Genomic DNA, 72,089 nt, shown 5'->3' with positions numbered 1-72,089 from the left:
CCAAAGGAACAACACTTCTGCATTTTTTCTTTTCCTTTCTGAAGAAACGACACTTCCACATTTTTGTTGTTCCTTTCTGAAGGAACAACACTTCTTCATTTTTTGTTGTTCCTTTCCGAAGGAACAACACTTTCATTTTTTATTGTTCCTTTCCGAAGGAACATCACTTTCATTTTCTGCTATTCCTTTCCAAAGGAACATCACTTTCTTTTTTTTCTGTTCCTTTCCAAAGGAACAACACTTTCATTTTCTGCTGTTCCTTTCCAAAGGAATAACACTTGCATTTTTTGCTGTTCCTTTCCGAAGGAACAACACTTTCATTTTCTGTTGTTCCTTTCTGAAGGAACAACACTTGCGTTTTCTGTTGTTCCTTTTTGAAGGAACAACACTTTCATTTTCTGTTGTTCCTTTCCGAAGGAACAACACTTGTGTTTTCTACTGTCCCTTTCCAACACTTTCATTTTCTGTTGTTCCTTTTCGAAGGAACAACACTTGCATTTTCTGTTGTTCCTTTCCGAAGGAACAACACTTTCACTTTCTGTTGTTCCTTTCCGAAGGAACAACACTTTCATTTTTCTGTTGTTCCTTTCCAAAGGAACAACACTTTCATTTTTTCGTTGTTCCTTTCCAAAGGAACATCATTTTTTCATTTTTTTTATTTGCGCTTGTTTTCTTTTCTGTTCCAATTAAGGGACAACTGTTGTTCCTTTCAATAAACAACAATTTCGAGCATATTTTTTTCCTTTTGTTTGCGTTTTTTGTATAGTAGTTGTTCTATCTTAAGAAAAACATTTTTAGAGTGCATTTTGTTCTTTGTGTGTTTTATCATTTCAATCATTTTTTGAGCTATGGCACAACTATACATCCATGCAACAAATACAAAAACTAGAGGATACTGAAATCAACAAATTACATAAAAATCGTTATCTTTACAAGAAATTTCTTTGAATTGATAAGAGAAAAGAGGAAAGGACACAACTATTGATCACCTTGTTGTCATTATTCTACTAATACCGATATGATTGGTTATCTTTATCATGATGATTCTTCTTAAATTCCCATAATTCTTTTTGATCATTATTAATGAATAAGAATAAAGGGCATATTTTTCTATTGAGATGTTAAGACTTCTTCCACCATCCCTACTCTTAAGGAGTGTTTAACCACCCTCTGTACATAAATAGGAAAAGTGCTATATAAAAGAAAAAAAATGTTTATATGATTGCTAACATGGTTTGTCAAATGAAGGATAGGGAGTCTCATCAAGAGCCAACCTACCATGATCATAAGGAAGAAAGTGAAGTGGTATTCATATTATGGCCACCACACTAGGGATATGGTCCAAGAGGCACATCAGAAAAAATAAAAAGTCCTTGGAACAGGAGGTCTCATCACAAGCCGGCCTGCCCACCTTTCACTCCTTTCTGGTGAATGGCATTATGATTTATCTAGTTACCAAGCCAACATAATGGCCTCCATTCTGACATTGCACAATAATTTCCTAAGCATACACAAAAGATTATGGTTCCAAGGGTGAAATAAACAACTCTGTCAAGGTTATGGACACTTGTGGGCAACAGAGCTCTGTTGATGGTATTGAAGTCATATTCCTTATACACCCATAGAAATTGTAAAACCCTTCTTCTTATATCTTTGTAATGAGCCAAATTAGATTATGTACATAACCCCTCCAAACCTTTAATACATGAAAATCTATTACAATCAATTATGACGGCAAAAGTCGATAATGATCGCATTGACCTTTTATGAACGTCAGCTGTCCTATCCTCCAATTCTCACATCATATCACAACATTCTCTTATTTATTAAGCAATTCCATTATACACCTCAATTTCAGCAATCCACTCATTCTTGTAAACATGGAATTCCTGTATACGCTGTTCCTTTATGACTCTGTATTATGGCAGTTCAGCACACTACTCCTTCATTTGAAGGCCATCTCTGTATTATGGCAGTTCAGCACACTGCTCCTTCATTTGAAGGCCGAGGATGGCCTACCACATTGCAGGGGGAGCAGGCGACCTCATAATTTTCTGGCATACGTGTCAGCTTATCATTTTAAGAATTCTGACTCGGGAATAGAAAATATTAATGGTATATTGTTTTCCAATTTGCATGGCTTGCTTTTCCAAAGCTATTTCCATGTTATGCTCTGCAACAATTAGCAGTAATTCGAAATTCAAATAAGCTTTCTATTTTGTCATCTTCTCTGTGTTTTCTAACATTTTGAACAACCTACTGTTCCATTGTCGTCTCTGTGTTTTTTTTTTTTTACAGTGTGCTAAGCATGGGAGGAACATAAATTCACAGAGAACCACAGGTGTTGATGGTCTTTGATGCTGCACGAGAGATCCTAACAAGGGAAGGATGGATAGTTTATCTCAATCGTCTACAACAATCCAACGAGACGTTGGAAATTTAATTCTTGCAGAACTTGCAGGAACGTCACTCCACGGTGAGAGGGAAACAGATAGTATTCATTGACGACATAATTGCAAAGGTCTCGGGACTTCCAGCCACTGGACCTGTGTGGACTCTCAAAAAGGTGAGATTGTGAGACGCCATTAAAATCTTCTAGGATGAAGGGAAGAACCTAACTGTAAGAGGAAAGGGAGTTTTACTAGCAGCCTTGGGAGAGCCATGAGCAGAGTTGGCGAGAATAATCCAGAGCTACATCACTTGTGAAGGCAGGAAAGACGTGGTAAGACCATGCCACCTTAAACTTTTAGTTGTGTTAAAGAAAAAATGCGCTGTGAATTTGCCTGCTTTTTTAAATTCTTTATTACATGATGTTGTCCAAAGCATGAGGAAATATTGCCATGTAGAGCTAGTAGTAAGCCACCACAGGTTAATATGACTGATACTTACCTACAGTCTTGCTCAACAACAGATAAATTGGGAAGAACTGATTTTCACAATACATGGGGGACTAGCTTTTCCAGCCCCAAAACAAAAACATGTTGCTAGTACATCGAACAAACCACTAAAACGAAGGAAATTCGTTATATTGGCATGGACCAGAGGAAGGCTGGGAAATTCCCAAGGGAACACCAGTCAACCGATGGAAATAGACGATTCAGGGGGCAAGCAACCCCCATAATTGGAAGGAGAGGAGAACGAAAAAGAATTGGAAAACGATGAAGGAGAACCAGAGGAAGAGACTAAGCAATCTGGTGAGGAGGAAGAGGAAATAGAGCAACGTGGTGGAATTCCACTACAAAACCTGCTGCAAGAAGATGAATTGGCCCAAATTCTGGCCAATATGGGTGAATACACTCAACCTCTCAGCCCACTAAACCTCCACACCGAAGAAGGACCGAAGGAGCACTCTACTCATGACAAAAATGCATCCTAGGAAGAAGGACCGCATGAGCACTCTGTTCATGACAAGAGTACATTTGAAGAATTTTGTGATGAAGAAGAGGAAGAAGAGAATCACTCTGTCCATGATGAAAGTGTATCTAGAGAGAAGAGTGATGAAGATGAAGAAGAGGAACAATATGTTCCTAATCAGAATACACCAGAAGAATTCCACGAAAAAGTAGGGGTATTCCACGAAAAAGTAGGGGTAGAAGAAGAAGTTACCCAAGAGACAATAGAGCAAGCTAGGGTTTCTATCCCTAAAAAACCTAATCAGCAGAATAATGAGGGAACACCCCAAGAAGAAAATCAGCAAATTGGTCAAGGCGAAGATACAACACTGGAGGTACAAAGCCCAGGCCCGAGTAAACAAATAGCTGTTCCTTCCAAGAAAACAGAGGAAATTAAAAGATTACGAAAGGAACAACAAAGATTGCTTAACATGATTGCACAACTTCGACAACAAATAAGGGTTTTGAAAATGGGGAAGAAAGAAAAAAGGACCTCTGTGGTAAAACATGCAACCGCTCCAGCGAAACCCCTTAAGAAAAATATTAAGAGGACTCAAGTCCAACTAGCCATTCCAAACCAAAAGGAACAGCATCTGGCTGTTTCCCATGTCAAAATAAAAACAGAGAACATAGCGGCCTGTAATAAGGCAATCCAGACAAAGGCATCGTCCTCTAGGGAAACTCGGACCATAAAACGTTGTGATAAGAAGACCCAAGTAGATCTTCTACCTACAACTATTATGTTGGAAAAGGATCCAAGGATAGCAACTCTGTGAAAAGATTTGGCACAGGCCCAGAAAACAATAGAGAAACTCATAGAGCAGACTGTCCCTCGAGAAAAATACGAGAAATTACAACAGTAGCTGAAAGAAATTAATGCATCAAAAACTCAGGGCTTTGAAGGATGGCGAAAAGCAGAAGAAAGAGTCACAAAGGTAACGCATAGGCTAGACGTAGGCATCAAACAAATGGATACGTTATGCTCTCTGTATACTGATGTGCTAGCATGTAGATCACCTACTAGGAACTATGATTTGTTTTTAATGGAATGATATTTACAATTGAAAATTAAAGCTGTTAAGAGTGCCTATAGAAATAAAAACCATTGATGACCTCATAAACCGTTGTAAGAATTACAGGGTGAAGGCTCAGAGATTATTATGTGAATTTTATTTGCACAACTTTGTATTAGATGGAGAAATAGAGTAGAATCCCAACGCTTTCATGGGTGATGTCCAACTGTAGGCATTCATTTCTTTTGGTGTTAATCAAATAAAGTGGCTTAAACAATGCCTTTCAAAGACAAGAGAATAGATTAGACTTATGGGTTAGAGCTGAACCTAGAGACCCACTGCAGTTATGGAATAAACATAGGAACCTAATGAGAACTCCAGGCATGATTGAGGCATTGGGACCTATTCACACAGCAATCAATCGGCAAGGGATAGAATACTTCTTTACCATTAAAGACCTTGCCATTGCAGCTGCCAAATTACGATATTAAACTTCTAATCCAAACATCCAAAAAAGGGAACCGTTTAATTATGAGAACTTTCAGCTAGCTTCTGACCACTTAGGTATCTATGGTGACCTTATTTTGAGAGAAGGCCCATCTTGGTTATGTTGTAGGTTCCGAAGTCCGGTTATTTAGCACCCTGCACCAAGATACTAAACCTTATATCAAATTCCTAAAGGTCAAACAAGGCATATTTTTGAGCACCTAGCTAGGCATCATGGCTATAGACCACCTCATGAGATCCCTTCTCCAGCCTATTCTCTCACTACCTTGAATGTCAATTACAATGTTTTCATGAGGGTATGAACAGGGTTAAGCAGGGGGGTGTGTTAAGCACTAGAGAAGGTATGTTATTATCATTTATTTTGTCATCTTTTCTTTAAAATTCATAACCTCTTTACATTATGAACTATGTATATGAATAGAGATTATGATAAAACCTAGAAGATTTATTTGTAACGTAAGATGACTAATAATTACCCTTTTCTATGCAGAAAAAGGGGAAAACGGAAAATTACCAATCTGAAGGAAACAACAAGATGCCATCAACTGTTTTCCCTTTGACAGGGAACCGCATCCAAACAAGAAGATCTAGACTGGAGCATAAAAACTAGGAAAAAGAAGAGGAGATACCAAATCAACGCAAGAGAATGAGAAGATGACTGAGAACTAACAGTATGGAGAATTCCTCAGGATCCTCTGATCTTGAGGGATCGCTACCTTAACGATTCTCTGTATCATTGATATCTCCACTCGACTGTTATAAGAAGGGGCAGCACTGTTAGCCCGGGGGGGAGGACTGTTGTTGTTTTTATGAAATTCTCTATTGTACTTAAAACTTTGATCATCAACTCTCGCTAAAAGAGTGATTCACTATAACTCTATTTTGATGCTTAATATATAAATCTTGTTGCCATTTCATCTTTAATTCTAGAGTAATTATAAGCAGTGTGTGCCTGGAGGCTAAGGGCCCGACCCTGGTGAATCACTTGCTTCCTATACTATTAGTTCTTGATTTCGAGTCTTGTGTGGTTTGCTTTCTCTTATCTATTTCGTTCAGTAATTTTCTATTCCTTATTTCATGTATTAGCTCTGTTAATTTTGATTCCCATTCGAATAGTAAGGTTATTCTTTGCATAAGAATGTTATGTTACTTGTTTTGAGGTTATATCGTGTTGCTGTTACATAATATTGTTGTTCCTTAATAGATTGTCGTTGCTATTCGATTACAGAGTAACAGTGTTGTGTATGCATAAATTGGTATCATTGTCTATTTATCTACGGTTTACTTTCAAATGTGATTGTTGTTCATTTGAAATTTTGTTCCACCGTGATCGCAGTTGTTGTTTCTTTATAACCGGGATTATTTATTATTATGCCGAAACTCAAATTACTGTTCCTTTAACAAACAAGTGTTTCATATAGCATTTGGTTTAGTTTGCTTTGTATTTACATTTGGTTTAAGTTGTTGTTCAATATTTCATAACTTCCTTTAATTTGCTGTCCCATTTATGTTTGCTTTTTAAATCATTTCTGAGTGAAGATTACAATTACTGTCCATTCCGTAGGTTAAAGCTTTGTTGTTCAATTGAGTTAAATGGATTAGTCATTGTTCTATTTCCTGCCATTTGAATTATCATTTCTTTAGTGTGCACAAACGATCTGAAACTGTAGTGAATAGTGACAGTTGCTATCTAGTTCCCAGGTTGATGATCTTTTCCTTAATTTGCTTCTTAATTACATCAGTTTACAAAGGGATGAGTTATCACTATTGCATCCTTGACTAATAAGTTGTTGTAGTGAATGATTTAGATCTCAGAGTGCTAAAAGTTTCTTTTTTTTGAAAATAGATTTCATTTGAAGCATCCGTTTACTCTTGTATTCAAAAGCACTATACTACTAGCATTACTCTAACAAATGACCACCTCAGACTGAGTACACTCTTTGAGATAACAAATCGTGCCTAGATTGAAAATTAATGTAGTGTAAATAGAGGTGAAAAAGACCCTTTTTACTGCTCGACACTTGTACTTGGCATTTTCCACAATGGAGTGGCAATAGATCATCTCGTTGGGTAGAGGTGCTCCGAGAGTCAGATTAGACAAATGCTTGACCTAACAGTGCAATGGTACCCCTATGGGTGAGGAGAAGATGTCCTTATATTATTTCATCACCGTATCCATCTACTTCTGCTTCATGGAGGAACCTTTCTTGGGGGCCATGGATGTGGCTACAATCTTCCCCTTACTCTCAGAGAGAACCAAAAAGAAAATAAATTTCCTAGTCTGGGAGATGATCTTACTACCTTTCTTAGTAGAGATCAAAGAAGTGGTGGTAGGTAAGGCTACCTCTATTATCCTGTATAATATATTACCCAAAGAAATAATAACAGCACGAGGCCTTGATTCATACACAAGATGTTGCTTCCACAAGTATGGTTGGCCTAATAATACATCACAAACATCAAGAGGTGCAACATCACACAATACCTCATCTGTGAAGGGCTTGATGTTGTAGGGAAGGCAACATGGTTGGCAGACTTAGAGATCTCGTCCTTGGTGAAGCCACCTGATGCTATACGGTTGAAGGTGTGGTATAGTTAGTAGGCCTAACCGCTTCATGACTTATGTTGAAATGAGGTTCTTTTGGCCATCACTGTCAACAATGAATTGTAGTGGCGAAACCTTCACCCACATTTGTGAGTGGAAAAGATGCTTCCCATCCTCTAGATATTCAGGCTCATTATTCTGGATCTTGGCAGTGGCAACAGTGGTGCTCGACTCTGCATCAATTATTTGCTTCCGTTTTTCATTCCCCTTTTTGGGTTCTGAATCAAGGTCATAACATGTATCTGATTCCGAAGCCTTCAACTCGGCCACCAACAACTGCTTGGTTTGACACTCACTTGTGTTATGAGTGGGGTTCTTATGGAACTCGCACCACTTTCCTGTGTCCTTCTTTGACTTCGTGGTGTTGTTCTTTTCTTGTGGCTTCGATGGGTTGTCTTGGGTCACACTTTCTTGGCTTTGTCCTTGGTTCTGCAGTTTGGGGAAGCCTTTCCCTTTCTTTAGATTTGCAGATCCAAAGTCTCGCTTCTTCTGTTTAAACTTCTACTTGATCTTGACAATGTATCGGTATGTTGTACTGAGTGAGGAGATGTCCAATACATCCATCTTGTCATGGATGTACTTGTGCAGGTAGCCGTGGTATTTGAGTACCAAATGCCGCACAGAATCCTTGATACCCAATTTTGTGCGAAGGGTGTGAAAAATGTTGGTAAACTCTAGCACGTCTTGGTCCCTTCCCTGTCGCAGCGTGGTCTAATTTATGTATTTATCCTCATAGCTTCCAACAGGGTAGTACTACTCCTTGATGGCATCCTGGAATGAATTGCAAGTGGATGCAGTTGAAAACATTGAGGTTGTTCTTTCATCCTTCTACTCGCAGTAGGTTTCCCAACAATTCTTGATGTGGGGGGCATTTTTGAGAAGAGCGAAAGTAATCTTTTCCCAACTGGAAAAAACATGAACAGAAAAATACCCTTCTAGTAGATTTAACCATTTATCTATTGCGTCTACATCTATCTGAATCTTGAATATGGGGATTTCAAAGTTAACTTGTACCTTAAAGGGTGTGGCGTTTCCAAAGTAGCTGCTAGATGCGTCACCCCTGGGTAGCCTCTGAAGGATTTGAGAAAAATTTTCCATCATCGTGTTCCTTTGTCGCTCTAGGGCTTCTTCGAGAAAGATTTTGATAGGATCTCCTACCCCCTCGTCTTTATTTTCATCCACCAAGGAAGGCCATCAAGATTTGCAAGGCTGGTCTTGCAAAGATTCGACCAATTCAAGCCCTAACTCCTTATATCCCGATTGTTTTACGAAGTTTTAGTGTCTACGGATAAACGCTTAAACCCCTAGACTAGTAGCTAAGTCTAGAACAACAATGCAAAACATTCTCTACTTTTTCTATAACCAATATATTAAATAAGATAGCAAAAAAGACTACTTAAAGCTTTCGCTTACTCCTTATCTGCCTTGACCAATTCTGTCACTCCTTTCTGTACTTAATCCACTTGAAAAGTACTTTCAGTTAGATAGAAGACAAAAACCGATCAAAGCATATGATAATGATCTATTGATTAAACATAATATGGAATCAAGTGCATAGTACACATATGAAAGCATCAATGAACAATACAAACATATGGAAAAATCTTTGAACACTTTATTAGTAAAAGGAAGAGTTACAACCCAATTTTCTTGATTCAGTGTCACTCCTCTAGTTCAATCCCATCCTCTCCTCATAACAAGCAAGACATTTTGACATCATTACAATACTTGAAACCAACTCAAGTCTCATACTAACAACATCCCCTATAATTCAATGATTTCTAGCCCCTGATCACTTAGATGAGTGGTCCTTTTATAGGTGAATGAAGGACATTATGCCATAAATGGTGATAATGAATGCCCTCCCAAACTTAGAATTTAGTTCCATGGAGGAAGAGATAAAGGGATTGATGTTCCTTAACTCCCTCCCTCACCAATTTCAATCCCAAGGGAATGGATAGCCTTAGGAAACTTCTAGAGGCATCCTATGGATAAGAATATTCCAAACCCCAATGCAGATTTCGCTCAAATTTGCCCAGTGCAAGCCAAAGAGGGCTCAAGTGCACTACAAAGCACCCTGGCAGTGTACTTGGTTGCACTGCAATGCACCCTGGCAGTGTACTTGGCTACACTGCAATGCACCCTGGTAGTGTACTTGGCTGCACTGCAATGCACCCTGATAAAGGCCTACCTACGTTGATCTTCTTAGAGGCAGTTTTTGGATGATTTAAGTCATGGAATCTCTTGGGAAGGAGGCATTCTGATGGTTGACTTCATTTAGGGCATGTAAAAACCAAATTAGGGTTTGATGGGCCCTAATAGTACTAATCTGTATGTCTGGGTTGACGTACCCAAATGGATCTGTAACAGTTTCCCCCTAAAGCATGAAGTCGTAAATATGTATGTTGAGTGAAATGCTTTACTATGTGGAGAGGAGGTTTTGAAGTAGAAGGTGACTTGCATCAATTACAATACATATATCATGATAATTTGATGTTTTTCTCATGAACTTGCTGAGGGAAGGCATACCCATGCTCAGCTTATAAACTTTCATTACATGTAAAAATATAGTTGTCTACAGATATAGACCCATGAATGGATGACCATGAATGTAAGGCCATTGTACATTTGATTTAGTACACCTGAAAATATCACATCTTGGATGGATGAAACTAGATCCAGGGTCTTCATTCTCGTTCAATCTTTTGCTCAAGTACAAGTCTAACCATGTGAATAGATGATCTGAAGTGGAACATGGGAAGACATCGTCTAATTACCAGCCAATGATGTAAGTCGTTAAAAGACGCAAGAGGAATCACCGATAATGATGATGAACCTCAAGGTACTACAGTACATTTCACATGGTGTGAATAAATGATTTGATTTCAAACACCATACCAAGTCTTTCAGTCGTAGGCCAATGATGTCAACCTATCACCAGAAGTGAGAAAACTGCCATTGATGTATGCAAGCCTTAAGGTACTGAAGGGGTGTTTCTAAGTAAACTTCTTGGATAATGTGTTGATGTCGATAAGAAGTGACTCGTCACAGGAGGGCCTTGATGTATCCCACATCAATGACACGAAACGAGGTAAATGATTTTGGAGATGAAAATTGACTGACGATAGAAGGTTCAGGAATGGCAGTCATGAAAATGAAGGTTTATGGTATTGCAAAGGATGAAGTTTGAACTGAATAACTTCTCTTGAACATGTCGAAAACACTAAATTAAAGTGGTATCATTGACCCAAAACAAAGTAATGGATGGTATGATAGACCAATGGTGTGATAACCATAAAGTTGAATGACCCAACCCACATAGTCACGGTGATGAGGTGAGAGTGTCATGTTCAAGAGCGACTTGCTACCATAAAGTGTTTTCCCCTTTTTCCAATTTTACCCAGTCATTGTTCACCAGTACCTCTTTATTTTTATCAAGTTTGAGGAGGATAACATATGCTTGTTGTATAATTTCACCCTTCGGGTGAATCCATCGCTATTTGATGCTTTAACGAGTCTAGCGAAGGTGTAACTAGGTCTTGTCTAGATAGAAAAATTTGTCACTATTTGATGTTTTTAACGAGTTTAACGATGTCACTATTTGATGTTTTTAACGAGTTTAATGACAAATATAACTCATTCCTTTTCATGTTTAGAGAGTTTGAAAAGGGACAAAAAGGAAACTACAAAAGTTATTTTTCGTAGATTTGTCTCTCAAGTCCAAAAAAGCATAAAACAATACGAGAGAGAACCTATTGATCATGTTCGATCAATGCATTCCTTTTTCGTATTTAATATATCTCAACTTGAAAAAGTGTTAAACTTATACTAAGTAGATATTAATTCCAATCCATTAACGAGCTGGAAATGACAAGTGCTCAACAATATTTTCATGTTTAGAGAGTCTAAAAAGAGCTTAAAGAGGACTCCAAGGGGGTTCTTTTTTCATTTTTAACAAAGCTTGAAAAAGAGATAAAAGTTTTCTTTGTGGTAAAATATGTTCAATTTACATTTGAGCATGTTAAATTCTGCATGTCAGTTGTCAAACCTGCTCAAAACACCATCAAAATAGATTAAAAATACCTGTTTCATGGATAAAATGAATAAAAACTAATGTTTACTCGATTAATGTGCAAGACATAAACATAAAAACAAGTTTTACTATTCATTTTTACAATTTCACATTCACCCTTTGATTTTGGTGTTTTGGAGTAGTTTTTACCTCGAAGTTCACTAGCTGATTGCAGAATATTTAGCGGACCATTCCTCGTGCCATCCGGACCAGGTATGAGCTATCTCTGTTCTCTTTCATTTCATATCATTCATTTTTAGTTTCAGGCAAAATTTTTGAGTTTTTGGGGCCTCTAGGTTTTCAATTTTCCAGCCTGGGATCAGTGCACCCTTTCATCATCGAAAGCTGAGCTGCAGTGCACTTACCTAGAAGGTTTCCTATATTGCAGTGCGCTTTCCCTAAGGCTGGGTTGCGCTGAGCACAAAACCCAATTTCATTAAGCTATTTTCACCCAAAAATTCTTCTGTTTTTTGCAAGAAAGGGATCCTAATTTTCCTTATGGTTGTATTTTTAGGTATTCAACGGATCAGAATGAAAATTACGTGGAGAGAATAAGAGCACGAAGAACAGGATATGATTGCCCTAAATAACTAGGGCACAGTTGAGGTCCTAAGGAATTGTGGGTTACTCAAATATTTTTGATTATCTGGTATGAGGCAACAAATTGAGCTTTTTCAATTCCTTGTTTGTTCATGGGATCCTACTGATCAGGCATTTCACATTAGAGACAAAGTGGTCTCAATTACCATCGATGACATATAATTTCTTACTAGACTATCAAGGTAGGGTGCCCCCATCTCACTTTCTAGATTTGCCAGAGGGGGTGAATCAATGAGAGATTACATTCGACAGTTTTGTCAGCCAGGTGCACAACCTAGCAGGGACAGAAAGATTAACATCAGGGATGTTAGTGATTTACCATTGAGGATGATCCTCTTTACCATTACCAAATTTCCTGGCAGTGCGACACTACATTTTGTAAATAGATCATACATGTAGTATGCATTGGACTGTTTAGAGCCAAAAGTGTTCAACTGGTACGAGGCAGCACTTTCATCCTTGAAAGAACAACTGACCAAGGTGAAAAGCGGAAATACAAAGAAATTCTGCTATGGTTTGATCTTGATTTCTTTCTCCTTGGAGAGAATCCCACTTATGTAGCCACAACTTGTTTCACTGTGTATATTTGGACCTAGGGATCCAGAGATGCAAAGATGGGTAGATCTTATGGCTAGGCATGCTAGTCAGTCATTGATTACATTTACCCCTGCATTCTTTGAGTGGCTTGATCGACAGGATATGGCGATCATAGAGTATCCATATTCAAGGATGGATTTCTGTGGAGATCCAGACTTGATGTTACCAGTTGGAGCACAGCGGGGTGCTATAGGTAAATTGTTTGACCAAAGTGTTTTTTGATTTTAAAGTTTCTACATTTTTTGTGTTTTTTTATTATCTCCAAGACTAAACAAAATCATTTTTTATGTATGCAGACGTTGGACCTATTCGACCCATGGGGCACCAATGAGTGGTAGGTGGGCCAGCATAGAGACCTGTTGGGAGAGCAGTTCTCCGAGACTTAGATTTAGTTGAGACATTGGCTAAACTATAGGACCACATAGAGGGTTTGACCCTAGGCATTCCAGATGACCGGTTCGAGGAGTTGCCTATGCGATTGCAGCGTCACACTATTGGCATTCCAAGTCATTAGATGAGACTTTTACACATGATAGCACACGCTGTGACCTATTATCATGAGCATCACTAGTCTACTTAGATGTTTTTTGCATACATTTTGAATTTTTGGGTTAGATGACCAATTTTTGTCTTGGACACAAACTGTTTTGTAAAGGCTTTTAAAATGGCTATCTATTTTAATTTCAGAGTTTTATTATGGTTATGTGATGTGATCCTATTCAGCTGATGATGTGAATTGAAAATATTTATTTTACATATGTCGCAAATGTCTATTTAACACATAATTCGCTAGAGAATCAGTTAATGTGTTTAGATTTCTAAAAATATGCTGATATTGAATAAACTCCAAAATACCTTTCCAAAATACGAACTCTAAGGAACATGCGATGAATTTCTGGGTTTCAGATGGTATAAATGCTAGTAAGTTGTAGTAAAACGAGTTGTGAGTCTAGCCTAATGATGATTTGGCGTATGCCAAGTGAAATGGAATTAGAGAGAAGTTCAATCAATGCACTATACTCAATGATATTGTTCGTCGATCAACCAATACAAATCCCTCTAAAACTCACTAACTCACCGCTTGGAGCAAAAATGGCCCATACTGCAGAGGATAGGTTCTGCATACTACGACTAACCCCATCGGCGTAACCAACAAATGGTTCTGAAAAGTTCGACATCTGCAACAAATGCAAAGTGAATTACTTAACCAAATAAGAACTCTAAAAGAAGCACACACACACATGCAATCAAAGCATATATATACAGTGAGTTTTACTACACTTAACTCAGCATAGTAACATTTAAGGTATAGCCCATTTCGGGGCTGAGACAATGGAATCCTATCATAGTCCACTAACTCGTAGGAACCTTTCGTCAAAACATGCTTAAAAATATAAGGGCCCATCCATATCGATTCAAATTTTCCTACTCCAAGTTTATCAGACTCCTGATCGTAAAGCAAGACCAAGTCACCTTTTGAGAAGACACGAGGCTTGACATTTTTATCATATTGCACCTTAATACGTTTCTTATGCGCTTTGTTAGCCAATGCGACATTACAACGGGTTTCATCCAGATGGATTAACTCTAAGAAATGTGCTTCTTCTTCAGAAGTGTCGGGTCACAGGTTAATCATGAGTTTGAGAGACCAGATTTCACATTGAATTGGTAAGACTACTTCCAAACCATACACCAACTGAAAGGGTGTGAATCCAGTCGCATTTCTCATCGAGGTTTGATATGCCCACAGAGTCGAGTACACGATTAAATCCTAATTTCTTTTATGAACTCCAATCATTCTTTGCAACATATGCTTAAGGACTTTGTTGATGACCTCAACATGTCCATTATCTTACGGGTAGTATGGAATAGAACTATCATGTGACAGTCCTAACTTGGTGGTCAACTCAACCATCATGTGATTGCGAAAATGTGATCCATGATCTGTAACTATGGCTTTTGGCACACCAAACCTGGAAACCACATGGTTGAAGAAAAATAAAGCAGTCGTTTCGCCACTGTTGTTCAATGTTGGCATCGCCTCGGCCCATTTGGTAAAATAGTCAATGATGACTATAATATACCCATGCCCCCCGGCCGAGGTGGGGTTACATGTCATAAAGTCAATGCCCCATTTGGCGAATGGGCCAACAACAACGACTGGATGCAATGGTGCAGGTGGTAATCTGGTTTTTCGGTCATATATCTCACATGCATGACAGCGTCTGACAACAATAATGCAATCTTTGAATATATTTGGCTAGAAGTAACCAGCACAGAGAATTCTCTGCGCGGTAGCATACCTAGATAAGTGTCCACCACAAGCACCTGAATGGCATTCATTCAAATCTTTCTCGGCTTCCTCATGAGTGAGGCACCTACGTAAAATCGTATTAACACCACGATGATAAAGTGTATCACCAATGATCAGATAATATTTGGCTTGGTATCGGGTACGTCACTGTTCAGAGTGAGAGGTATTAGGCAAGAAAGATTGGGTCTGGAGATAGACCAGTATATCTCCATACCATGGATCATTTGACGAGATAAGAAACAAAGACTCATCCAAGATTGATGCTTCTCATGTTGAATCATTGGAGGATGAGGGTAGGTTGCAAAGTAACTCGACGAAAACAAGATATTTTTTTGATTTATATTTGATGAATTCCAAATCAAACTCCTGCAAAATAACTATCCATTTTGAATATTTGCCCCCCAGCAATTGAGATAACAAAATGTATGTCATAGGGTTGCAATATGAAACAATAATAGTTTTATGAAGGAGGATGTAATGACGAAGTCTTTTCACAGCTTGAACAACTGCCAAAGCTAACATTTCGACATAGGAATACTTACTTCTTGGACTAAAACCATGCCAATGGTTGTATCTGTAGCAACGAGATATAGGTAGTAGTCTTTTTGATAGTTTGGGGCATACATTAATGATGCTTTAATGAGGGAATATTTAAGAGCATCAAACGAAGCTTATGCAACCTGATTCCAATGGAAGGGCACCCCTTACTTCAATAGATGAGTAAAACCTTTAGCCAATTCAGCATAGTTTGGAATGAACCTCCTCAGAAAGTTTGCCTTCCCTTGAAGTCTCTATAACTATATTAAGTTTAAAGGTGGAGGCAAGTCAAGGATTGCCTGAACCTTAATTGGATCGAGTCGAATTCCATCTTTTGAGACCATGAATCTAAGAAATCGACCAGGGACAACACAAAACACACACTTGTGTGGATTGAGTCATATCTTGTAGTGTCAACATCATAAAAATATTGCTCTCAAATGTTGCGGGTGATCAGTCTGCTTTCATGAATGAGCAGGCAAATCATCAAGATAAGTTTGAAGAATGTGCTTGATGTCATGGAAGGCATAACTCATTGCCCTCTGAAATGTAGCCCCTGCATTCTTCAAACCAAAAGGTAACTTTCGATACGCGAATGTGCCCCATGGACAAATAAAAGTTGTTTTATATTGGTCCTATGGGCGGATATTGATTTGATTGTAGCCAGAAAATTCATCCATGAATGAGAAGATTTCACATCTGGCACATTCGTCAATAATCTGGTTGATAAAGGGTGTAGGATAATTGTCTTTTGGACATGCTTGATTTACATCCCTATAATCGACACACACTCGAATTGTCCCTTTTTTTTTCGTAACTAGAATAATGTTAGATACCCAATTAGTAAGAGCTACAAGGCAAATGAATTCAGCTTGCAAAAGTTTTTCAACCTCTGCTTTAATGGCAACAACTTTCTTTGTATGAACAGGTCGAAGCCATTGTTGTACTGGTTTGACATCAGGTTACATTGTGATTTCATGTTCAACAATTCTTGAGTCAATTCCTGGCATCTCCTCATAAGACCATGCAAAAATATCTCTAAATTCACGAAAGAGAGTCCGGTAATTATCAAGTTCTAATGGAGAACAAGATTTTCCAACATGCATGTTTGCTACAATGTTAGGCTTGGTCAAAATGTTTATAGAAATCATTTCTTCTATGTTTGACAAATTATGCTCAGAATCTATAGTATCTACTCAAACAAAATTCAACAGGAAATCAACGATTGATGGGTGTGATGGGCCTTGAAATGCCCATGTCTTCATCATGCAATATCACCATTCATACCTTAAAACTCTAGGTCTTTAACCCATTCCGTACCCTAATTCCATCAACTTGCCGCCAAATCACATTTTATGTCTTGTGATTGAACATCATTTGTTTTCTTAGATTTTCTATGATTAAAGATTATTATGCTATGATTTACTAATGACGGCATTTTTAAGCTCATTTTCACACGGTTTTATCGCCAAGTTTCTGCACAAGACAGTAGAGTATGGAAATGGCCAATTTGGGGATTTTGACACTTTCGGCATGCTTCTGGAGAAACTGAGAGAGGTTATTGTTAAAAATGATGTTGTAATACCTTTTCATAACTTGGATTACAGTCGAGTCACTCATGTGAGTCTCTAGAAGGAAATTCATAAATTTGCCCAAATCTACAATAATTTTCGAACTGCCAATGTCCACCTCGATTTTCGTGCAAATGAATGCGAATTAAGACAATCTGGCACATGAGTTTTTGTCCCCGTATACCCAATTTACTAACCCTAATTTTTTTTTCTAAAATTCCTTACGGTTTGGGAGATATATGGAGTTATTTGAGGCCAATTTATAAAAAATGTCCAGATTTGTACTTAACAATGAAATTCGGATTTGCCTATTTTTATGCCATAGTTACGGTTTGATAAGTTCTTTTCCTCCATCCCTGCATTGATAAACATCAACAACAACCATTAGCTATTTGAAATCCACCTAGAGAATTCAAACAAGGCATGAATTTGTTTGTAATTAATCTTCAACATGTATAAAAGCAGAGCAACAAGGCTCATAAGAAATGGGGGCAACTCTCAAACATGGAAGTAATTGTTGTGTATTTCATGACTCGTTTTAAATTGAAGATATTGATTATGCGCTTGCTCTGAATTCAGATTAAGTTTTTTGATGGATTGCTGGTGATGACAAGTTGATCGTGATCAAAATCTCTTATATGCTGTAAGTTAATTAGCTCCCAGGTGTGGCCGGGCCCTCCCACCTGGGTTTAGCTTTGTACATTGCATAATAACTCTGTGTGTTAGTTATAGTTTATTTGTCCATTCTATGCGATTTAATATCAGTTTGGTTTGCTGCATGAGAATTATTTTAGTTCGGTTGATTATAATATGCAAATGCATTGATGCCTTTAAAACCCCTTTGCTTTAATAATCCACAACTAAATCTTTGGTGTGATTCTCGTTTTGCTCTCGAAACAAATTCATACTCTACTCATAAACTTTGGCATCGTATTGATCTGCAATTGACGTAGATGGGCATGGAATTTATCGAACCACATGGTGATTTAATGATTGAGAAAAGTTTGTTATCCATTGATAGTGCTGAAATCACTTTCAAATACTTAAATTGAATAGCATATTCTGAGATCAGGGATGAATGGGATTCGAGTTAATTAGAGTGAGATTAGTCTATTCCTAAATCGTTTCTTGATTTCCTCTAAAAACTGGATCGGTTGACTCTTTGTTGAATTGTTTTGCAGGTAATGTGACATAAGGAAATACTTGTTGATTGTTTGAACATTGTGATTGGCATGAATTCAATTTGATTTTAAGTTGATTGGATTAATGAATAAGTTATTTTCATAAGCGTACATACAAGCAGAACATTACTTTCAGAAGTGTTAAATGATTTATTTTCACTTTATTCCAGTTTCATTTAGCAAATAGATTCTTAGATTGATCAATAGACTGTGTGGATTGAATGCAGAATACAAAAAGAGTGCTTTGTGTGATTAGTTGCTTTCATTAGTTTAGTTGGATAATTGATTTCCCTTGTTTCGTTGAGTGCTTGATTACATGTCCCATAGTTAAATGTCAATTGGGTTTTAACAAGCAGTGCATAGATTTCATATAAAGTTACTTGCAAGTGAGGAGCGATGTGATTACAGGGTGATTTAAAGTGCAGTTTCTCAGAATTGTTTGATTGGATTGCCATTATCAGTAGTGAGACTTTATTTCCTTTGAGTGTGGATTGTAGGAATTAGAACTAGAACTTGAGTGATTGGATTGATTAAGTCTTGTGTGATTAGATACCCATTCTCATAATTTGAAATTAGTGGTAAAGAGTCCAATAGCTAGTTAAGTTCAGATTTCAGTCCTAGGTTAAGTGTGTAAAGGCTTTTGGAAGTCTTTTAGATTAAATTTGATTGTTGAGTCTATTTGTGTTAGCTAGATGTTTGATTTCTTTTAAGTTTGCAAGAACTAGTATATTTTACCCAGCTGATCATCATAAGGAAACGTTAAAACTTTGATCTAGAACTGAATGAAGGAAGCGCAAGACAACTCATGTTTACGAGCCCGGATTGACAATTAAATATTAGGAGGATTAATTATCAATTAAAACTCTCAACGGGGTGGTTTAGTTCATTTGAATAATCTTTGATGTCATCTGGAAGATGGGAACAATGATGATAATCTTCCCACAGTTCCTCTCCTATCATCATTGATTGGATGATTCCTTCATCCAAAGAATGTATACGTGAAAAAGGATCCTAAGAGGTACCATATTATAATGACCTATATACCCATACAATTGTTGAGTGCGGAATTAGGTTTGCCACACAAGCCCGAAAGATTGATTACTATGATGATTCAATGGGGCTTAATGGCATCACCTCAATATTACTATCAACTTCAACTTGGTTGGTAATCCTCCTTAAATCATATGAGGTGGAGGAAATCATGTTGCAAGTGTCTACTCTTGCCACTTCCACCAAATCATATGGTGACGAGAGGGTAAAAGTTCCCATTAGGGAAGGATCTTTAAACAGACCTACTACAACACTTTGAAGTGACAATGGGGGTCCGTGTACCAATTGAATGCTTCCCGTAGCCTGTGAACTATTGGCAAAGAAGGCTAGTTGATCAATGACCATGATTCCACCCTTAAAAGGGAATGCAATAGTATGAAAGTACGTGGAAGCCATAGCAACCATAGCATATACCCAAGGCCTTCCTAGTAAAATGTTGTAATCGAGGGGTCTGTCAACTACCTCAACTTCAATAGTAACCATTTTGCCCCCAAGTTCGATTTGCAGGTTATTCAAAATACCACATGGAGTATATGTCCTTCCATCAAAAGCTTTCAATGTGGTTGGTGATCGTGACAACGACGGTGAACCAAGTGTTTTCCAATAGCTCATGGACATAATGCAAGTAGATTCCCCCTCATCAGTAATATTTCAGTGAACATTCTTATTGAGAGCTTTTACTTGGATTAGGAAAGCTAATTGTGCCAGTAACTATGGTGAATATCCCGCATGGTTAAAAACCACAAGATTTGAATCTATAGGATCTATTCCACCTATTTCTGATAGTAAAAACTACTTTTGGGAGGGACAGTTTTGCAAAACCTTGAATGTCTACATCGCAGAAGGTGATTGAGCAAGATCTTCCACTATGTTATAATTTTACGCTGCTCAAGCCCGAGGGTTGAATGTCGATTTGTGCACAACTCCCTTTGGTGGTTTTATTGTCAATTCAGGTACAATGGGTGGAACAACTTCAGATGAAGTCGAAGTCGAAGGATTAGGTTGATCAGTGGCCTAATTATTTGATGATGACAGATTTCCATAATCTTTGTTTCTTGTTGACACCAAAACTTCGTTTTGTGGCTTTGTGATGGATAACATGAGTACTTGGGATGTGGAAGCATGGTCTGTTGCAACCAAATGTGTCTCCGGGGTTGGAAATGGATCAGTCAACACTACTGATGTGTTTGAAGTCTTTAAAAGTTTAGAGACCTCAAAGCAATGTGGACAATCTCTTGTAAAATGCTCGTCATTACATATCAGACATGGATAACGAGGTTTCCTTGCCGAAGTAGAGGAATCAGATGATTTCTCTGGAGGGGAATTTTCTTGTTTCTTTTTGTTTTTCCCCTTTTTCTTACTCCATGGTTGCTTTGGATCTTTGCTTTTGTCAGATGACAAGGTATTAATCTCAGAGGAAAGAGTATTTTCTGATGCACTGGTAGTTTGATTGGAAACAACAAGAGTTTGACCAAATGGTATCCCTGTTGTTTGTGTGCTTGAAGAACCGATCACACCGTCGCCGTCATGAGAGTCCTTACTCGATTGTGGAGGAGGGGGGACAGTGAAAACTAGTTGATGTGCATTGGGAATTTTATCATAAAGTGTGCCGGATTGTGTGTAAATCAAATCCAAGTATTAGGCATGAGCAATAAATTGCTCTTCTGTGGCAACTCCACCTTTTACCACATCCTCGGTGATTGATGGCAGCAAGGATTTTATGAACCACTCAGCTAAAAGCTGATCAGGAACATATGTATTAACCATTCGAAGATGACGCCACCACTCATGGATATTATCTAATATATGGGTAGCAGTGGTTTGTTTAAAGTTGGTTAGGATTTTTTTTCCAGTCTTGTATCTGATAGGTAACTCGAATTGGGTCAAAAAAGTAGTGGCTAAAGTGGTGAAACTATCGAAAGAAGCTCTAGGTAATTCAATGTACCGTTTAGTAGCTGGAACAGTAAGTGTTCTTTGGAAAAGACGAAGTCTGACCGAATCGTCATTTAAGGAGTTTGATGAACACCACAAATGAAAGGTCATAACATGATTTGATGGGTCTTCTCCAGGATTTCCATTAAACTTTGGAATGTTAGATGGTAACTTATACGGAATTACTGACCACCAAGGTACATATAAGAATGGATCATAAGTGAATCGATTTAAATATGGAAGTTCTAAAGCTGCTACAAACGACAACTATTGATTCAAGTCAAGTTGAGCATACCCGGGATATGATGGAATTTCCTGAGCAATAGGTCTTTGCATACCGACATAGGGCATCTCCATTTGGTAACCTTGGTATGGTTGTTGAACAAAACCAATATAAGGTGGTTTTTGATAACCAGGTTGAATGTGTGGTTGTCCATAACCTGCAAAGCCTTGTTGACCAGGACCTTGGTAAGCTTGAGATTGACCAAAACCAGGTTGAGCCTGTGGAACAAGTCCAAACTGGGGTTGGAATTGCTGGAATTGGGGTTGTTGAAATTGAGGCTGCCATGGTTGTTGAATCAACTGTTGTTGTTGTTGGTACAATTGTTGTTGATTTAATGGTTGTTGTTGTCCAACAATGAAAGGTTGGCCAGGTTGTGAATAAACTATACCAGTGTAAGCCTGGGTTAGTCTAGATAAGGGTATACTAACCTGAGGTTGTTGCTGAACTCCAAAAACAAGTGGTTTTTGTACAACAACTTGAGGAACTTGAACTTCTTAACTTGAAACTTGTGATTGCAAGGTAGAAGGATCAGTTTGTACCAGTTGAGATACAACAATTTGAACTTATGATTGTGGTACAGTAGTACCAACAGGTGTAGTGGGAATAGCTAACACAATTTGCATTGCTTGTGTTGGATACACAAGCCTTGGCTGAACTGGCATTGTTGGTTTCCATTGAAAAACTCTAATCCTAGATTTACCTGAATACTGTGGGATATTACCATATGGTAGTTCCCCGGAATAAGGAGGATACGGTGAATAATCATATTGCTCTCCATATGGTGACAATCCAGAATTTAATGGATACATAGGTCTTTGTTGACCAGATTGCCCAGCTTGATACTGATATGCAGGATCAAATTGTTGAGTTCCCATTAGAGAAGAACCAGGTAAAATTCTAGTTGAGCACATGGGTGATGACCATGGTGTTGAAGCAACTCCTGAGTGGGTTCCAGACAATGATTGGTAACCAACCGGGATGGGTGATTCACCATACAGGTGCAACTGTAGCTGCATCAAATGATATAGTCTGAGATGTTGACGATTGTTCAGCCATAGTTAACTGACCCAAACGTTGTCCTAAAGAATTAACGGGTACTTGAAAAGAAGCAGGATCAAATGAAGTGAAAAAATCAGGAGTATTAGGGTAAAGATAAAGCCCAGTTCCAAAGTGAAACAGGGTTCTAGGTGTGTAATCTTCTTCCAATTCCTCCTCTATAGCAAGTAAACCTGGTGGAAGAATTTCATCGTCAAGTTCGTAAAAGATTTCTAGTGTTGATGAAGTTGAAGTTTCAATAGTTACTGATGTCTGAGGGGTAATCGTTTGATCACCTTCTGGTAAAGTAACAACTTCTGAATGTTCAAACTCGAAATCCATATGTTCAGGTAAATGCAAAACAGTTTCATAAGGAAGTTCCTGAACAACTTTAGGTTCAAATGTAACTTCTGTTTGAACTAGGATAGATTCTAGATTAACTTTTGGTTGAACTAATTCAAGTTCAAAAGTACTTTCTTGTTGAGCAATTTCAAGTTGAGGATCAACTTGTTGTCGAACAAATTTGATTACTGTTTCACTAAGATCAGTGCTAATGTCCTCAGGTAATTTTGAAACTTCTTCTTTAGAAATGGATGTACCAGAAATAGTTGGAGTAACTGGAGTCTCTATACTTACCAAAATAGAAGATTCAGGTAACTTAGATGAAGAACTAGGAGTTCTTGATGTACTAGACTTAGTTAAGCGAGACCAGTTTTCCCGACTTAGTGTCGCTTCGGGAGGAAAAGGTGGTTTGCTCATTGTTCTCTGCAATTGATGGGGTATGGGTTGATTTTCCTCCATGATTGCTGATTAATTTTATTATCAAAAATGAAATAAACAAAAAGGGGTATACTAGGCAAAAGGTTTACCAAGTAACTGTGAATTGTAGAATACCTCCTAGCAAACCAAGAAGTACGGGCAATAAATCTCCCTGAATGTTGTGTTCGGTGTATCATAGTTTACAAGGTGGCCAACTTGGTTACTTAAGGATGGATAGCGACCTAGAGTTGTCCTACCATATATACCCGAAGGTACGTGGAGGCCTAGTTCGTATAAGTACTGTTTAATGCAAAACCGCACAGTGAGAGCATTCCTATATACTTTACATACTGTAACACTACCCTATATATCGAAAGGTACATGGACAAGCTACGATATACTCATGTACGTGGAATAAGGTATAACACTCAGGATGTATTGCAAACAAGTTAGCAACAACTGCTTTGTTTTACGACGTCGGAACACATCTCTAGCCTAGAACCACTAAATGTTCTCGTTAATGACAATGCTCCATTTCGTAAATTGATGTTTATTTTAAGTTTATCTTGCTCAGGAATTTGCCTTTCAAGTTCACCACGTGACGTATTCTAAAATTCCTTGGAATGCAAATATCATGATAAGCATTCTTTCCATTCAATTTAACGATGAAAAACCTAGCTACTTAGGGATAGAGAAATTAGATTTCTTTTGATCAAAGAGCAAAGAGCACAATCTAAATGCAAATTCCCTACACTATTCCTATGAGCACACACAAACGTTTTCAATGCAACATGTATGTATTTCTTTTCTATTTCCCTTAATGTGAATGAACAAAAAGAAAAAATAATGCACAATCAATCAATAAACTCTATTAATAAAAATGATGACTTTGCGACAATTTCTTTTCAAGGAAAGGAAGACTTTACGAAACTTTCATTTTCAAAGAAATGAGGAATTACGACACTTTCTTTCGACAAACATCAATCAATCAAAAACTAACTTTCGGCTATATATTGAAAATGACAAAGTAAATACATAAGAAAAATTTATCAATCCTAGTCTAAGCAAGGCCAACTAAGGAGATGAAAAACTATTTTCAGAGACAAGACATCATTGAAATTCAAAAAATCATTCAAACAGGAGAAAATTGGCAAAAAATTCAGTTCATAGATGGGAAGATGACCCTCAAGGGATCAGGGTAGGCTGCAGTGAGATACAGTGCACTTCAATGCACTGGCTCTATGCGGGAAGTGCATTGCAGTGCACTGTGTCCTTCATTGGGCTGCGCTGGAGACAATAAGCCATTTTTGAAGGCAATTTGACACAATTTTGACTCAATTTTCAATGAAATAAGACTATAATTCAATCAACGACCATAAGTACAGTATGTAGAAATGTCTTAAGAGGCTTATAAGCTACTAAAATGGATAATCGCTCCCCAACAGAGTCGCCAATTTGTTTTGGGAAGTTTGAGTGTCTATAGATAAACGATTAAACCCCTAGACTAGTAGCTATGACTAGAACAATAGTGAAAATCATTCTCTACTTTTTCTATAACCAATAGATTAAATAAGATAGTAAAGAAGCCTACCTGAAGCTTTCACTTACTCCTTATCTCCCTTCACAAATTTTTTCACTCCTTTCTGTACTTAATCTGCTTGAAAAGTACATGCACACAGAAAGAAGACAAAAACCGATCAAAGCATATGACAATGATCCATTTATTAAACATAATAAGGAATCAAGTGCATAATACACATATGAAAGCATCAATGAACAATACAAACATATGGAAAAATCTTTGAACACTATATTAGTAAAAGGAAGAGTTACAACCCAATTTGCTTGATTCAGTGTCACTACTCCAGTTCAATCCCATCCTCTCCTCATAACAAGCAAGATATTTTGACATCATTACAATACTTGAAACTAACTCAAGTCTCATACTAACAACATCTCCCTATAATTCAATGATTTCTAGCCCCTGATCTACTCTTATGAGTGGTCTTTTTATAGGTGAATGAAAGAAGTTATGCCATAAATGGTGATAATGAATGCCCTCCCAAACGTAGAATTTAGTTCCATGGAGGAAGGGATAAAGGGATTGATGTTCCTTAACTCCCTCCCTCATCCAATTTCAAGCCCAAAGGAGTGGATAGCCTTAGGAAACTTCTAGAGGCATCCTATAGATAAGAATATTCCAAACCCTAATGCAAATTTTGCTCAAATTCGCCCAGCGCAAGCCAAAGAGGGCTCAAGTGTGCTACAAAGCACCCTGGCAGTGTATTGGGCTACACTGCAGTGCACCCTGATAAAGGCCTACCTTCCCTGATCTTCTTAGAGGAAGTTTTTGGATGATTTCAGTCATGGAATCTCTTGGGAAGAAGGCATTCTAATTGTTGAATTCATTTAGGGCATGTAGCAATTGAATTAGGATTTGATGGGCCCTAATAGTATTGATCTGTAAGCTGAGGTTGAGGTGCCCAAATGGATCTGTAACACCGACCTCGTTGGGGACATGCAAAGAAAACCAGAGAAAGAGAAAACTGCTCTGATACCATTGATCCAGATTTAAACAGGAACACAACAAATTACAGATATAACCATAAATACAAATATGCAGTAGAAATAACACTTCATTTCATTAATATCAAATACTGAAATATGCTAACAAACAGAATGGAAATAAGACTAGCTTAGGCGATGGTAGCTTATCTCTAAGAAGAGATGTGGCGGCTACATGCCTTTGAAATGTGTTACAATGAGGCTCGAAGGCCTATTTATTGTTGAGAAACAATGGAAAACCCTAAACATCCAAAAACCTAACCCTAGGAGATGAAGTGCCAAACTATGGGCCCCATTGGGGTAAATTGGTACATCAACTTCACGGGGTCATAAGTTTGGCGTACAATCTTTGTTTGATGTGCACAATACCTCATTAGAAATATTTATATGAGGACTACAAATTTTGAGTGAGAAACATTGAACTCTTTCCCATGTTGCTCCCGGTTGTCCCCAAAAATGTCGTTTAGGGCCTCAAAACGGCTCCAGAAGTTCAGGACCCAAAAAACTGACCAAAATAGTAAATTGTGCTACAGTTAAGGAAAATGAAAAACTGAAAGAGATAGTTGTGGGTGTCCAAGTGGGATAGGAGGGTGGCCACCAACATCCATCTAGGTCAAGCATCTTGTCCAACTCCAAGCGGACCTTTTCCTTGTATTTGGTGTTAAGGTGATATGGCCTTTGCTTAACAGGCTTTGTGTCCAGTTTCAAAGTAATTTTCATCACTCCAAAATCTCCTATGATACCTTTCAAGTCTGAAAACTTGGTAGGGAAAAAATCCTAATATTTGCAAAGAAACTTAGCAACCTTGTCTACTTTGGCATCATCCCAATAATCTCCAATATTTGAAAATTTTGGCTCCACATCTGTGCCAATGTTCGCTTGTCTAGTCTTCAATGGTGCAATGATGTTTGGATTCTCTATCTGTGGTCCCTCAACTTCGTAGTGTCCTTCAACCTCTAGGATGTTAATATTCCTTGGATCCTCATCATCTTCTTCAGTGGTCACGTTATAGCACTCCAGCGCATGGCGAAGCTAGGAGCTCCAATCTGGTTGAATCAACTCTAAAGGATCCTGCAGTATTCTGAAGATTGCTGCCTTAACCTCCTCTGGCACTTTGTCGATGATTTCGAACCCATCCTCAAAGCTAAAGGTCATCGAAAATCCTTCTCTTAAGATGTCCCACTCCGCGGTACCGTGGCAAAGCTCTGTTTCCAAATACCAATTCATAGGAATGACATCCAAAGTGTGACAGAAAATATGCACCCACTCTAGTTTTGTTCCGTCCCATAAACCTTAGTCCATTTTCCTAAATGATAGCGTGGATCATTTCTTCCATCATATTTTTCAGTTAGCCTAACTTTTAGGTGACCAAACCGCAATCACATCATTCTTCTGTACTGACGCCATTCATCAAAACTATCTTTATGCGTAACCTACCACTGTGGAGGCATAGCACACAGCGTCAAATCTAGCGCTTAGAAGCGATGCTTCTCTCACACTTCCCTTTCAAATGAATCCATAAATTTATCTACGTCAGTTAGACCATCATAATAAGGCAAACTTCTTACCTCAGATGATATGCAGTGCAACGATTTAGTCATCATATTACAACGCAACGTAGATACTTCGTGCAACCTAATCTATTAGTGTTCCAATTCCTCATATTTTTCAGTTAGGCTAACTTTCAGGTGACCAAACCGCAATCACATCATTCTTCTGTACTGATGCCATTCATCAAAACTATCTTTATGCGTAACCTACCACTATGGAGGCATAGCACACAACGTCAAATCTAGCGCTTAGAAGCGATGCTTCTCACACACTTCCCTTTCAAATGAATCCATAAATTTATCTACGTCAGTTAGACCATCATAATAAGGAAAACTTCTTACCTCAGATGATATGCAGTGCAACGATTTAGTCATCATATTACAACGCAACGTAGATACTTCGTGCAACCTATTCTGTTAGTGTTCCAATTCCTCATTAGAGTTTGATGTACATGAACTTTCGCGGTCACATGAAATACGTCCATCAGTTGTCGAATTAACCCAATCTTGGTCTCGCACTGTTATTTTATAGATCTAGTCCAAATCATCATCACTTTCCTCATAGTCGCGGACAGGTTCAGTATAGCGCGATCCTTCTATAGGGTCCAATGGTACTACTATGTGGAGCGATTTCCTTTCAAACGAGATTGTTTGCTTCTTCAAATTGATTACCTCGTTCATGTCAATAGCCAAATCAATTCCTAGAAGTGTAGGGTATGGATTATTGTCATCAACAATCTCTATCACTTCAAAATCAGCTGACGTGCTCGCACCTTCTATATCTACAGTCACTCCATGCAATCGCCCCATAGGGATAATCTTATGCTGATTTTCCATTCTCAATTTAATCGGATACCACTACAGTGTAGTTATCCCCATTATTTCCCATGTCTATTTAGGAAAAACATTCACATCTGACGCAGATCCAAAATAACTTGATCCATCTCATACTCTCCTATTTGTGTGGTAAGCCACATCTCACACCCTATTCTTGTCTTGTGTTTGCCTATCTTTCTGACTATGTGGTGTTCTTCAGGAGCGCCTTCCTTACTGACACACTTATTTATCAGTTCTTGTAGCCCTTTCATGGCCTTGCTATCGTGCAACAACTTCATACAAGTCTCCAAGAAAGTGGTAAGCATGGAGGGGTCAACTTCTTCAAATAACTTGTCTTGACTTCCTGAGGTAGAGGCCTCAACGAAGCTTTTATTTGCTTCTATGAACATTTCCTTCGTGCGCTCCAAATCAAACCCAATCTCCTTTTCTGGAGCCTTGTGAACCCGCTCACTTTCTTCAGGTTGCTTTCCTTTATCATCATCAGTAATCATTCCGCTTCGCAACACAATATTCACATTGGAATCCTCTTCGCAGGGCTCAAACCTCATCATCTATAGATACTGGTAGGCTGCTAAGGCTACGCTTTCTTATCCTGCATCTTAGCTATCAGTATAGGGCATTCTTCTATCGCGTGGTCAAGCTAAGTACAATATCGGCAAGATGGGTCTATCTAGCTCGTGCACTCTCATGCGTAGTGTCCTCAAACTCCACAATTATAGCAAATAACTTGTCATCAACCTCTACTAAGTCCTCCTTCTCCTCAACCTCGTATGTGCCCCTGATATCCTCCACGCACTCCCTAGCACCTTGATCAGGAGGCTGAGTTTTTATTTGCATTCAATACGTGCATGTTCTTTCCATCATCAATTCATAGCTATGATAGTTATGCTCATCGGGGCCCACCAATTTATAGAAATTGCAGAATAACTGTTGCGGCATCTGCATAAATTTTTTGCACCAAGTGACAATTGTCCATTACATGTTTTCCATCTACCTAATAGATAGCACACCACAGCACGGGCCCTGCACTAAGTCCCACAACAACCTCCTGTCTCAGGGGCATTGGCCCTCCCCCTGTAATAAAATTTTCAAAAAAAGAGCAGTGATCTTTATCATGCCCCTGGCTCTTAAATTTTAGGCACCAAACTTCTTCGCACACATCTGGCCAAGCAGATTTTTCCTTCTTCAAGCTCTACAATTCCAAGGAGAGTTTCTACAACTTTGCATGAATCTACTACACTCCCAAAACAGCGTCCTAGATAGGTGTCTTATGTAATATCATCACGATCTCCAGTGCTTTCGCTTGAGTCCCTATCTTTTGTTGTGATAAGCAACCCTTAGGTGGGGTAGGAGTGAAGCTACAAACCGTTCGTGGTGCTGACTATCAATGAGATTCATGTTAGCTTCGCGGATCTGGCACTTCAGTCTCTGATCCGGCTCCTAGGGTGCTTTTCTAGGCCTCATCATAATTTCCTTAAATCCAACGAATTATTATGATTCAGACTTGGGCCTACCAAATTCCTTATTCAAAGAAGTCTGAGTGTCTGCTAACGATGCCAATGGGTTATTGGTGCAGTACTTAATGTACCATGTAAACGCGCGATATTATAGAGAAGTAAACAATTACATCTTCTTTATATGATCATCTGTAATATTTTGTGTCATCCATACAACCTTCGCAACGAACCAAAACTGGTCTGGGTCCTCACTTGCCAAGCCCTTGAAAACTGGCAACTTCATGGTATTCAACATATTGAATGGTGGCAGAGGTGGAGGTGGTGTGGGTGAAGGTGTATGTTGTGGAGGTGAAGGTGGAGGTGGTGTGGGTGGATGAGGTATTTGTAGAAAACCCTTATTTATCAATTGTGCAATGCTTTGCAGTAAGGCCTATATCGCTTCCTCATCGTCACTCGAAGGAGGCTCTATTAATGGACTATATTTAGGACCTGCTCTTTCTTGATTTCTAAATATTTGTGCACTTTGCGTAGATCTAAACATTAAGGTAGTGGCATAACCCGATTTTCACACAAGAGCGTTTTAATCCAAGTATTCAAAAATTTCAAATACTTACCTCAAGGTCCTTTGAAAAAACGTTGCTCTCCTTCACTATAGTTGACTGAGGTATCAACTGCGAATTTTGTCAAAAATCCTCTTATTACTCGATCTAGCCAGTGATCGATAATGCACACAATCTTATCTTCAAAAGCTTCCAACCTTTGCACTAGCTCCAGGGTCCACACTATTGGACCGTCAAGCCTCCACCATCCTTGGACATCTGCCAATTTAGCCATCCACTCATATAGCTCGATCGGGAAGGTGCAAAAGAAAATTTCATGTACTTCTGTGTATAGATACCTATCCAACCACTGTTCTTTTGACAGGCACGAATTTCTATTCTCTTGCACCATGAATTTATGGGTCTTTCTATCCAACCACTTCTCAATATCTCTCTTTGTCAGATTCCACTGATGCGACATCACATACCTCTTTATGCAAATACCAATCCCGACAACGGAACCATTTGTTGGCTTAGTGGGTCCTGACCTAGGTTCAGAGTTAGTTGTGCCAAACAAATCCCTACACTACTGTCCCTTTCGACATCAACCCGTGGAGCGCGGACTGAAGTCTCACCCGAAGTAGTATGGGGGGATGATGGAAACACGTTTTTGCACACAGATATCAGTGTGATGTCATTTTATGCCCTAAATCTGCCTTCACACAGATCGATAAGCCTTATGGCTTATCTATATAAGTCCCTTTAATCAGCCTCTAGACCTCCAGCAAGGTCTATGACTGCCTTTCGTGGACCTTGAACAAATTAATTAGCTACTTATGAACATTAAAGATTACTCTTAATCTAACAATTACTCAGACTGACCTAAGTGTTCGATAACTTTAACATACAACAAGATAATCTTCGTGAAAGCAATTAACACCAATTGCGTTCATATAACAATATAAATCAAGTAAATTCGTGCATCAATACAATATTATTTCATAAACCCATCATTTTTCACAGCATAAGCGCATTCATTAATAATAAAAGTAAGTAGACGAAACGCAGGAATTTCTACAATAATATTCTTTATTGATAATTGTTGGCATGGATCCCCCCTGAAGCATGTTTTGGGGCTCAAAGCCCATATTTTGACCGAACGATGTTGTAAAGCCCCGCGAATTGTGGGTGCAAAAGTATGTTAGAGTCATAGGGTTGTCCGCCCTAGTTTGTAATGTAATATCAGCCTACCCATGGTCCGCAGACTGTGGGATTGTATAAATAGAGTGAGGCTCTAAGTGTAAAAGGAGAGAAATTAGAGGATAGAAAAATAGAAGCATAGAGCAAGTGTCTAAGTGTGTGCCTTTGGGTCGTAGAGTAGGATAAGGCTCTGCAGCTAAGTGTGCAGAGGCCTAGTTGTCCACAGCTGAGTGCGTGGACCCTTGCAGCTGAGTGCGCAGGGTGGAGTTGAGTCTGTAACCAAAGAAGAGAATAATAAAGAGAAGTTTTATCCAAATTTTGTGTATCTGTCCTTGAGTTATTACATGTTTAATATTATTGCAAATATACTGTTTATTTACTGCGCGCACTTGTATGAATGCTTTATATTGCTATGTATAATTTACACATGCAAGGAAGCTAAGTTAATAACTAACGGTGGAATACTAGTAAGGACTTGCGTCATAACAATGTTCAGCTCCTGAGTAAGGCTGCACGAAGGCAACATCTCAGGCTGTGAGGTACGGGTAAGTGTGTTTAGCGACATGTGTGCAGGGGTGAACTAAAGACCACTTGAACTCATCAAACATCTCCAGGGTGTAGAAACCTAGTTCTAGTACCCTCCCATACTACTTTGGGTGAGACCTCAGTCCGTGTTGTGCAGACTGTTGCCGAAAGGGCTTGTGGTACCGAGATTTGTTTGGCTAAATCACCTCTGAACTTGGGTCAGGCCCCAACTAGCCAACAAATGGTTCCGTTGCCGGGAATGGGATCTGCGTAAGGGATGTCTGATGTCGTGTCACTAGAATCCAACCAACAAAGGAATTGAAGGGTGGTTGGATAGAAAGATTCATGAGTTTTCGGCGCAAGAAAATAGGAATCTACGAATATCAAAGGAATAGTGGTTAGAGCACTACTTATATATGGAAATCCATAAAATTTTCTTTGCCTCCTTCCCCTCTGAGTATATGAGTGGATCGCGAAGCTAGCAGATAATCAAGGAAGGTGTAGGCTCAACAAACCGATTGTGTGGCCTCTAGAATTGGTGCACAGACTAGAATCATCGAAAGATAAGATCGCGTGTGATGTGGACCATTGGTTTGATCAAATTATAGGAGGGTTTATCACCAAATTCATGGTAGACACGTTAGTCAGCTATAGCGAGGCAGAGCGACGCTTTCTCAAAGGACTGCAAGGTAGGTACATTAAATCTTTGAACACTTGGATTAAAATGCTACTATGTGAAAAGTGGGTTATGCAACAAAATTCATGTTTGGGGCTACGTAAAGTAGGAGGATCTATAGAAATGAAGGTAGCACAGAGATAGAAACTAGCCCCTTGATTTTGCCTCGACGCAAAAGCAAGGAAGAGCTTGCGAAAGTTTCACCAAGTAATGTGATCAATTTGATAAGGCAGCGAATTCTGCGCATGCCACCTCCACCTACACCACCATTGGTTTCACCATCTTCACCCCCATCCCCGCCCACACCACCTCTACCACCACCACAGTTCAATATGGCGAGCGCGATAAAATTTCCAGTGTTCAAAGGAGTAGGGAACGAAGATTTGGACCAATTTTGGTTCGTGGTAAAGGTTGTATGGGAAGCACAAGGAGTCATGGATGAAAATATAAAGAAGGAAACACTGGTAAGTGCATTGCAAGATCATGCACTGAGATGGTACGTTAAGAATTCCAACGAAAATCAAATGCAGGGATTGCGGATATCCAAGCTATGCTGAACAGGGAATTTAGCAGGCCAAAATCGAAGACACAGTTGATTATCAGGTTTAAGAAAATTGCGATGCTTCCAGGCAAGACCCCCTGGGAACTGGATCAGACATTGAATGGTATGATTCGTGAAACCAACATGACCTTGACGGATGGACAACACCGTGCATGGTTTATAGCGTCACTAACGCCGCATCTAAGGACTGCGCTGTCACAACAGAAGTTATCCACCCAGGCCGAAGCTTTGGAGATTGCAATGAGACTACATGAGACCCCAATACAATATCCTAGCCTGGGAGTCCAACAAATCCCACATGCAACTGAAAAATTTGTGTTTGGAAATGCAGAGTTTGAAACAGGACATGACAACTCGCCCAGAGGCGTGCGAGGAGGTATGGTGCATAAATCGCAAAGGCCAGGGACATGACAAGGACCATTGTCCAGCCTTTGAAAACTACATCATGGGGGGAGGGTCGATGCCATTGAGACCAGAGGCACAAGTAGTACCGAGAGAGATGCCTGCATTATGGTGTGTGATTTGTTAGATAGGAGGGAAGCATGCTAGAGATAACTGTCACCTATTACAAAAGTATACGCAAACGTCCCATTAGTTGTTTTTTATTTTTTGTAGGTTAGTAGGCCATGATGAACACACCTGTAGAAGTTATAAACTAATGATGGATTGGACTCCTACCTACAGAGTTTAGACTGAAACGTGAGCCCTCGATCAAAATGCAGGGATGGCGTGCATTGGATTTCAGGGGCGCGGACGAGGTTGAGGTGGAATGGGACTAGAAAGGGGTCGCGGAAAGCTGATTTGTTACAATTGCGGAGGGACAGGGCATTATGCCCACGATTGTACAAATCTGACGAAAGCATCAAGTTTATATTGAACCCAATTTGATCATGAGATGACGGACTACCCCACACTAATAGCGAGGTTGCGTGATAAAGGAATACTCCAGCCTCCACCAACTCAGAACCTGCAAATGATGAGGTTTGAGCCATGTGAAGAGGACTTGAATGTAAACATCATGCTCGGAAGTGGTATCACGACAAGAGATGAGAAGGGAAAGCAACCCGAAGAGTGTGCTTGGGTTCGCAAGGCTCCAACAAAGGAACCAGAGTTCGATTTGGAGCACGCAAAGGAGACATTCATGGAAGCTAAGAAGAGCTTCATAGAGGCCTCCACTTTAGGTAGTAAAGAAAAACTAGAACCGAAGATGGACCCATCACCAGGTGCATTAGGTCAGGAGAACCACACGCAGTCTGGAAGCTCGGGAAGCACACAATGCGAACATGAAGGGATATGAGATTGACTGTGCGAATCAGGGTATATGAAATGGATCAAGTGGTTCTAGATTTAGGATCGGACACGAATGTATTGCCAAAGTAAACATGGGAGCGCATGGGTAGGCCCGTGTTACAATGGTATCCTATTCAATTATGAATGGTGAACCAACAAAATATCCTACTGATGGGAAGATTGCAGGGAATAATGGTAGATATCGAAGGTGTGAGCGTGCTTGCAGATTTTGAAGTGATAGAGATTGTCGAATATCCCACACTACTGGGAATAGATTGGGCCACTCATATGAAGGGAGTGATAAATCTAAAAAAGCACAAAATGATTTTTGAGAAAATGTCACTATGCATAGTGGTACCTTTAGATCCTGCGAAAGGATCGTGCTACACAGAGCCAGCGCTTGACGACAAGAGCGACAACGATCTAGACTGTATCTATAGGATAACCACTTGGGAACAGGATTGGGTGAATCCAACTACAGATGGAAGGATTTTGTGGGAGCACGAGAGCTCCTACACATTAGATTCGGATGAGGAAATAGAATGATGGCAGAATCGGTTACATGAGGTAACCACACTCAATTGCAACATGATGGTAAGATCACTGCGCTGCATGAAAACAGAGGTAAGGGATCTACCTATGTATGACAGGTTGACAGAAGTGGATGATTTCCTGACCAAATTTGAAAGAGGGGTGCCGGAACAACAACGTTTTGATGCTCTGAAATGGGCATTGTGCGCTACGCCTGCAAGATGGTGGGGTACGCATCAAAGAAGTTTTGAGGACTGGTGCGAATGTAGAAGGATGATGAACCTACGATTTGGGAAACCCCAGATGCGGCTGACAGACAAGTATGATGAACGGGGTGATCCACATGCACACCTCGTGAAATGGATCAAGGTCTACGGGGAAGAGCCACAACCTGAATGGGTGCATTTATTTTGTCATACCTTGGATGTCATACCCATGAAATGGTATATTGAGACAGAGCTCTGCCATGGCACGGGCGAATGGGATATCTTGCGTGAAGGATTCCAGTTAACTTTCATGTTTGAAGATCGTTGGTGGGATAGTGTTGATGATGCGCTACAAGCAGTAAAAGAAGCTATCTTCAAAATACCCTAGGAACCAATGGAAGTGCTGCAGCCAAAATGGGTGACCCCACTGAGCTATGCACTGGAATTTTACAATGTAAATATTGAGGAGGAGGATGAGGATCCATGGAATATTAACATTCTAGATACTGAAGGCTATCACGAGGTTCGAGGACCATTGATTGAGGATCCTGACATCAGCACGCTGCTAAAAATAAAGAAGGTAAACATTGGGATGGAGGCGGAACCAAAGTATGCAACGCTCACTGACTATTGGGATCATGCCATGGTGGATAAGGTCACTGAGTTACTCCGCGATTACCAAGGCTTATTCCCAACCAAGATTACAGACTTAAAAGGGATCATTGGCAACTTGGTGATGATGAAGATCACCCTAAAACCAGACGTGAAGCTAGTTAAGTAGAGGCTTTACTGCTTGGATCCGAAGTATATGTTGGGTCCCTATAATACTAGTGATTACCCCATTACTATTGTAGTTATACCCCTTATTTATATTGTTGTGCCCCTATTACCCCCATATTGTTATTTCTGTGCCCCATAGAATCCCTCTATTGTTATTTTTGTGGCTTTATATTATTATTGTTAGGTCGGCTGGATTATATTGTGACTCCTTAGACTCCTATATATAGAAAGGAGGTTTTGTCATTTGTATCATCCAAGAATTGTTCATTTATGTAATGTAAAGGAGGTTGCCCCCTCGAAGAGGCTGAATTCTAAGGCGTTGATCTATCTTTTCTATCTTTTTTGAGCTGGTTTCATAACATTTGGTATCAGAGCTTTGGATTCTAGGGTTTCGCTGCTCCAAACAGGTCATCGTGGCATTTTCGCTATAACTTTTTTTCTGTGACGTTTCAGAAGTCGAAAAAAAAACCCATTTGAGAAGAAATCGCGCTGAACCTTGGGTCCGAATTTCAGAGCTTTTTGCGCGATATTTGCGGAGATATGATCTGAGGAAGTTGGTCTTTTTGCAGACTCCTGAATTACATTCAAAACAGGTGACCTGGGGAAAATCGTCATAACTTTCTCTCTGGGGATCGGATTGAAATTTCGTAAGAAGGTACAGAAAGAGGACGGACTGTAGTTTCTTGTATGTGTTTTTCAGATCCAAAGGTCGAAACAGTGACTCGTGGCACGTCGTACAAGTTCGCTCTACTGAACTAGTCTATAATCAAGTCACTGTGGGAGATTTCACATAACTCTTCCTTGGAGAATCCAATTTGGGTCAGACTTGTGGCATTGGAAAGAGGACACAGAGGGCTACTACAGGTCACAAATTTAGAACTAGATGATCAGAAATTACAGAGATACATCAGAGGCAATATCGAGCTCCTACAAAGTGAAAAAAGGTGTGTAGATTTTTTTAAATTTTTGCTTAAGCTTGGTTTGAAAATTTATTTTGAAGGAATTCAAAGGGCATAGTAAAGCATTATTATCGGTAACTGATGCCCCGAGGAAAGAAAATGCAAACACCTAGTAAGGAACCTGAAAGCTCTAGCATGACTCATGAAGAAGAGGAAGAAATGCTACATGATATATCAAAATTACAAGAACAAGTGCAACAAATGTCACCTCACAAAAAGCTAACAGAATCTAAGATGGATGGTTTAAAGAAAGGTGTAGAAGCTAAGATGGATGTTTAAAGAAAGGCGTAGAAGCTAAGATGATTGAATGGAAGCTAAGATGGATGATTTGAAGATAGATTTGAAGACAGACATGGAAGAATTGAAGAAGTTGCTACAAGAAAGGGTCACTAATGGTGAAAAGGTAGTAAAGGAAACTCATGATGAGAACAAAAGAAATGTTAATCATGATTCCATAGACTCTAATGTTGGATCGAAGACTCACCATATTCCAAAAATCGATATGAGGAAGTTTGATGGCAAGGATCCCGCCACATGGATATTACAGATGGAGCAATTCTTCGATCTCAATAATGTGCAAAACACACAAAAGGTACGTATGGCAACTTTATATTTGGAACCAAATCAGTTTGTATGGTATCAATGGCTTTGTTCTCGTAAACAATTTATCACTTGGGCAATTTTTACGGAAGAATTGATAGCACATTATGAGGATACAAAAAGCAACACTTTTTTTAGCCAATTGATAAGTCTCAAACAAAAGGGTTCAATAATGGAGCACATTGAGGAGTTCCAAAAATTGAACATAAGGGTAAAAGATATTCCAGAGGAGCATAGGATTGATGTGTTCATAGGGTCTTTAAAGGATAATATCCAACATGATGTTCGCCTTTGGGAACCTGATTCATTAGAGAAGGCATTCAGGTTAGCAAGAAAAATGGAAAGCAAAATTATGGCAACTAGGAAGCATACCACTCACAACTATAAAGACGGAAGTGTTGTTGCCCATAGTCTTCCACAACCTACAAGGTTGACACCACAACAATTGGAAGAAAAAAGAGCAAAAGGGCTTTGTTACAATTGTGATAGCAAATACACAAAAGGTCATAAGTGTGCTGAGAAGAAATTATTCTACATAGATTGTGAAGAGGAAGAAGAAAAGGAGCAAGAAAGGTCAAAAGAAGAGGATATACTCCAGGAACAAAGCCTAGATGAAGAACAAATAAATCCGACCATATCTTGTAATGCATTGGCGGGAATTACCACTCCTCAAACCATCAAGATAGAAGGACAAATCAAGAAGAAAAAGGTAATAGTGTTGATTGATTCAGGAAGCACCCACAATTTTATTCATTGTAGGGTAGCAAAAGAATTGAATTGCTTCCTATATCCAGCACCAGAGTGTCAAGTGATGATTGCAAATGGAGGAACAATAAATTGCTCTGGAAAGTGCCATAATATCAAGCTATCCATGGGAGAATATGTATTGACTAGCCCAATGCTTTCCATTCCAATGGGAGGTGCTGATGTTGTACTAGGAGTCCAATGGCTACAATCCTTGGGTACAATAGCTTTTAATTTTCAAGAACTTTTCATGAAATTTTCTGTGGAAGGAAAGGAAGTTGAATTAAGGGGTATTGCAGGGAAACCAGGAAAGATAATCAGCTCTAATGGCATGACAAAGCTTCTAAAAAAGGAGCAAAGAGGTGTAATTGCACAATTATGTTCGCTAGATGTTTCCACATTGGAATCATCTATTTCTCCAGATCTCCAAAAAGTCCTGGACAATCATTCCAAGGTATTTGAGACTCCCAAAGGTCTCCCACCTATGCGTGATCATGATCATGCTATTCATCTGATTCCAGGAAGTGTTCCTCCAAACATCAGGCCGTACAGATATCCCTATGTCCAAAAAAGTGAAATTGAACGTATGGTTGCAGAAATGCTAGAGGCTGGTATAATTCAACCGAGTCAAAGTTCTTTCTCAGCTCCAGTAGTATTGGTGCACAAGAAGGATGGATCATGGCGCATGTGTCCAGATTATAGGGAGCTCAACAAGCTCACTATTAAAGATAAGTTCCCCATTCCTGTCATTGATGAATTACTGGATGAATTGCATGGATCAATTTACTTCACCAAGTTGGATCTTCGTTCGGGATATCATCAAATCAGAATGAAGATTGAAGACATTCCGAAAACGGCATTTAGAACTCATGAGGGTCATTATGAATTTTTGGTCATGCCTTTTGGCCTTACCAATGCACCTTCAACATTTCAAGGTTTGATGAATTCAATTTTCAAACCATTCCTTAGAAAATTTGTGTTAGTATTTTTTGATGATATACTAATCTACAGCAAGTCTTGGAAGGATCATGTTGAACATGTTGACAGGGTGCTACAACTATTGGAGGAGAAACAATTATATGCAAAAAGATCCAAATGTTTCTTTGGAGTCCAGGAGGTGGAATATTTGGGTCATATTGTATCTCATGAAGGAGTTAAGGTAGACCCTAGCAAAATTAAAGCCATTAAGGAATGGAAAATCCCCACATCCATAAAGCATCTGCGAGGATTTCTTGGGTTGACAGGGTATTATCGCAAGTTTGTTAAGAATTATGGGAGAATAGCAGCACCTCTAACAACATTATTGAAGAAAGATTCATTTTCATGGACTCCGGAAGCAACAAAGGCCTTTGAACATCTTAAAGAGGCAATGTGCCAAGCACCGGTCTTAGCTACACCGGACTTCACAAAAACCTTTATTGTGGAATGTGATGCTTCAGGAAATGGAATTGGTGCTGTTCTAATGCAAGATGAAAGACCCATTGCTTTTGAAAGTCGTCCAATCAAGGGAAAGTTTTTAAGCAAAGCTATTTATGAGAAGGAAATGTTGGCAATACTCCATGCACTTAAGAAATGGCGACCCTACCTAATGGGAAGACACTTCAAGGTAAAAACGGATCATGATAGCCTTAAATACTTTTTAGAACAAAGATTATCCTCTGAAGAGCAACAAAAGTGGGTCACAAAGATGTTGGGTTATGACTTTGAAATCATCTACAAAAAAGGGAAGCAAAATGTGGTGGCAGATGCACTCTCAAGAAAGGATGAGGATGTGGAAGCATTGTTGTGTGCCATTTCTATTATCCAACCAGATTGGATAAACGAAGCAAGGGAGGAATGGAAGAATGACGAAGAAGTGTGGGCACTTATTCGAAAGCTACAACAAGATTCCAGTACTTCTGATACATTTAGCTGGCAAAATGATTCGTTATGGTACAAAGATCGCTTATACCTCTGTAAGAATTCCCAGCTAAAACAAAAGATTCTTATGGAATTGCACACTTCTCCCTTAGGAGGGCACTCAGGATTTTTAAAAACTTACCACAGGGTTAAGAAGGAATTTTTTTGGGATGGCCTTAAATCAGATATTCAAAAGTTTGTGGCGGAATGTTTGGTTTGCCAACAAAATAAAGTTGAAACAATTAAGACACCGGGTCTATTACAACCTTTATCCATTCCAAGCCAACGTTGGGAGGAGGTTTCAATGGATTTTATCACAGGTTTACCCAAGTCTGAGGGAAAGAGTGTCATCATGGTGGTAGTTGACAGACTTACCAAGTATGCACACTTTTGTGCATTATCACATCCATTTAAAGCCAGTACAGTTTCTACTGCATTTATGGAAACAGTTCAAAAGCTACATGGAAACCCAAAGATTATTGTAAGTGACAGAGATCCCATTTTCACTGGAAATTTTTGGACAGAATTATTTTCTTGTCTTGGTACTCAGTTAGCTCATAGCTCATCTTATCATCCTCAATCTGATGGGCAAACTGAGATAGTAAACAAATGTTTGGAAGGATATCTTCGTTGCTTTGTATCTGATAAACAGACACAATGGGTCAAATGGTTGCCTCTGGCTGAATGGTGGTATAACACTTCCTTCCATACAGCAACAAAAATGACCCCATTTATGGCACTTTATGGGTATCAACCACCATCCATCACATCATATTTAAGAGAAAATTCTAAGGTTCAGGCAGTGGAACATCACATCGAACATCAACAACAAGTCCTCCAACTCTTAAAGGATAACCTCGTGTTGGCACAAAATAGAATGAAACAACAGGCAGATCAACATCGCAGTGAAAGAAGTTTTGATGTAGGTGATTGGGTATTCCTACGGCTACAACCATATAAGCAAATGTCCCTAAAGCAAGCTAAGAAGGATAATAAATTATCACCAAAGTATTATGGTCCGTACAAGGTGTTGCAAAAGATTGGTACTATGGCATACAAATTGGAGCTTCCTGCAGCTTCTCGATTGCACCCAGTTTTCCATGTTTCATGTTTAAAGAAGGTTATAGGTGACAAGCTCCCAATTCAAACAATATTGCCAGAACTTGACGAGGAAGGAAAAATTATATTGGAACCGGAAGCAGTCACAGAAACAAGAACTCGACAGCTACGAAATCGATCAATTTCAGAGTATCTTATCAAGTGGAAGAACTTATCCGCTGAAGATTCCACATGGGAGGATGAGAATTTTATGCAGAAGTATCCAGAACTACTCAAGCGTTGAGGACAACACTTTTTTGAAGGAGAGGGGCATGTTGGGTCCCTATAATACTAGTGATTACCCCATTACTATTGTAGTTATACCCCTTATTTATATTGTTGTGCCCCTATTACCCCCATATTGTTATTTCTGTGCCCCATAGAATCCCTCTATTGTTATTTTTGTGGCTTTATATTATTATTGTTAGGTCGGCTGGATTATATTGTGACTCCTTAGACTCCTATATATAGAAAGGAGGTTTTGTCATTTGTATCATCCAAGAATTGTTCATTTATGTAATGTAAAGGAGGTTGCCCCCTCGAAGAGGCTGAATTCTAAGGCGTGGATCTCTCTTTTCTATCTTTTTGTGAGCTGGTTTCATAACAGTATAAGGAAAAGGTCTGCATAGAACTAGACAAGATGCTTGTAGTAGGAATTACTGAGTTGGAGGAAGAATCCAACTGGGTGAGCCCTATGGTGATACAGGAGAAAAAGCAGAAGGGTGAAATAAGAATATGCGTGGACCTTACGAAGCTGAATGACGCCTATGTAAATGACCCATTCCCGATACCTTTCACAGATGAAGTATTGGAAAATGTTGGTGGACAAGAAGCATACTCATTCACGGATGAGTTCTCAGTGTACCACCAAATCAAAATCACACCCGAAGATAGGATCAAGATGACCTTCACAACAGAATGGAGCTGATTTCAATACACGATTATTCTGTTTGGGTTGAAGAACGTGCTAGCCATCTTTTCACACATCAGTGTTGCTGCATTCAAAGAGTACATCCACAAGTTCCTAGAGGTCTATTTGGATGATTGGACTGTATTCAGATTGGTTAAGCACCATGTTGAAATCTTACGCTTGATGTTGTATACTTGACGACAACACGAGATTGCGCTGAACCTTAAGAAGTGCACATTCCTTGTTCCCTTTGGAAACCTGTTGGGCCATGTGGTCTGCAAACAAGGACTGATAGTGGACCTTGCGAATATTGTAGTAATTCTAAATTTGGAAGCACCGTGAGTGTTAAATGGCTGTGAACTACCTTGGGACACACTGGATACTACAGGAAGTTCATTGAAAGCTATGCTCAAATCACTGCGTCGATGGAGAAACTATTGAAAAAAAGTGTCACATTCTGCTGGAATGATGGTTGCATGAAGAGCTTGGATGTCCTAAAGGGAAAATTGGCCTCCGCTCCAATCCTGGTCTTCCGAAAATGATATGTGGAGTTCCATGTACATGTTGATGCATCGTGTATTGCACCGGGAGTAGTGCTCACACAAGAGGGAAAAGAGGGCTTGGATCATCCTATCACGTTTGCAAGTCATAGATTGTCCAAAGCCGAGAAGAACTACTCCACAACCAAGCGCGAGGGGTTGGCAATGGTGTACGCACTCCAAAAATACTGACACTATTTGCTAGGAGGACATTTCAAGATGTATACAGACCATTCCGCACTAAAATACTTGGTTAATAAGCCTGTGTTGGGGGGGGCACATATGTAGGTGGTTCTTATTGTTCCAAGAATATGACTTGGAGGTCGTGGTAAAACTTGGATGACTGAACGCAGGACTGGATCACTTGTCACAGATTGAGACAGGCGAGGAACCTACTAGTTTGGAGGAAGGAATACCTGATGCACAACCTTTTGCTGTACGCGTTGCGGACGAACACTTCGAATATATAATCCACTTTCTGACAACAGGGACCACACCGAAGGAATACTTCCTCCAACAAAAGAAGGAATTAGTAGTGCGCGCGGTGGATTTTTCTATCATCGTGGGGCACCTATACAAAATGGGAAATGATGAGATATTGCGAAGATACGTACCTGAATTCGAACGAAAACAGATCCTCACGAAAACACATGGGGGTGCTGCAGGAGGACACTATGCAAGACACACGACTACACAAAAGATTCTTCGCACAAGGTTGTGGTGGCTAACCCTTCACCATGATTCAAAAGTACATTATAAGACCTACGATATATGTCAAAGGACTAGAAAACCATTGCAAAGGTACGAGATGTCGTTGAATCCATAGATCACACTGCAGTCGTTCGAGAAATGGGCAATTGACTTTGTGGGACCTATCAAACCTTAGGGAAAGACGAGTGCGCACTACATCATCACCACAACGGAGCACCTGACACGATGGGTGGAAGCGCAACCAGTTAAAGACTACATAGCTGCTACGACTGAGAAGTTTTTGTTTGAAAATGTGTTGACCCGATTTGGCTGTCTAAAGATCTTAATGAGTGATCGAGGAACACATTTCTAGAATGAAACCATTAGTGTGCACACAGAGGAATTCTAGGTGTATCATCAAAAAAGTACACTGTACCACCCACAAGCCAATGGTGCTATAGAAGCTTTCAAAAAAATACTAGAGACTACGTTGACCAAAGTGTGCAGTGCGCAACGAAGCGATTGGGACTTGTGTCTATGGGCTTACAGGACAATGTGCAAGAAACTTATGAGACAAACATCTTTTTAGTTAGTTTATGGCGTGGAAGATGTCATGCCAATGGAATATATCGTACCTAGTCTACGCATAGCAGCACTCACCGTGATGACGGACTGTGAAGCTCTGGAGGAAAGACTCGCACAATTGGAAGAACTTGAGGAGGAACGGTTCTTCATTGGTTTTCATCAACAGGTACAAAAGCAGCGTGAGAAACCCTGTCATGATCACCATATTAAGTTGTGCACCTTCAAGGTAAACGACTTAGTGCTGTTGTATGACAGTAAGTTTGAAAAATTTCGAAGAAAATTCAAAATGCACTGGCTGGGACCATACGTGGTTAAGGAGGTCACAGATGGAGGCACAATCCAGCTAGTCAAACTAAATGGAGAACCCTTCCCAGGAAAATTGAATGGCAGCCGCTTGAAGCCCTATACGGGTGGGCCGGCTATCTGACTAGCTTGCTGAAGCACAATCTTCGTGCTTTGAGGAGCTGAAAAAGGTGCGGGACTATAAACATATACCGTAGATATCGGTACAGATGTATGGAAACAACCCAAACATGGAGGTATCAAAATAGAGGATGCAATAGATTCAACAAGCAACAGCTCAGTGCATTGCCGACATTGGCATAGTTTGAGGACAGTTGGAGGAATTCCATGCCAAGATCGTCGCACCGATAGAGTGACTTGAGGGTGAGTCACGATGTTTGTGTTAGGGTTCTGTTGGACATGAAATCCCTCCCAAAGCATGTTTTGGGGCTCAAAGCCCATATTTTGACCGAATGATGTTGTAAAGCCCCGCGAATTGTAGGTGCGCAAGTATGTTAGAGTCATAAGGCTATCTACCCTAGTTTGTAATGTAATGTCGGCCTACCCATGGTCCGCAGACCCTGGGATTGTATAAATAGAGCGAGACTCTAAGTGTAAAAGGAGAGGAAGTAGAGGATAACAAAATAGAAGCATAGAACAAGTGTCTAACTGTGTGTCTTTGGGTCATAGAGTAGGAGAAGGCTCTGCAGCTGAGTGTGCAAAGGCCTAGTTGTCCGTAGCTAAGTGCACGGACCCCTACAGTTGAGTGCGCAGGGCAGAGTCGAGTCTATAACCAAAGAAGAGAATAATAAAGAGAAGTTTTATCCAAATTATGTGTATCTATTATTGAGTTATTACATGTTTGATATCAATTGAAAATATATAGTTTATTTACTATGCACACTTGTATGAATGATTTATATTGCTAAGTATACTTTACACATGCAAGGAAGCTAAGTTAATCAACTAAAGGTGGAATACTAGTAAGGACTTGGGTAATAACATTGTTTGGCTCCCGAGTAAGGCTGTGCGAAGGCAACATATTAGGCAGAAAGGTATAGGTAAGTGTGCGTAGCGACGTGCGCGCAGGGGCGAACCATGGACCACTTGAACTCATCAAACATCTCCAGGGTGCAGAAACCTGGTTCTAGCACCCTCCCATACTACTTCAAGTGATACCTCAGTCTGTGCTCCACGTACTGTTGTCGAAAGGGCCAGTAGTACCAGGATTTGTTTGGCTAAATCACCTCTGAATCTGGATCAAGCCCCAACAAGCCAACAATAATTAGTTCAAGCTTACAGACTCAAGACCTCCCTGTGCACTCAGTTGCGGACTCTACTTTAGGCCTCTATGCACACAGCTGCAAATCCTTACTTCCTACTCTTTTGCGCTCTCTCTAGATTTCTCCCATAGACAAACTTCATCGCTTCTCCCTTAGACATCCTAAGACACACTTATTTATACAATCCCATAGTTTGCAAACCATGGGTAGATCCTCAAAAAGCCAATTCAACTTACATAAAAAAGGGTAAACCCTTTATAACTCTTTAACTATTTACGTGCTCCGTGACCACAATTTGCAGAGACTTTACATCTTTATACAATAAAACTTGGGCTTTTGCCCCAAAATTGACCCTAAAGGACCCCATCCCAACACATGGTCTATAAAGGAATTGGAGGGGATGGTTGTGTATGAGGGAAATCTGCCCTTATTAAGAAACACATTTTATTCTCTTCATGCTCAAACTTGATGGTTACGACTCCACTGTAGCTCTAGAGTTTGCACGCACCTTTGATGGAAGGAGAGCCATGGTTGAATATTCAAAGTTTCAAGTGATGGATAATTCTATTGCTCAGGCCACAGAGCTACCAGCTATGGGTGAGAAAGGGTTTAACAAAGGTGAATTGTAGGAGGGTGTGTTGTGTTGTTTTCTGCTTGAAGAAGATCATGTTGTGAACTAGAAAATTGGGTTGCAGAGGAACACTATGGTTTAGGAAGGGAAATACTTGCTATACATTCTTGAGAAGTTCCTCACATGTGAAGGTAGGTACTCATTAACTTATCTCTACCAAATTTAGATTCTGCTACATTTCAAGTAAGGTAAATTGATCAATTTCCCTCATTTCCTATTGAAAATTTTATATGAGAAGTGTGAAAAAGATTAGGAGAGACCATATAGGTTTTAAATTATGCCACTATGGCCTAATCAAAATTCTGGTTAGAAAAGAGTTGGAAAATAGAGGCATCACACGGGAGACATTTTTGAAAACATTTCAGGGTGAAAACATATTAAAGAAACATCGTGGTAGGATTCATCTACATAAATGAAGCAAAAAGGTTGTCAAGTCAGTAGTTAGTCAACAATAGGGGAAGAAGCCGCCACCTTTAAAAGGTGGCAAAGGAGGAAGACCGAAAACTAACAAACCCCAGTCTAAGGAGTTGAAACCTAAGAATGAGGAGTAGAGTAAGGGACAAAGTGAAATCGAGAAGCCTAAACCTTCATGAAGGGTTACACCAGGTTCACTGAAAAAACGCCATGCTTATGTGGGAAAAGAGTCGGTTACAAAAACTACTACAATGGAGATCATTAAGGACTCTGAGGAGTGTATTCCCCCAGGAAACCCTTATGTGGAGATTCCTGTAGAAAATTTGATAGTGCAAAATAACCTTTGTATATTAGCAGAAATTGCAGCCTTGGGTACTTTGATCTTTAGTCTGGGTTATGTTGAGGAGGAGGATGACATTCCTCTGACATATTTGATGAAGGAAGCCAAGAAGAAAAAGGTAAACCACAAATAACACACGGTGTGAGGAGTAGTAGAAGACCCTACATTTGAAACGCATGAGGATACTATTCCTCTGGATCTTGAAACTCAAGAGTTTGAAAAAGAAATAGGAAATAATGACACTTTTCATGAGTCAGTGGCTGAAAGGGAGACAATACAAGAAGAAGATGAAGAGAAAAATTATGCCTTTGATATAATTCAGGAGTTGAAGCAACAAATATATGAATTTGAAGTTTCAAATCAATGTGTAATGGATTAGAATACTACATTGAAGAGTAAGAATGAAGAATTGTTAAAAAAAAGTGCAGGAATGGAAGTGACAGGAAAATAAATGGAACTTTCATGCATCTCACTGTAAAACACATTTGAGGAAATAGGTTAAGTGGCTAAGGAAATCCCACATTAAGAAGTTGAAGGTAGAAGGGTCGGGAATCAGTATTGAGATCCATAAGTAAAGGAAGGATTTCAATTTTGTTTTTTGTAGAGGTCAGTAGTTGTGTGAGTACACACAATAAGATGAGGTTACGGGGTTATTGATCATCACAATTTTCATTTTTCTAACGTTATCCTTGCCCTAACTATGCTACCTAAACCTCTATTTCACAACTAAATTAAAACCTTCACACATGGTTCTTGGTCTATTTTTGTGATTTTATTGGATATGGATTATAAGGGCTTATTTTTTACTAAAAAGGATGAAAAGGCTTAATTTTCTTTGTAACTTATATTTTCATATTTCCTTAAGGCATGGTGAGTAAATGTCATTAATAAAAGTTGGAGTTTGGTTGGTGTAGGATTCACAGTTCTTGTACCATCCTTCATTCTTGTACTAGGTGGACAGTCGAACCATTCATTTTGGATTGACTCCAAAAATGCTACACTTGTTAAGGAATGGCGTGCACCTCTCACTGAGGGTTTGTTCCATTTTCTGCATTAGATATGGAGCATTATGGATGAGCTAAAGACACGATTTCATCGTTATGGATGGACTAAATATGGAGGACGATCGTTGTTCAAACATGTTTTCCTATTAATATTTCATCATGAATGAGATATTATGTATAAAATAGGGATTCTAGGATAGGATTAGCTAGCGATATTGTGAAGGATTTTTAATACACTTCCATTGTAATTTTGTAATCTTGTATCGCGCTGTCTCTCTGGGATGGATCCATGGTTTTACAATGTGTATTTGCATAAGACTTTGAATAAAAGAAGGGGATGATGCCAGTTTCATATTTTGGTTACTATCATTATCTGTAATGTTTCCTTCGCGCAGTTGATTTAAAAGTTTTCATAGAGGGAGATGAGATGGTTGTCTAAGGCCTAGCCAATCCAGCTCATTCTCCTTATCTTTCATTATTTTTTTAGTTCTGGCTATGTCAGTGTAAATAGAGTGACTTCTTTTACATTCTTGAGCTTGCAAATTTTATGAAACCCTTGTGAATGTTTTGTGCGTGATCTCAGATTTGAGGATTCTCCATGTGATTGAGTTAATTTCCATTTCCAGTTTTAGTATTTCTTTATGTTCTTGAAAGTATCACATTGCTTTTTCCTTTTTTTCTTAGAAATGTTTTATGAGTTATTTCCGAAAGATTAGTTAAGGTTATGAGTTTGAAGTTTAAATCATTTTCCTTCTAGCATATGTGTGCCTTATATGAATACAAACTTAGGTAATATAATAACAACTCTGTTGTAAATATTAAACTGTAACGATTTCGTGTATGAACACAACTTGAAAATTATTGATTACAGTTCTCATTTATGGTGCCTTTTCGAGAGTAATAAGTTTATGGAATTTATCTTTCAACACAAAGTTTATCTACTATTGTGACAAAGATATAAAAATATTAAGTTCTAACTTTTGGATAGGCACTCTTATTTACAACACAAAAGTGTTCCCTTTCCCGCTGTTGCAGCATTTCCTTTCGAGCTTTTACAATCATTTTCATTGAGTGTTTTTTTTGGATTTGGAGTATTTTTATTAAAGTTCAAGCTTAAGTTTTTCCTCTCTATTTCATTTATTTCCAGCTATAACACATTCATATTCAAGTGAGGGGTAATTGGAACAAGCTTGTCCTAGTGCATGAACAATGCATTCTAGTGAAGGAACAATGAAGTTCTAGTGCAAGAACAGTGAGTTCTTAGTACAAAAATAGACCATTCTAGTACAAGAACAAAACATTCTAGTACAGGAACAAAACATTCCAGTACAAGAACAGAGCATTCCTATACTAGAACAAAGTATCCCAGTGTACGAACGAGACTCATTTCGGTACAAGCACGTGGTTTCTCTAGTACAGGAATGAGATATCTTTAGTAAAGGACACAAATTTATAAGTATAATAGAAGATAATTCCTTCTGTTCTTTTTAAATCATTTGAGTTTTTATTACATCAACATATTTCATTTTCCAACATTCTTTTCAGACTGACTACAAGGCATGCTTTAATTTTTCTGTCAAGGTTTCTTTGCAAGTATTTTTCTTGAATTGAATCTAGTACCCAAAGTGGCTTGGTGTTGTTATGTTGAAGGTTTTCTTTGCAATTTCATTTCCTATTGATTCTGAAAAATTTAGTTATATGGTTAGAAGTAGGATTTACAGAAGTTAAACCAAAAGTATTTGGCATTTCTTGTGCTATGCCTCTAATATTACATAGCCTCGGGTTTACAAATTAAGTGTTGAAGGAGCTTACTGAACTATAACTTTGGCACCCAATGCTATTCCGCTTCCAGCCTATGATGTCATTTTTCTCATGTGTTCCTTCCAGGCTACATACTATTACATGATTTTAAGGGACAAACTTCCTTTTCCCCTTTGTGTGTTATAACGCCCATGCATCTCACTTGACTCACAGCAATGTCACACACTTGCTTTTGACAAAGTTATCATACTTACCTCTGTGCGCTACTACAGTCAAGGCACTATTGTACTACCCACTACTAGTACTCCTACTCCAAATGGTTTGAGGTCTAGTTTGGACTTCTTACTAGGGAGATCCCGTGACACATTGATGGGTCAAACAATGTCAACAAAATGTAAGTGAGGTGAGATCTTTCATGGGATTGGTAGGATATTATAGGAGGTTCATCAGGAACTTCTCACAGATTTCTTATCATATTATGTCATTGCAGGGGAAAGGTAAGAAGATTGAATGGAAAGAGGAGTGTGAGGCCAGGTTTGATCAACTTAAGCAGTTGTTGACACATGCACCAGTGTTAAATATTACAGATCTAGACAAAGAGTTTGTGATATGCATAAATACTTGCAAGAAAGGACTTGGTGGAGTCCTTATGTAAGATGGACAAGTGGTATGTTATGATTCGAAAAAACAGAATGAGCATGAGCATAAATACCCCACACATGTTCTTGAATTGGAAACAATTATACATGCGTTGAAGACATTGAGACACTATCTTCTAGGAAAGAGGTTTACGTTGATGAGTGATCATAGTGGTTTGTGATATCTATTTGACCAACCGAACCTAAATGGTAGGTAGACTCAGTGGTTGGCCATGATAAGTGAGTTTAATTTCAAGATCAGGTACATCAAAGGAAAAGAGAACAAAGTAGCAAATGCTCTTAGCAGGCAGATACAAGTAAATCACTTAACAACTATGAGCTCCTATGGGATAGACTTACATGATAGGATCTTCCAGGCAGGTCAACAGGATGTCAGGTATATGGAGATTATGGACAGGTTGCAAAACAATACCGGTACAGGTACATGTATATGTGGTAGTATAAGTACATGTACAAGTGATAGTATAGGTACATGTACAGGTATAGGTAATGGTACAGGTACAAGTATAGGTGCAAGTGTACAATAGATGGATTGGTTAGATTCAAAGACAAGATATATGTGTCAAATAGTAGTGAGCTCAAGAAGGTGATCTTGAGGGAGTTTCATGTGAAACCATATTCGGGTCACCCAGGTTATCAGAAGACACTGACAACAATGAAGATATTTTATTATTGGCCAAACCTAGAGAGGGATGTAGTAGAGTTTTTGGCTAGGTATTTTGATTATCAATGTGTGAAGGAAGAATGTAAACATACAGGTGGATTGCTACAACTGATTGCAATTCTATAGTTGAAATGTGAAGTCATTTCCATGGACTTCATCGCAGGTTTTCTGAGGACGGTGAGACAACATGATTCCATCATGGTTATTGTGGACATGTTGATAAAGGTTTAACATTTCATTCTAGTGAAGTCTACATTCTCAGCTAATGATGTAGCATAGGTATTCATCAGAGATGTGGTCAGATTACATGGTGTTCCGAAGAATATTGTGTCAGACAGGGATGTAAAGTTCACTTCCAAGTTTCAGAAGGTGTTATTTGCAGGTTTGGGCACAGTGTTGACCTTGACTAAAACTTATCATCTTCAGACAGATGGACAGATAGAGAGGGTCAACAAGATATTGGAGGACATGTTGAGGATGTATGTGATGCATCAACAGTGAAAGTGGGAAGAGTACCTTCCACTGGTAGAGTTCGATTACAACAATGGGTATCAGGAAGCTTTGAATATGAGTCTGTTTGAGGCATTGTACGGGAAGAGTTACAATACTCCTATCAGTTGGAGTGATCCAGTTAACAGGGTGTTTATTGGACCAGACATGTTGGAATACATGGAACATGAAATGTAGGTGATCAAGAAGAATATAAAGGAAATAAAGGATAGGAAAAAGATATATGTAGATGGGAACATGTTTTTCAAGGATTTCCAGGTTGGGGAACATGTGTACTTGTGTATGAAACCAAAGAAGAGCTCCTTACGGATTGGATCATGTACCAAGCTGGCATCGCGGTTTTGTGGACCCTTCAGTATCATTGAGAGGATTGTACCAGTAGCATATCGACTTTCACTACCTCCAATAGTGAAAGTCCATGATGTTTTCCATGTGTCATTGCTTAAGAAGTATGTTAAAGATGTTGATCATGTGATTGGCTCGTCTGTATTGCAGGTGGAACCAGATGGAGAATTCCAGCTGTAGCCTCACTGTATATTGCAGAAAAAGGTGCTCATGCTCAATAATCGAGTAATCGAACAAGTAAAAGTGTAGTGGAAGTACTTTGGGCCCAATGAAGCTACATGGGAGATGACCAATCAGATGTGGGTTATGTGTCCTTTCTTGTTTGCCAATTGAGGCAAAGTAGTTTTGATATGGTGTTTTGGTATATGTCTTGGTATACGTTTTGGTGATGTTACTATATGTACATATTTATATGGATGTCAATCTTGCCATGAGATATGTTATAAAGGTCCAATAAGTGGTATGGTTGTCATGTCATTATGATGTTATGTTGTTATGTTTTCATGTTGGTTTACTTCTTAGCAGGTTGATCATTGTAAATACTGCATCAAGCTAAGTTATAGAGCTCCATCGACAGTATATTTTGCTTACAATAATTTTGTGGTTATAGGTGTTGTTGAACATTGAGCACGGTGTTCCCCCAAGGGGGATTTTGTAACAGCCCTGGTGAAAATTCCATGTAATATAAGTTAAGAAAGGCAAAATAATAACCACGGTTGATGGGACACTTATTCCAAGATGAATGTTGGGCAAGAAGTCCTAGTGTGGGTGTTCATTTGGTTATTAATGGCTAAGGAAATTGGCAAAGGCAATGGCTAATGCTTTGAAAAATAAAAATGGCATTTTGGCACATTTATTTATGAAAATAATGTAAATTAGGAGAAAAGGGAGGTGAAAGGTCATAGGTTGCATTTGAGGAGGAAATTGAAGGAAAATAATGGAAAATGAAGAAAATAGAGGCCTCATTCATAAAAGGCTTATGAAGATGAGTTAGTAACAATTTTTCAGTTCAGTATTGAAACTCTCTCATTATTCTCTCTCTCTCGCATACTCTTTGATACTTATATTTTTCTTGGAGCACTCTTGGAGAGTGTGGCATACTTGGACTTTTGGAGTAAGAATGTAAAGGAAGAGCAGGAAAGCACAAGAGGACATCGGGATCGACAACTACAACGAGAGTTTCTTCCAGCTACAGAGTTGCATGTATGTTTTCCTCACTAGTTTTGGCATTCATGGCATATTCATGTGGATGTTTTGGTAATGATCTGTCACTTGCATGGAGGATTGCATGGATTGACAGTGGATTGCCTAACCTTTCCATTTCTTGGATAACCATGGAGATTGTGGGTTTATTTCTTTATTTTGTTTTTGTTGTTTCTCATGTTTCCCTAGCTTGGGTTGAGTTATTATTTCCTAGAAGCCTTGGTTGGAAGAAACGCTTTGGAATCCCTAGAAGGATTGGATAGAGACCAATCTGATGATGGTGTTGTGATGTTTGGCCGTGAGGTGGAATCACTGTTTTATCGGTTGAGGTGGATGGCCTCTAGAAGCCTTAGATGGCTTTGGATTGATGTGTTCTATGATATCCCACATTCATGCTTGGAATATGGAATGAGGGTGAATGGATGAAGAGATATTTGGCTTAGCCATTCTACTGTCGGGTGGAACATGGACGTCTCATCTTGGGTTTGGATTGTGCATAATCAATATTAGGTTATTTATCCTTATATTTCTATGAGTATTATAATGTTTATATGTGGATCATATGGCTTTGATTTCATTGGTATTTTTGTTGCTATTATGTTGGTTATATATATGTTTTATGACAATAGCTATATATGGCTCTCATCATGTTTTTACTTATAAATGAATGAACAATGTATATGTGACCTAATGGATGAAATGGTAGTCAATGTGTTGAGGCATCAATGTCTCTTAGCAATTCTCAGCAAAGTATGAGACCCCTATGCTCATATATGTTATTTACACCGATAGATTACATATTCATGATATGTTTGACGAAATGCTTATCATGGCTAGTAAGGGTCCAGTCAAGGCCTTATTCAAGTAATTTCTTTTGCATTGTCATTTTCCTATTATCTTACTGTTATGAAGATGTCATTCAATTATGGGTAGTAACCTGGTCTTTGGGCGTGAAAAAGTGGCTCAAATCCCAGGGACGCTGGCACAACACTTTGCAAAAAAGTCCCTAAATTCTAGCTTGTAGGCCCGTGAGAGCATCCAAAGGTCCCTAAACGCTGACATGCCCATAGCATGAGAGTGTCTAGAGGTCAAGTGGTCCAACATCTTAGTGGGACCCAAGGGATGGGTTGCATAAAGGTTGGATTGGCTCTTGAAGGTCCTAATGTTGATGTTGAATGTTTGTATCATGTGTTTCCATTGGTTCCACTTCCTTAATGTGACTTAGGAGGTTGAATCATATCATAGTTGCCTCTCATCACATGTTTGCCCCGGCTAGTCAGTGGCTTGGGTAGATGTGGGAGGAGGGTTTTACATTTAAAATTGTTTCCATACCTAGATCTCCTAATCAAGAATTTGATTTGCTAGCAAATGTAGCATCCATATTAATTCCCGCTAAGGGATTTGAGCCTGATTATTTTTTTGTTGAGTTGATGTTTAGACCATCAATACTCGATAATGTTACAAAATGGCATGCCTTTGATCATGATCAAAATATACTTGAGTTCCTCCATTTAGAATACAATTTATGTGATACTTTTTTCAATTAGCTGATGCATGAAGAGAACCTTCATGATTTCTCACGGGTTCAAGTCATTGGTTAGTGGACGAGTCAGTTGATCTGGTAAACCCTATCCCTTGACCTATTATTAGGCTTGAAATTTTTTATGACTTGTAGGACATATTTAAAAAAGTGGTTAATTGTAAGAGTAACAGTTCAACAAAGTAGTACGAATTCATAAAATTGGGAACTAAAGAGCAACCTCAAAATATAAATTTGGGAGTAAATTGTAACCGTGAGGAAAAAGGCATATTTTATCCATTTATTCAAAGAGTATAAGGACATATTCACCTGGGACTATGGGGACCTTAAAACTCTTGACTCCAATACCATACAACATACTATTCCCATTAAACCTCACACCAAGCCTTTCCAACAAAATTTTGAGGAAAATCCATCGTAGTTTAGACCTAGTTATCAATAGTGAATTGAAAAAACTCTTATAAAAAAAAATTGAGCCTTCCCTATCCATCATACCCAATCGATTGTGAATTTAGTCCCAATTAGAAATAAGAATGGAGACATATATATCTGTGTAGACTTCAAAAATTTGAATAAAACCTATAGAAGAGATAACTACCTAGTACCCCCCATGGAGAAAAACCTACAATGTGTATCAAGCTCTGAGATGATGTCCTTCTTGGATGGTTTCATAGGCTATAACCAAGCTATGGTGGCTCCCTCTGTTCAATTTAAAACATCCTTTAGAATTCCATGGGGAACATTTTCCTATAGAAAGATGCCATTCGACTTGATTAATGTTGAGGTGACTTTCCTGTGAGAAATGGATATTAGCTTTTGGGGGTTGATAAATGAATCTACTACCATATACCTTGATGATGTCATAATTAATTCTAAACGTAGATTTAATCATATCCCCCATCTCATAAATGTATTTGAGCATTGTAGGAAATTTGGCATTTCATTAAACCTCAAAAAATCAATCTTTGTTGTTGCATAAGGAACGCTATGAGGGTATATCGTGTCCAAAGATGGTATAACGATTGAATTAGAAAGAGCACAAGCCATTGATAACTTACTTCCTCCTAACTCCAAAAAGGCCATGCAATCTTTCCTTGGAAAAAATAGTTTTGTTAGATGATTCATCCCAAGTTTTTCTGAAATAGTTAAACCACTTCAAGATCTTGTAAAAAAGAATGCTAACAATAAGTGGATAGACCCAGAAAAACATGCTTTTGGTACTATAAAATAGGACATTTATGAAGCTCCTACCCTAATAAGCCTTTATTTTTCTAAGGATTTTATACCCTATACCTTCACTTTTGATTCGGCTTACATTATTTTCCTTACACAGAAAACATAACCTGATAGTGAAATTCCTATTGCATTTATGAGCTTTGATTTTAAGGGATCTAAGCTAAATTACCCAGTAGTACATAAAACTGCCTTCATTGTCTTTAAGGCAGTAAATCATTCTAGATTTTATCTCCTAAAATCTAAAACGAAGGTAATAATTCCTAGATACAATAGTAAGAAACTTACGTGTTCATAAATAATTAGGAGAAAAAAGGGTCCACTGGATGACAACTCTCCAAGAAAATGACTTGGAGATCAAGCCTTCTCAAATAGTGAAAGGTCAAGGTATTTGTAAACTAGATATTGAGTCTATTAACCTTCCCAATCAGGATCCTTGTTATATTAATGAAATATCTATGAACCTCTTTGTATTCGAGATGATTCTAATTTTTGGTATTCTGACATTAGGTTCTATTTACAGAATGGTACAACACCGTCACATATTTAAGCTAAAACTAAAAGCATGTTAAGGCTCAAGTCACCTCCATATGATTTGATTAATAACATTTTGTTTCAAAATCATTATGACTGTGTATTGCTTCTTTTTTTAGAACAAGGTGATTCCTAGAAAATACTCCACGAACTCCATCCCGGTCCTATTGGTGGTCACTTTGGCGGATACACCAATACTCACAAAGTATTAAGGGTTGGTTATTATTGACCCACCTTATTTAGAGATTCTCATGCCCTAGGAAGAAGATGTGAGACTTGTCAAAAGACCAATAGTAGGATTAAAAAACCAACTTTTCCCCTTCATCCTATTACTATCGAAACCCTCTTTCAACACTGCCAGGGCCTAGACATTGGTGGTCTTGTGAACCCTTTGTCCTCTCAACAACATAAATATATCCTGACATCTATATATTAATTTACAAGATGGGTGGAGGCAATACCTCTATGAGTAGTCAATGCTAAACAAGTGATTGCAGTTTTATATTCTAACATTGTTACTCATTTTGGAGTTATGGAATCATTAGTGTTTGATGATGCCTCTTATTTTTCTTCTCAAGAATTGAATACTTATGCCTTTGATAAAGGGATTAAAATTAAATACTCAACAAACTACTAGCCTCAAGGGAATGATCTTGCTAAGTCATCAAATAAAAATTCGATTAAATCCTTAAAAGAATAGTTTCTGAGCATCATAAAAATTGGCATACTGCCCTTTCCAATGCATTATGGGATGATCGGGTGACCCCTAAAGTTTCTATTCAGAATTCCCCCTTTTTTTTCTTTACGACAGAGAACATATCTTACTGCCTAATATTTTCTTGCCTTCTCTACAATTGTCCCAACGGGTACAAGAAGTCAAGTCATGTGCCATACATAATAGGATAAATTCTTTGCTAAAATCGGAAGAAGAGAGAAAATAGTCAAAACACAAATTGTATCAACACCAGCAGATTGTGAAACAATGGTTTGATAGCATATCTTCTTCAAGAAACATCATTTCGATAGAAATCACAAAGGAGAAAATTTTGTCTTTTTTCCATTTCCAAGGCTTTTTTTTAGGCCTTGGAAATCGAAAAAAGGGCCAATAATTTAAATAGAGACAATGGTTGGAATATTAACAGAAATTGTCATGTCCTCCTAGTTTGTTTTTGTTTGTGGATTATTTTGGTTTTTAAGGCTTGATGTTTCTATTTATGATTTTTTTTGTTTCTATATAGGTATTCGCATTTAATGTTAATAGTATTTTGATCCGTTTTCTCACCTTACGAAAAAAAAGGTTCCCTCCCTTTTGATTTTTCTTTTTTTTAAATTTTAGTTTCATTTAATTATTATTTTTGTTATAGGATCTTGACTCTCTCTCTCTCTCTCTCTCTCTCTCTCTCTCTCTCTCTCTTTCGATATATATATATATATATATAGATATAGATATAGATATAGATATAGATATAGATATAGATATAGATATAGATATAGATATAGATATAGATATAGATATAGATATAGATATATATATATATATATATATATATATATATATATATATATATATATGACTCTATTCCCTATGTTTGGTTGACTTGGATTGTTTGTTTCTTATTATTGTTTAAGTTTTTCGTAAACATAAACAATAATAAGAAACAAACAATCCAAGTCAAGCAAAGATAGGGAATAGAGAAAAAATAATAATAATATAAATATAAATATATATATATATATTCTTAAACTAGCCATTATAGAAATATTATTTGATCTTAATAATCATTATTAAAATATTATTTTTCAAAAACTAGTCGTTAAAAAAAATTTAATAATAATAATAACAACAATAATAATAATTTTACCCTCCCTTTTGATTTCTTTGTTTTAATTTTAGTCTCCTTTAATTATTATTTTCGTTATAGGATCTTGACTCATTAATGAATCCTATTTATTTATTTTATTTTATTTATTTATTTTTATTTTTTTACTTTGTTCCTGTATTTGGTTGACTTGGATTGTTTGTTTCTTATTAATGTTTACATTTTTTGATCTTCCTTAATTATTATTATTATTATTATTATTATTATATTATTATTATTCTTAAACTAGCCGTTATATTAACCGTTATAGGAATATTATATGATGTTAATAATCATTATTAACATATTATTATTCTTAAACTAGCCGTTATAGTAGCCATTATAGGAATATTATTTGATCTTAATAATCATTATTAAAATATTATTATAAATTATAATATTATTATTCTTAAACTAGCTGTTATAGGAATATTATCATTATTAAAATATTAATTTTCATAAACTAGCGATTATATGATCTTTTGGTCTCTACATATTCCTCTATTTAAGCCTATGCCAGGATCTGCATCTTCATCTGGTCCTCATGATGAACCACACTAGCTGGTTCGAAATGTGTTGGAAAAATTTTCTCCTATGTGATTTCTACCGAAGAGACTCTTCTTAATGTAATATGGATCACAGAAGCCTAGATTTAGTATATCTTCTTCTAATAGAAATATTGAGGTAGGAGACTTGGTTCTAAAGTGGGATAAAACTCATGAAGATAAATGGGGTCATTCCAAGTTTCAAAGGTTATTGCTAGGACTATTCATTGTTACACTAAATATTGGTCCTAGTACATTCCATTTGCAAACTCTGGAAGGCCAGTTAGAATCCCTTTCGGTAAATGGAAAAAAATTGAAGAAGTATTTTTCTTGAGTCCCTCTGAGGATTTCTTATCTTTGTAAATATTATTTTTCCTTTCATTTTATTTTCAGTGTGTTTTTCCTCTCCCCGTTTTTGTTTGCGTGATGAATTCCACAACCCAGACATGAATAATTTTGTGTGAAATATATTTCAAAGAAATTTTAAATCAAATGTCATTTGTTTATGCTTTAATTATCTAATTGGTTTGTTGCAATATCACCTAACAATATAAATATTTTTCTGTTCAAACTTCCTACTAAACTGAATTAGTGCTACAAAAACTATTCTTGCTTTTCTAATCTTGCTTTCTCAAGGGAACCTATGACATAGTCAACATAATTTTAAATTAAAAAGTGTGATCAATTTAATGATGGTGATTTTAAGACTTTTCACACCATTCCGTCTCTTAATGAGATTTTAAGACTTGCTTCCACATTTTCTAGACAATTCCAGTGGAAATTAGCAAGAAATTACTCATACCTTCAACTTCTTTTTATTTTGTTTCACTGGGATAAAAACACTCGGGTAAAAATGGTGTAAAGGATGTCCTTGCTGATGCTATAGACACCTTCTCAAAGGAGTGGCTTCATTTGTGACATTTGGGATTCCAAATAAGAATTCAAATAAAATTGTAAATTATTTTTTTAGAATCTTCGTGTCATCCATGCCTTTAAGGGGGTTCTCAGTCTGCTTCCCCAAAAGTTAATAATCAAAATGTTGGAGCATGAACCTATAACCTACCAAATGGGATCCTAGTGTCTAATCTAGATTAAAGGGCATCCTTATTGAGGCTATGAATGCTTGCTGGAAACAAAGGCAATGGTTGTGGTATCAAAGTAAAAAAATTACAACAACAACAACTTAGATATCCACTTTATCTTTTCATTATGATGGTTATTGGATTCTCTCAAAATTTATATGGATTTTATATGGAGTTTATGTTATTGTTTTGATTTTGAACATGTATTTATGAAGAGTCTAATTGTATTCAAGCAAGACTACAACAATAATTTTCAAATTGTCTTAGCATTTATTTTTGTAGAACATCTGATCTTTGTCCATTTTACTTAATCTATTTCAAACCAAAGATAACTAGTTCGTCTAGCGAGTTGCCAATTGTGGCTACCGAATTGAACCCCCTCTCATTTTTGAAATGAAACGGGCCCCTATTTTAGTTTCTTATTTATTTTGATTATAAACACCCAATCCTTGAACTGAAATATCAATATTGGTTTCTAAAAAAGTCTTTTATAGAATTGTGATATCATTTTCCTTTTACGATTAATGTGTCGATGATCATTGAGAAGCTAGAAAATTTATTTTCAAATTTTGACTATGTTGTTAGCCTTACTATCATGTCAAATTATTTTCTTTTCCTGTAATGACAATATGAGCTAACCTCTTCAACCTTGTCAACTTGTTAATATTAAATTTTCCTGAGTTTTATACGTTCCTTTACGATGGTTTTCGGATGCACAAGCCATAATGTTTGTATTGTCTTCGTCCAAGGATTAATGTATTGATCGTGGGTCGTGCCATAACATGATAATACATTTGATCCAAAGGTTATTTCCTACCATGCAAAATTTGGTCATTTCATAACTTAGGATTTTTAAACCTATGGTAATATTGCATCTACGACTATGATTTAATTTATACCATATTCAATCACATAACATATGGCTCTCTATACAATTAAACTTTGATGTTGAAATATCTCAGTTTTCTATGCATCAAATGATGTTTGGTGGTGAAAATTGTATTAAGAGAGATTTGATTTGGGTCACTTGGTACTACACATGACTTGGTGACAATAGTTTGTGACATCTCTTTGCATCATAGGCTGTAGCCATAACTCAAAACCTGTAGGCCACAATACCCTCCTGTTGCGATTATTGTTCTTTCGTACATTCTCTAAACGTTCTTACCAGTCACCCAAGTTATGCTATAGGGTTTTTTCTATGTATTTTCTCATGTCTCATTTTACGTTCCAACTTTCCCGTTTTGATTTGCAAACTTTCTAGGTTTCTAAACTTTATTTGCTCAGTCTTACTCCTATCAAGCTCCATTCCAACCAGAATTTTCTAGGGTTTTTATTATGCCTCTTGTAATTAGGAATGAGCTGGTAGGGAGGGAAATTATCAATTCTTATGAAAAACATATCTCTCTCTCTTCCTGTAGTTTGGCTAGTGGATGTTTGTGCAACTTTTCCAATGTTTTAATGAAAGAGCATGGTGAAGGCCTTTGCTTCTACCTTCAATGGGAAATGAGAAAATCTTGACAATCTGGAAATGTTGGTTGATGTTGATTTTATATCCAAGGCCACGTATCTCCCCATAGATAATGAACGTTGGTAATTTTGTTTTCCCTATTCGTGACATACCATGGTGGAGATTCATAGTGCACAAGGATTATGCTTAGAGTGTAAAAGATATGCTAGTATCCTATCTTAAGCCCAAGTGACTGTTGAGATTTTCTGTTTGGAGTAAAATAGGCAAAAATCTCTGTAGGTGACAACAATAGAAATTCAGTTCCTAGATTAGCTCCATGTTGTTGGGAGATGATTAATGCCTCCTATATTTGATGTGAGTGAGTTAATGAGGTGGTTAGATTCTCTTTGCTATATAACAGTCAACCATTCGGATTGTTTGCTAAGGGGGTGAGAGTTTTGTGAGGATTTCATTTTGTAATCTCTTGATTTGATTAATAAGATTGCCAATGCCTATGTTGTGTGGACGTAGCCCAGATTGGTTGGGTGAACCACGTTAAATTCTTGTGTCTTTATGTGCATGATTGATCTGCTGTGTATTTTGTTTAATTTAGCTGAGCATCTGATCTCCAACAAGTGGTATCAGAGCAAGTTGGAGGTGGAGCGCATGCTGGAGGTGGAGTGCCGTAGATCAACTGCTGATGCGTGAATCTACTTGATTGCACTGCTGCGGGGATTGGTGTGATCGTGGCTGAGAGTTAAGACATTGCTGCGTGTAGACTGAAGGCAGTGCTGTATACGCACTGTGTTCGCTGCGTATAGCTGAAACCTTGCTGAGTATAACCATTATAAACCTGCTGCGCTGTTCGATTAACTGAGGAGGTGCTGCGCTGTTCGATAAACCAATTGGTGCTGCGTTGGAAGCATACCTGTGCTGTGGTGTGTGTGTATTGCTGCCTGAAGGAGTTTTTTGCGTAGTGCGTATAATCAGTTCTTTGCTGATGCGTGGAGAACATCCTCTTGCTGTGTGGAGACATGCTGGAGGGTGCGTTTGACTGGAGGTATGCCTATGTGCTGTCGTATATGCGCCAACAGGTACAGAATTACATAAACAATGCGTTTTTGGAATATTTGTTTTAATAGGCGCAGAGAGAGCAGTGTATAACTGCGCTTGGCATATTTTTTTGTTACCTGCGTGAGCAGTGTATAACTGCGCTTGGCATATTTTTTTGTTACCTGCGTTGTTTAATTGTTGCGCATTAGATTCATTTTTTGCATTGAATTCCTGAGTGCGCATGGTTGCTGCGTTGATGCACATGGTTGATGTGCATGGTTGCTGCACATTAGATTCGAACTTTTTTTTATGGTGTGCGGTGAGATATATAAATTGCAGAATTGGTACATTGTGATTCACACAGCAAAAATATTGTTTTTTGTTTTATTTAAAGGCAAAGACAGAAAGGCATAGGTAGTTTTTTTTATTGCTGGTATTTAAAGTGGATTTTGGAGATTATTGTTTTTTGATTGATACAAATGGCGAAAACTCAAAGTGCCCGGTTCGAAATCGAGAAATTTAATGGCAAAAATAATTTCGAGATATGGAAGGTAAAGATGCATGATCTGCTGGTACAGCAGGGCGTGGCAAAGGCATTGTTGGGCTGGTCCAAACTGCCTTCCGCCGTGACCGATGATGAGTGGAATGAATTGGATGGAAGAGCCTTGAGCGGAATTCGGTTGTGTTTGGTTGATGATGTTTTATTTAACATCGTGTCAGAGAAGACTGCAGCTCGTTTGTGGACAAAGTTGGAGAAGCTGTATATGACGAAATCCTTGACAAATCGGATTCTCCTGAAACGGCAGCTTTACAGTTTGCGGATGAAAGAAGGTACCTCGATTACTGATCACCTGAATGTTTTTAATACCTTACTGGTGCAATTATACAATCTAGATGTGAAATTTGGTTCAGAGGATAAGGCAATAACTCTATTGTGTTCATTGCCCGAATCCTGGGATCACTTTGTTACTTCCATAAGCTTTAGTACAGTAGACATTCTTGAGTTTGACGATGTTGTTGGAGCCTTGTTGTCTGAGGAGATGAGGAAGAGGTCGATTGCAGACACCTCTACGTCAGAGGTAATGATGGCCAGAGGTCGCTCAAGAGAGAGACACTCCAGGGGAAAGCATAGCGACTCTCGTTCAAAGTCCAAAGGAAAGAAGACAAAGGTGAAGTGCTGGCATTGTGGCAAGGCTGGACATCTGAAAAAGGATTGCTGGAAGCGAAAGCAGGCTGCTAAAGAAGGCTCTTCGACAGAAAAGAAGGAAGCCAACACCACAGATACAGGTTCAGTATCTGGTTCAGGTATGAGTGATGAGGTATTGTCTGTTAATGTATCAAAACATGATCAACATTGGTTGTTAGATTCCGGGGCATCTAACCACATGTGTATTCATAAAGATTGGTTTAAGACATATAGATCAGTTGATTATGGAGTCGTGTACATGGGTAATGATGTCACTTGCAGTATTGTTGGAATAGGAAGTATACAACTGCAAATGTTAGATGGCACAACCAAATTGTTAACTGATGTGAGACATGTACCAGATCTAAGAAAAAATCTAATTTCATTAGGAGCACTGGATATGAATGGATATAAAATTGTAATTCAAGGTGGAGTTATGAAAATCTATAAAGGTATTTTACTAGTGATGAAGGCTAAGAAGGTAGGAAATCTTTTTCAATTAGAAGGTAGAATTGTGTCAGATCATGTGTCGGTGTCTGAACAGGACAGTAGTTCCATTCGCCTATGGCATCAAAGGTTGGGCCATATGAGCGAACGAGGGTTGAAAATTTTGGCTGATCGCAAGTTACTTCCTAATCTAAGATCTGGAAAGTTAGATTTCTGTAAACATTGCTTGTTTGGAAAACAAAGTAAACAAAAATTTAAAACAGGCAAACATACTAGTAAAGGAATACTTGATTATATCCATTCAGATGTTTGGGGTCCAGCCCCTACAGCGTCATATGGTGGCTCGTCATATTTTGTATCGTTTATTAATGACTTTTATAGAAACGTGTGGGTCTACATGTTGAAAAGGAAGTCTGATGTTTTTACAGTTTTCAAGCAGTTTATAGCATTGGTAGAAAACAACACTGGTAGAACTATAAAATGTTTAAGAACTGACAATGGTGGTGATTTTACTTCCAAGGAGTTTGAAAACTATTTCAAGGATGCAGGGATCGAGAGACATAAGACCACGATTTATACTCCTCAGCAGAATGGAGTTGCTGAACGCATGAACAGGACTCTTCTAGAGAGAGCAAGGTGTATGCTGAGTAACGCCGGGTTGCAAAAGGAGTTGTGGACGGAAGCAGTGGCAACAACTTGTTATGTGATAAACCGATCTCCATCAACGGAGATAGGCTGCAAGGTTCCGCAAGAGGTATGGAAAGGACACCCTTGTGACTATTCTAAACTCAGAGTGTTTGGTTGTGAAGCATATGCTCTAGTGCCTAAACATCAGCGAACTAAATTAGATCCAAAGTCTAAAAGGTATATCTTTGTTGGGTATGGTGATGGAACAAAGGGATATAGATTGTGGGATCCTACTACCCGCAAAATCATCATCAACAGAGATGTAAAGTTTAATGAATCCTCTCTTGTACAGTTAGATGTAGATAGTAGATTGAAACAGGATGATGTATTTGATTTCCAGCACATTCAGTTTGACATCATTTCTAATGATAGTCATAACGACCATAGTTCAGATTCTAGTCATGAACAGGTTTCAGAATCAGATTATGAACAGGGTTCAGATGGAGGTCATGAACAGGTCTTAGATGGCGATCATGAAGAAGTTCCTACAGATGATAGACAGCCAATTGTGGAAGCACCAGAAACATTCTTAAGGAGGTCTACAAGGATCAAACGCCCTCCGAGAAGGTATGATGATCATGTTACTTCAGTTGCTTTGACCGCTAATGATGATGAACCTTTGTGTTATCAGGAAGCTGTAGAAGGTTCAAATAGTGACAAGTGGAAAGCAGCCATGAAGGACGAAATGATGGCCTTAAGTAAGAATGGTACATGGGATCTGGTTGAGCTTCCAAAAGGCAGGAAAACTGTGGGGTGTAAATGGGTTTTCAAGCTGAAACGGGGTGTGAATGATACGGAAGACAGGTACAAAGCACGACTTGTTGCAAAAGGGTTTTCTCAGAAAGCCGGTATTGACTTTCATGAGATTTTTTCACCAGTGGTTAAAATTGTTTCAATTAGAATTGTGTTAGCATTAGTGGCTTTGCTTGATTTAGAGTTGCAGCAGTTAGATGTTAAGACTGCATTTCTACATGGTGACTTAGATGAGGAAATATATATGGAACAACCGGAAGGGTTTGTTCACCATCGCAATGAGAAATTTGTCTGCAGGCTCAAGAAGTCATTATATGGCCTAAAGCAGTCGCCTCGGCAGTGGTATAAGAAGTTTGATTCTTTCATGTTGAGTCAGAAATATGTTCGAAGTGAATATGATCATTGTGTTTATTTTAAACAGTTGAATAATGGCATATTCATTATCTTGGTATTGTATGTTGACGATATGCTTTTAGCAAGCAAAAGCATAGAAGAAATCAACAGGTTGAAGGCTCAGATGGCAAGGACATTTGATATGAAAGATCTAGGAGCGGCAAGACAGATTTTGGGCATGGATATTTTCAGAGACAGGAGCAATGGTAAGCTATGGCTATCACAACAAAAGTATATTGAGAAAATACTTTTGAGGTTTGGTATGAATAATGTGAAGCCTGTTTCAGTCCCTTTAGCTTCCCATTTTAAGCTTTCTTCGAGTTTATGTCCTAATACAGATGAAGAAAAGGATTATATGTCTAGAATTCCATATGCCAATGTAGTAGGGTGTTTAATGTATGCGATGGTTTGTACTCGACCAGATATTTCACATGCAGTTGGGGTTGTCAGCAGGTACATGGAAAATCCGGGTAAAGAACACTTGTCATCAGTGAAATGGGTGCTTCGGTATCTGAGAGGCACAAGTAGTTATTGTATCACTTACAATAAGAGTAGTGAATTTGTTTGCGGATATGTTGATTTCGATTTTTCAGGTGATTTGGATAAGAGAAGGTCAACTTCAGGGTATGTCTTTACTCTTGCAGGTGGAGCTATAAGTTGGATGTCAAAGCTACAGAACATTGTTGCTTTGTCCACTACTGAAGCAGAATACATTGCTGCTTCTCATGCTTGCAAAGAAGCGATTTGGTTGAAAGGTTTGTTTGGTGAATTTGGTAGGTTGCAGGACAGCATCAAGTTATTTTGTGACAGTCAAAGTGCAATACTTTTGGCTAAGAATCCAGCCTATCATATTAAATCAAAGCATATACCAATCAAGTACCATTTTGTAAGACAGGTTATCACTGAAAGGGGAGTCTCTCTTGAAAAGGTGCATACAAAGGAGAATTGTGCAGACATGTTCACGAAACCAATTTTGTTAGAGAAGCTACGCTGGTGTTTGGCTTCTCTTGGCTTGCAGAAAAGATAAAATAATAATAACAGGGCATCAGGCTAATTGTTGTCAAGGTGGAGATTGTTGAGATTTTCTGTTTGGAGTAAAATAGGCAAAAATCTCTGTAGGTGACAACAATAGAAATTCAGTTCCTAGATTAGCTCCAGGTTGTTGGGAGATGATTAATGCCTCCTATATTTGATGTGAGTGAGTTAATGAGGTGGTTAGATTCTCTTTGCTATATAACAGGAAACCATTCGGATTGTTTGCTAAGAGGGTGAGAGTTTTGTGAGGATTTCATTTTGTAATCTCCTGATTTGATTAATAAGATTGCCGATGCCTATGTTGTGTGGACGTAGCCCAGATTGGTTGGGTGAACCACGTTAAATTCTTGTGTCTTTATGTGCATGATTGATCTGCTGTGTATTTTGTTTAATTTAGCTGAGCATCTAATCTCCAAAAGTGACGAGACTTGTTGTATTTTCTATGTCACTATATAACTTGTAAAAGTTGTAATGACCTAGTATTTCCATACCCTATTCCTTTATTAATGGGTTTCAAAGTTCCTAAGCTCAATTTACCATATTTGTTTTTATACATGAGCCTATCCAAAATTGCTAAGGCATACTAGTATGAGTGTAAAAACTCTAATAGGTCATCTTTTCACCTCGATCTTATATGCATTTTAGTGAAACATCATTTTTCTAAGCCCTATCATGTATGGGAAAATTTCCTTCTTTGGATTGATTATCAAGAACCCCTGGTTTTTAACCAACCTAATGTGGCACCGAGGGTTTAACAAAATCCATTGTCTCCTAACTTTGCTTCATCTGATTTCCGTGCCATAGAGGAAAACAACCCGAAGTAGTCTATTCATGATTGATAGTTGGATTTTTATGATGATGGTAGAGATGAAAACCCTAATACTCCAACTATTCGCATTACCAAGAGTATGGTTAAAAATACTCTGTTCCATTACGCTGAATTGAAAAGAGAATCTAGGAAAAAGAAAGGTTGAGTATCCCAGACTGTAATCCTCACTCAAAATCTTCACTCCTGGAGAAAGATGGTCACTTTAATCAAAATATTGAGTCTAGAGTTAAAATTAAACGGGGAGAAAGGAAAATATCAAGGTTCAGACGCAATAGGTGAAATAACTTCCTAGTCAAAGAAGTGTTTGTTGATCTGGAAACAAATATCGAGCCTTTACCAAAGAAGACTAAACATCAAACTCGAGATAGTTTTTTTTTCCCGATGATGGAAATAATACTCATGATGTTGATAGTAATTTTGGAAAGTGTTCTCAGGATGATGCTCATTCTAATAAAAAAATATTAAACATGTATTGGTATCAACAATTCTTAATGACAATTCCTCATTTGGAACATCATATAAATCAACTTGTTCAAGAAAATAACTAGCTCAAAGCATTAAATCAAGCTAGGGAAAAGCAAAAGGAACATAAATCTTCCAGCCCAAAAAGGAAAACACAATCTATTGACACACATATTATTGTTAAATCATAAAAAAATCAAAGTGATAAGATATAGATGATCTGAGTCTTGCTAAATAAAAACAATATCATTTATCTATATTTTAGGTTCAAATATTTTAAGTTATGTTCTTGTTATGATTTTGATTGCTAAATTTAAAAGGTTGTTACATAATTTGAGATTTTGTAGCATCCCTCTCTTAACAACAATATCAATTATTGATTTTGTTTTTCTTTATTTGTAACAAATTTTGTCTATTTGTTAAAATATGGTCTTGCTTTTTATAAAAGAAGTTATGTTGGATAAACATGTAGCTATTGCAAACCATGCGAGGAACTCCTGTTAGTTCTTTTATCTATTTCTTTGATCAGTTGATATTCAGCCAACGGGCCAAGTGAACAATAATATTTATTTTTGTAAAAATAATTTGGATTTTATAGTTTGACTTTGGACATGGTTAGGTTGATGTACCCTTATTTAAATCTCTCGTTTTGAAAGTTAGGGTGGGGGGAGGATTTTGGCAAAAAATAAATGCTAGTTAATTTTGTTGTGGTTGTGGAATATCTTTAAGTATCATTGTAATTTTTTTTGGACTTGGTTTGATTCATTTGAATATAATTATTTTTGTTTATATCTTCCATGGTCATTTATTCTTTTTTTGTCTTATGGGTTTTGTGTAATTTGAATTTTCTGGATTTAGAAGATAAAAGTCTGTTCTCACTGTGATTTGAATCCATTAACAACCAACATGTTAATTGCATTTCTTTTCTGATTAACATTAGTTTCATTTTTATTTATTTATTCTTGGTTAGTATCATTCTCTAGTGAGTTGTGTCTTGAGATTGATATTTGATCTGGGCATTCATTTGATCTAGATTGTTGTGAGTTAATTCCAAAGATTTTGATTACAAAGAAATGCCATCTTTTGTATATGAATTGAATTAATATATCTATTGTAACAATTTCTTATCTCAATTATTATTTCATTATTGGTTTGATTCATAAACGAATGATTGAAAGGTTGTTTAGCTCACAGATTGTTGCAGTCATCTTTTTTGTACACCTCGACCGAGAAATAATAGTTAGGTAGTAATATTTAGCTTTCAACATTTATTATTTATTCCTTATGTAAATTATTGAAACAAACATTGTTTTATTGTTGTTGGATTAAAAGATAAGAGACTTTGATTTTCACAATGATCTGTCTTTTCTTCACTCACATCAAGGATTATTTTTGAATTTTAAGTTATAATTACATATATAAATTAAAATTAAATTTCATTTCGTAACATTCTTGTAGAGATAATAATAGTCAATCCTTTGAACCATTTACATTAAGTTTTTGTCTTCTTATTTGTTGTACTATATTCCTAACATTATTCTAGAGAATTTAATGTATTTTATCACTAACTAACGATAATCTAATTTCTGTATTATATTTCTTTAACTGATAATTTTAGGTATATAACTAGTAGTTTAGATTTATTATATATATTATATTTATCATGTAGATTGTATTTTATTACTTATTAACCATTAGTTTTAAGCATATTAATGATATTTTAGGTTTTACATATTAACATCAGTAATTGTTAGTTCACCCTGGTTCTCTTTTCGCAAGAGGAAGGATCCAAAGGCCAACGGATCCTTAAAACCTGTAAAGAGTGACCACACCAAATACCTTGGTCTATTTAAAGAGCTCTCATCTAGGTCACTTCTCCTTCATTGACAAAGGTCACAAAACTCGTGTCAATAGTGATTTATCAACAACCTCTAGTAGTAAGCAACTTAGTATCTACACATGCTAAATGGTTTATCAACCTTCCAAAAAGCACCCCAGTCGTTTAATCACCCTTCAACAAGTTCTAAGTAATTTATCAACCCCAAGGAAAGTATTTGGAGGTTTATTAGCTGAGATGGGTAGCACTAGTGAGTTAAATTCTTCACTGGGTCTTCATTGGCCCATCATAAAACTAATTCACAATATTAGTCATACACTAGAAAAATACATAGGGATCGATGTCCCATCTTTTATTCTCTTCTCTTCACATTCCTCTACGAGCTCTCGTATTCACTACTCTTTGCATTATTTACCCGAACTCTCGACGCTTCAACCTCATATCCACTTACAAAATTCACGTTCTCTTTTTTTGTCTCTTGCATGTTGACTTCACCAACACATCCCACAAGAATAAAGGTAATATGAGGATCATCCTTTTTCTTAAGTAACCCATACTACACCTTCCTATATGTTGTGCAGACCTTTTAATTCGGTTAGGGAACTAGTAACATAAATAAATGAAGTATTTTGGGTTAATCACTTCCCATACAACTCCTCCTCCTTAGCTTCTAAATCCATGTCTACTCCTCCAACTCAGTCATTATTTGTATTTCCACATTATTTACATGAATTCAATATACACAGTGACATTTAAAAGAGGGATAGTAAAATGACTATGACAACATGTCACTCTAAATTACAAAGAGGTCTATACCCTCTACATTAGTGATATCAAAGCAAGTTGAGCATATGGTGGAGAGAACCAAAGAGATCATTGTCTTAGGTTGAGTAATCTATGAAAGTGGTGAGGTGAGAAGTGTTGAATAGGAAGAAGTTCAATGTTTCTTCTAAACAACCCCTCTAATCTCATTAGGGTGAGTGAGGTAATGGGACAAGTTTTCCCTAAATTATATGACTTTTGTTGTGACTTTTAGAGACAATTTACAAGTTTTCTGTTATTTGAGAATATTATACACATTAAAAAAAGAATAAAAAGGAAAAAAAAACTAAAACTTAGTATTTACAAAAGGATGCCTGAGATTTTCTAAAATGATTCTAAAATATAAATATTTATATTAAAAATCGACAGAGAAAAAGTGAAAATCAGACATAAGGAGCAACAAACTAATTAGTGTTTTGAGGTTCTTTGACCTCAAAGAGTTGGAGAGCCTCAATTACCTTAAATTTTTAAATAAACGAGAATTATCTGCAAATGTAAATGTAAATTTTGTGAGAAATATACATAGAAAATATAGAGAAGAACAAGGTTGATTTTATTATTTTAAAATTTTGTGAGTACAACAGAAGCATAAGGCATATTCCTGCGAAGAATCATAGGCCAAAGCATATTCTAAGCATCTTCAATATAAGTAAATCATATACAAAAGTTTTGGAAAGAAAACAAAAGCATACAAAACCTTTAGATACCTTTAAATGATCTAATCTAATGATTGATAGCTTGCTTGAAACAAACCTTCAAACAACAAATGAAATGATAGAAAAACAAGTTACCTAAAATGATATGTCCAAAAGATGCGTGCACTTGCTCATTCGACTATATCTTCCCTTCGAAAATGATCTGCTTCCACCTTATGGTTCAACTTCTTGTAATTCACAAAATATAAAATTTAGGAGGAAGGAATGACAACTTAGAGTTAGTGCATACCTCTCATTGTAGAATTCTCTCATTTTTCTTCATAGTTCCCTCCCTCTTTTATGCTTCCTCAAAGTGGTTAGACAACTTAACCACTTTGGTAATTTATTATAGTGTACCTTC

Source organism: Pinus tabuliformis, chromosome 5_2 (assembly GCF_031772625.1).
Source record: "Pinus tabuliformis cultivar Carrire ecotype Pingquan chromosome 5_2, CPIR1, whole genome shotgun sequence".
Taxonomy (NCBI): Eukaryota; Viridiplantae; Streptophyta; class Pinopsida; order Pinales; family Pinaceae; genus Pinus; species Pinus tabuliformis.
Note: the sequence above shows the minus strand (reverse complement) of the source record.